Source organism: Zalophus californianus, chromosome 7 (assembly GCF_009762305.2).
Source record: "Zalophus californianus isolate mZalCal1 chromosome 7, mZalCal1.pri.v2, whole genome shotgun sequence".
Classification (NCBI taxonomy): Eukaryota; Metazoa; Chordata; class Mammalia; order Carnivora; family Otariidae; genus Zalophus; species Zalophus californianus.
In genome coordinates, this window is record NC_045601.1 from 26143514 (window position 1) to 26215602 (window position 72089).

General features: G+C 41.9%; 1 protein-coding gene across 14 annotated transcripts; it reads right to left on the bottom strand.

The window, feature by feature from the left end:
* Positions 1–1440: 1440 nt before the first annotated feature.
* Positions 1441–46142, bottom strand: HECA (hdc homolog, cell cycle regulator). 14 transcript variants are annotated; one of them, XR_003521357.2, is made up of 6 exons: positions 45587–46142; positions 12401–13453; positions 8097–8251; positions 4850–5030; positions 2197–2238; positions 1441–1683 (listed from the first exon to the last, which is right to left on the bottom strand). XR_003521357.2 is itself a non-coding variant. In XM_027601609.2 (5 exons), exons 1-4 carry the CDS (start codon positions 45855–45857, stop codon positions 4866–4868), a joined length of 1644 nt encoding a protein of 547 aa, XP_027457410.1. In that variant the 5' UTR covers positions 45858–46142; the 3' UTR covers positions 1441–2238; positions 4850–4865. The 14 variants fall into 14 exon arrangements, 6 of the variants coding, with proteins under 6 accessions (XP_027457410.1, XP_027457409.1, XP_027457408.1 ...); XR_003521355.2 differs by adding an exon at positions 4651–4759 and having other exon boundaries at positions 1441–2238; XR_003521354.2 differs by adding an exon at positions 4651–4759 and having other exon boundaries at positions 1441–2323.
* Between the last annotated feature and the right edge of the window lie 25947 nt (positions 46143–72089).

Below are 72089 nucleotides of genomic sequence, written 5' to 3' on the forward strand. Positions count from 1 at the left end.
CAATTTAACACACATATACTACTGTGAATACAACTGAAAACATAGCCCTTGCTCTAAATTCTGGCATCTCTAAATTCTAGACTTTTATGGCTATGAGTTTTTACTTTTAGATTTATGAGAAATATAACTAGATAGTTCTAAACTTGATTTTAAGATATGATCTAAATTTTCAATCATGTGTATCAGAACCACTTGGCACAGTATCCCTCACCAGGAAATGATGTAACGGCAGCCGATTCCATTTGCTGACCACCAACAAATGTAAACAGTGTCATTCTGCTGAACTCCATCAAACAAAGTACTTTGTTCATTTTTATTTTGCCATCCCTGAGGCATAGCAATACTAGATGGAGCTTGTACGAAGTCATTACCACAGTGCTAAAGGCCACCATTAGAGGAAAAAATATTCCCTAAAAAAATTATTTAAAATAGTAACGATCTTCAAAGGTATTTCATATTCATTAAATAAGGTTTATCCCAACTATGGCCAGCTAACAAAACACGAAAAGAACACAAGCTCGAGGCAAGCTTTTTTTCTTCCAAAACTTACCTCTTCACTCAAGAAACAGCCTGCATAACCTAACTGCCGCTAAATTTAAGTGAAAAGAATATAAGCCAGATTTAAAGAAATGGAAACCACTATAAACAAACAAGATTCTTCTCCCATTAAACTTAATTCCTATCAATTACTGCTTCACTTCTTCTTTCTGCTCTGCCATGGTAATAACTGTACTTTTCTTATAATTGCAAAGGAATTTTGTTGAATAAATTACACTAGCAGAAACCACACTATCCCGAGTCCTTAGGCCTTTAAATAAAAGTTATGCCTGAGATATCTGTAGTTAATAAGCAGGAAGATAGGCCTTTGAATCCACTGGCCGACTGGAGACATGTCGCTCAGCCCCATTTCCACCTCTTATCCCGTGTTCCAATGTTTTTGTGGATTCAATCCACTAGCTGAGAGTGACAGTTGAAATGAAAGGGACAATGAGATTTAAAAGGTAAAACATACCTGACCCCAGTGCAGAAAGTCACAAGAGGTTTAATCACAACTCAGTTTTCATTATCTTACAATGAAGAAGCATGTGATCAAGGCTTCTTGTTATAAAAATTGTTATAGGCCTGGGAACCCAAGAAAAATCTGTGGAGTAGGACTGTATGCCCATTCAACAGAATTCCCTCTAACCAGAACAATTAATTTTGGACTATCCACATGGAAGCAACTCTGTTATATAGAAGGCTTATTTTATTGCAAAGTGAGGCTGCATGCGACCCACCACCATCGAACAGCATAAAAAGTCCACGGTGCTCGTGATTGTGAACGCACCGTGGTCAAACCCCAGAAAGGCTTCCCTACTATCTTTTCTGATCAAACAGGCCCAAGCTCCAAAACCCTGAAGCCCCAAACAAAAAATAAAGTGACACACTGAAGAGAGGATACAATGTTAGCTTCTGAGATTTTATTATTTTTAATACATACATTTCACAAACAGAAACCTTCAAACACCACACACAATTCCATAACCAAATGTTTTCGTTTTATCAACATTCTTTTAACTATTTACACCATCTTCCCTCAACAAAAGTGCAATCCAAGACATCTTGACAAGAAATCTTTAGGACAAGAATATATTTTTGAGCTGGCTTTAACAATGCCCGTCCGTTATGTTTTCTTTCAATCACCTGGAAAAATAACAAAGTCAACAGGACATAGAGATGAGCCGGGTTAGGTGGCAGCCTATTAAAGGAACCAAAACACTGAACAGGAGCGCTTTCTCCTCAAGTCCTCCCCAAACGTCCAAAATTGCTCAAGAGCTGCAACCAGGAGACCAAAGAGGAGAAGCCATGTGGAGGTCCTAACCCAGGGACAGGAGAACCGACTGTACAGGAGGCATTGGTCTTACAGGACAAAACAGAAAACTTCAGCAAATTAGTTTTCATGGTCTACTAAGTTATGCATCAGCCTGTTAGTTTTAGTATTTAAACACCTAATAATATTCTTTCCTGATGAGTTCATTCCCCCCCCAAAAGATATGAAAATACTTTTTACTCTGAAAATAAACTTCTTTTGCAAAACCTGGAAATTAAAGATCAGGGAGAGCTCTGTCTTACTCAGAATGGAATAATTCACCCCACTGCCCAATTTCATGGCCAATGTCTATCTTTTAATCAAGCAGTTGATAAACTCGGTATTACCACTTGCTTCAGATGCAGCCAGAAGTGGAGAACTGAGCCAGCCTGAAGAGGAAACGATAAAGCCATCAGAAATGGTTTCTCACTGAACTGAAGCAGGTAAAATTTTATTTGTTCCAGGTACAGAACTCTTAAAAACAAACGATAAAAAAAAAAGTTAGAACAGATGAAAAATCACTTTGAAATTGTTAGTCACTTATGAGTGGTTCATTTTATTGAACACTATTTATCAGAAAAACAGAAAATGGATCTCTTGGGTGACTAATATCCTTTAATAACCAAACCACAACAAAACAGTCATCTTTTTTGACATACTCCAATTTCTACCAAGGTATTCAGAGCAAAGTACTTTTGAGAAAGTCTGGTGAAAATACTAAGGTCAGCAGATTTCCAAAATAAGATTTATTACCCACACTGTGGCATACTCATTATATTTTATTCTCAAATAAGCCAGATTTTCTACTTTAGATGAGACTGTGATGCCTTACAGGTAAACGATACTCTCACAGATACCTATGCCTCTCCTTTTTCAGAACTGCAGCATCCACAGAATCCTAACTTTGTGGTCCAAATAAAGGCCAAAAGCAAATTTTACCCAATTACAGGGAAAACTACTCCTACTTATTTTTCAGAGAGTAGAAACCAATAGAAGGAGAAAATACTGAATGCATCAGAGACCATATTCACAGCACTTTTAGACCAAGGGGCTTGTGAATGTGATCTATACGTAAACTTTAAGATCCAGAACAATAATAAGCAGGTTTCTCTATGAAATTTTAGGTGCATTAAAAAATAGCATTACAAATATTTTACTACCTGCTTGAAATTCAGAACTAAAATTCAAATGTTACTCTCAAGACTCAAGAAACTTACTGATTTTTACACTTGGGTACATGAGAGAATCAGTGGGGAACCAGTTAATTCACAATTACAGTTTTGTGTATTAAAAACAAATTTGCAAGGGCCATGTCCTATAGACCTTTTTCAGTTGCATCAAATACTGTCAGACCAATATCGATTTGTTGCTTCGATTTGAGCACTTCTCCCCACTGTGAAATATTTTTCAGACCATCAAACACCAAACTAGATGCAGTGAACCGAATTATAATCATCCAAACTGAAAGATGAGAATATTAGTTGATATACTGGTTTTCAATGCTCTGTTGTTTCAAAGTATCAAATATTTCATACAGTAGAACTGAAACTTGCTTGCAGTAATAGCTAAACACTTCGGAGAGGAAAAACAGCTGTTTTTCTGAGGGAAAAAAATGGTATAAACCAAATGAGTAATACAAACTGTTCATATAACCCCAAATTTGGCTACTCATAAAAGATTATATTTTCAGTATTCTTTTAGCATATATGTACATAATACTTGAAATTACCAAATCCATTTTGAGAAATCATACTCTAATTCCAATTCTATGATGGTATGGGGAAAGCCCAATGCTCTGACTAATCAAGTTATATAAATTATCATCTTTTTTCACTAATGGTGAAGTATCATGGAGAGCTTCAGAATGATGTATTTTCAAACATACTGTTATACATTACAATCCACGGTTTTGAGAAATGAAACACACTTTAAAAAGAAGTATTAAATTATTGTTCTCTTCCTCATATCCTCACAAAGCAATTTTTTTCCTTTCCTTCTTAGGGTCAAACCTAGGATCTGGGAAACTCAACATTAAATGGGTCAAATGTGGCCATAACAATTTTGTGGAAGATAAAGCATGGTGATGATGGTTCTGAATTTCACCAGTTCGGATCTATGGCTGTGAGATTTACCTGTGAGAAGGATCTGACATCAAATGGCACTTGGACAGTGCAACCTACATAAATCAGTACCACCCAAATCATGTCATTCATGGATTCTCCTTAAGAGCTCATCTGACCAACTTCAAAGACACAATTCCAACGATAGGGTTCTGCCTGATCTTGCCCCCCTTGAGTCCATGCGCATCACTTCCAAATTCATTTAGTATATTCTCTCTGTTACAGGTCAGTTTACCTAAAAATATTTTTAGGTAAAAATTTTAGGTAAAAAAATAAAAAAACACCACAAGTTTTCATAGGTCTTATAATTTGGATCTAATTTTCAATAGGAAAACTGCCTGCTAAATCACAGGGGTGACAGAAACAGCATTCGTGTCCACTTTCAAATAATCTGCAGGTCAATGTGTACTGCACAACACTGAACCAAGACGGACTAATATACTCTCAGCCCTCCAGGCACAGATTGACATTCACGTGCCCCATGTTGCTCCCAAAGCCTGAGCAGATCTAAAAGTGGGTTTTCAGACACGTAACATTTTAATAAGAGGTTCCTTCCAACTCCCACCATGCTTTTAGTTGATAACCATATCATCCCTTTACTAAATTCACCCTATCCTCCCCACCACCTTAAAAGCTGCATGAGAGACTCTTAGTGATAGTGAACCACTACCCCAGACTCACAGGATTGTCCATTTGAGCTCTGGTCAGGACCACAGACTAACACTCAGGAGTCAAGCGAGGGCAAGGGGCCAAAACCATTTTAGTGGCACACATACACAAAGGAACTCCCCTTTAAATTAGAAAAGAAAGTCATGTCACAGAATGTTTCCCTATAAAAGATAATGTAATAAAGAAATAAAGTCAATAAAATAGCTATTACTAAAGCAAAGCTTTCATCAATAAGCTTCAAGAACTTTGAAGGAGGAAAATGGCTTCACGAAATGGTAGTCCAGGTTCCCACAGTGCGGACACTGCTGGACATTGCTGTACTCGGAGAAGTACTGCATCCCGATCCGCACGTCTATCACAGGCTTCCCACAGTGCTTACAGTTCAGGCGGGCCTGTGGGGGAAACACAGAGGCGTCAGCCACCATGCCCTCCCTTCCACCTCACCACACTGTCAAAGTCACCCAAATCAAAATGCAACACTGTTATGTCTGAGAAACTGATCAAGAGCTTAGCCAAGCGTCCCTCTTATTACCAAAAGCAGGGTAGGCAGAGCAGAGGATACACATTCACATATTCATTATCTGTCCAACAGTGTGACTCCTCATTTCTCTGTGGATCTGCTGCACCATTAGCACTTTGACCTACTGGTAGGAAGAAAATTCAAACTCGCACTGCCTGAACTTCTCCTGAACTTCTCCATGGAAGCTCCCCTAACAATAGGACACTCCTTCCCCCTGGATTGTTAGGAGCAGGTGCAGCTGACTCCCCTCATTCAAAGCCTCATGAAACTTCATGGACCGTGCTGAGTTTATTTTAAAAAATTCATATACATTTCTCATTCTGCTTCTTACTACACTTGTTTCCTTTGATGTAAAAATAAAGTTTCCCGAAAACACTCCAGCAAAATTAACAATCCAGGAAGAAGTGCTCTGTGTTACCACCGCACACTAGTTCTTCATTCATGCCTGGGTCTCTAACGGCACAAGACTGGAATCTTTTAGCAAAAGGTCCAAGACCTTAGAGGAATAACCAGAAATGATAAGTACAACAGTTTCTCAATTTAGATTCATTCTAAAAATGTAACAAAAAGTATAATCTCATTTTGTCCTCAATACACTCATGGGAGGTATGTGTAGTATGTGAATTTTAGATGAACAGGCACATAGTGATAGCAACATGCCCAAACCACATAGGAAGCAGAAAGGCTGAGGACTGGACCAAAGTAGCTTATTCCAGAGCCCACATTCTTAGCTATCACACGGACGACCTTTTTGTAGCTAAGATAAATTCCCTTTTCACTAACCGCTCTGAACAACAAAAGTGAAATTCTGGGCAAACCTCTCTCTTTAATCATTCTCTGTACTCTGTTATTCCTTTCAAATAATTAACCATTAAACTTCTTTTTGGCTCAAAGTCTTAGTAGAAGACCCTTAGTAGCGTCTAACACTTGCACCTTCCCAGTGAATACACAGTTGCCCTTGAACAACATGGGTTGAACTACGTGGGTCCACTTAGAAGCAGCTTTTTTTAAATAAATACAGTACAGGACTAAATTCTTTTCCTTATTATTTTCTTTATAATGGTTTCTTTCCTTTCCTTTATTGTAAGAATACAGTATACAATACATATACAAAATATGTGTTAATCAACTATTCATGTTATCGGTAAGGCTTCCAGTCAATAGTAGGCTATTAGTAGTTAAGTGTTTGGGGAGTTAAAAGTTACAGGGGGTTTTCAACTGCACAGGGGGTCAGTGCCCCTAACCCCCATGTTGTTTAAGAGTGAACTGCAGTTAAATGACATTTTTTAAAAGCCAAAGAGTCATCAAACATGTTTTCCATTTTAGTTGGAGGCCAGAAAATAAAGGTCTGGGCTTCCATTGTTTTAAAAGAAATATATCATGAGTACCAACAGGTTGGCCATGGCAGGATGCCATTCGGCTTTCCTCCCTAAAGATAAGGAACTAATCCCACTGCCTTTCAGTGGTATAGGAGAAAGAACAGCAGACAGGGAGTCAAGGGTTTTAGCACATGTGGCACGTTTGTAATGACCTCCACTGTGCGTGGAAAACGAGGAAGCTGACCTAGCTCCCCGGGTCCTTCCTAGCACCAACGAATGGCCCCAAATTCTTTTACTTCCTCATTTCTTTAAGAGAACCCTCTCTTGTGTGTGTCAAGAGAGAGGAGCCACTTCCTTCTGTTTCTCTCGGCATTGTGGCACAGTTGAGTACTACAAAATGCTGCAGTGCGTCGCTCAAAGACTATGAGATCTCTGGTGACAAACGTAACAAAATACAAAATAAATAAATAAATAAAAGACTATGACATCTCATTTCCAAAGCTAATGGAATTTTAAAATGGAAATGTGGTCAATATATTAGAATAGCGTACAAGTAGTCAGCCCCGTCTGGAATCACATGACCGGTCATGGGTGGCCATTTAGGTCTCCCATGCCCATACTTCTCTTTTGAGGACACTAGTACAAAGTCTGGCTGAAATCCCTGCTCTGCCAACCTTTTCATTCAACTGGCACAGCTTCTCACAGGATATTCTTTTTTAAAAAATCAAACCATAGTGCTAAAGATACAAAGCTATAAAGTAACTAATAAAGTGCTTATCAGTTACTTATATTAAAAGCCAGGCTTGGCAACTGAAGAGCAAAGTAAAATTCTCTCCTACCCGTGAATATGAAGGAATTGTAAAACAAGGCTTTCTTTTCCCCAAGCACTTGGAAATGAACCAAGATACTTCCAAGGATTTTGTTTTGTCTCTTGTGTTTCCACGGACTTATCTAACGTGTTTTCCCAGACTACTCCTTCCTTTTTTTCTGGTGACAGCTCAATTTCGGAAAATGCTTCCTCTGAGCAGTACTTTAAAGATTAAAAATCTTTTCTAAGGCAGCACAGGAAGGCAGCTCCTGCGTAACTGCGCTACCCCACAGAAAGGAAGAAAATCCTGTCTATTCCAGAAAGTAAAACTTTCTTCTTCCTTTTCAATAATGACTTTTTCTTATTAGAACCTAAATATATGTTAATCACACAAAACATAAGAAAATGCAAGCAAAAGGAACCACTTCACATCCCAGCATGCAGACACAGCCTCTGGCTTATAGGTTAGCAGGTCCCTTTCCAAAGTCACTTTTTACAAACAGAAGCACACTGTTAACACCATTTTATAAACTACCTTTTTTACTTAATACACTAAAAATATTTCCCATTGATTATACATTATTCCACAATACCCCCCTTTTAATGGCTGCAGAGTATTCGGCCAATACCTTCGTCACGCTGTGGTAAATCAGCCATCATTCCTGGGCGCGGGGGTGGGGGCGGGGGGAGGTAAGACCACTCGCTATCTTCCTCGCCCTCTCCCGAACTAACAACAGTGCTACCCTATCTCCTCAGCATTCGCCAGGGGACAGCAGCCCGAGATCATGCACTGCTCGCCGTCAATACCAACCTGACAGCACGGAGAGGCAGCCAGGATGTCGTAGGTGTACATGGTGCCCAGCTGGTGCCAGCTGCCGTCCCACCGGGACTTACACTTGATGCAGATGATCTTGTGAACCCCTTCCAGGCAGTCCACGCACACGGCGTACAGGTGCATGAGTCTCCCTGTGCACAGAAGACACAATGCTGAGAACGGTCGTCCTCGGGGCTAAAAAACTGGCTGATCTATCGATTATAAGCAAACATGTTACCATTCAGATAAAAGAAGAAGCAAAACGGGTCATATTCATCCCATATCCCCAAGCTGTCCTTTTAGAATAATGATGAATTACGAACTACTGTCAATGGGACATACACTTAAAAGCTGTATCTTATTAAATATTGCTTCAATTCACTTTCCTAAAAAAGTACTGCCAGGTTTACAACATGGACCTCCAAATTCAAATGACCAAGCCACAAATGCTACCAACCACCAGTGGTCACGCAGGACTCTCTGCTCAGAAGTCTGTGTGTGGCGCAGGGCCTGAACCAACAATGCTGGTCTGCAGCCTCGGGTTCGCATCCATCAACAACTGCCATCATAAGAAAGTCAAGTCTGTCTTGGTACTCGTGGCCCAGAATTATACCACAGCCACAATGACCGTGTTAAACTGTCCCTGTCTCCAAAACTGCTCAGCCACCACCATTATTTAATTTAGGAACCAGGATCATATATATCTTACTTGTAAGTGGTTATTTAAAAGGAGTTCAATGTCTTATTATTTACTGGGCTCTTAAGAGACACAACCCCATTCCTCCATCATTCTTAACATCTAATGCTTACAAAGGAAAAGAGGTCACCCTTGTTTACGTGGAAGGGTTAGGATTCAAATCATTAGGAAAGACTGGGCATGTCCAGGATCCACCCACACGGTGTACAACAGCAACACCACTGCTCTCTACGTAGGCGTCAGGGAGCTCCACCTGGCTGCAAACTACGCTCAGGAGAACACATACTCCTTCAGAATGTGCTGGCTCCTTGCCAGCAGCCCAATCATGGCTCTTCACCTTTCACTGGTTAGGACAGGCTGCTCCTTACCCTCTGGAAAGAGGTAAACAGTACTTACAGGGCAACATTTCATTACATTTGCTTACAAGGCTCTCTCGTCCTCCTCAAGGGTAGGAACCATGTTCTCTCTCTCTCTCTCTCTCTCACACACACACACTCTCTCTCTCTCTCTCTCAGGCCTATCTAATTTTCACCTTTCTCCATCCACTGTCTGATAGGTACCCTTCAGACGTGGTCCTGGGCTCTCTCACATACTCTTCCTTTTCTTTCTCTTCTCTCCCTATTCAGGAGTTCCTCCAATCTTAAGATCTGAACCACCCCCTGTTATAAAATAAGCTCCCCAGTTCTCATCCCAGATGCCTATTTCTAATAGTGCTTGCTAGATAGACATCTCCACCCAACCCAAAGTCCCAACACCCCTTCAAACCCAACACACACACCAATGCCCTCATCTTCTTTCCCCTAAGACAGGTCTCCTTCCCAATGCTCTTCACTCCTGTCCATGGCAGCATCCTTTATCTGCTCTAGAGCCAAAGTGAGCCAACCAGGATGCAGCTTCATCCTCTATAGGCAATGAAAACCACAATGTGATGGAAGTGATGATACTCAGTTCTAAGCTTACGCCTCTTGAGAGAAAGCACAGCCCCCACCCTCACCCCCTGAATGCAGGAAAAAGCCCAGGCTAGCCTACTGGAAGATAAAAGACCACACCGAACAGGGATGAGCCATTCATTCTAGCGGAGGCCCCCTGCCAGGCAGCCAGGCAGCCAACTGTCAGACACATGTCAGAGGCCATCCTAACCAACCAACCCACAGAACCGTGAGAATTATAAATCACCACTAAGTTTTGGAGCAGTCTGCCTTTAACAAAGGCTAAAAGATGTAAGGGATTAGGTGAAATTCTAGAAAAGGAATGAGACTGCTCCCTTCAACCTCACTTCCTCTTCCCTGTTGAGAAAACAATGAAAACAAGAACCTGCATCCATGAAACATGAGCAAGATGCTATTAAAAAGTGCTCTTGGAAATTATAAATATACACAAAATCTTAAAACTCAGAAAAATCCTGGGATACAAAGCCAAAGAAATCTTCCAGAAGGCAGAACAAAGACAGAGATAAACAATAGGATATATAAGGACTCCTTCCATCTCAAAAAAAAGGATCAATTTAAGAGATCCAATATCTGACTAACAGTTCCACAGTTGTTTTTAAAAATGAAAGAGAAAATGGTCAGAGAAACAAATCAGAAGAAAATTTCCCCAAACTGAAGACCATGAGTTCACACAGCCAAAAACCCAAGAAAGCACACTGCACAATGAATGGGGGTGGAGGGGAAGACCCGGGTCACAGTGAAACTTCAGAACGCTGGGGATGAAGAGAAAATCTTAAAACATTTAGGGGATGGGAGGGGAGAACAAAGGGACAGCAATAAAATGTTGACTTCTCAACAGTGACTCAGGAGACCAGAGACAGTGAAGAAATAAATGCCTTCAAAACCCTAAGGGGAAAGTATTTATAACTTGGAAGACTCTACCCGGCCCAACAGCAATCAAGTGTGAAGACAGAATCAAGATCTTTCAGACTTTCAAAGTCTGAAAATACCTATTCCCAGGCTTCCTTTCTCAGAAAGCTCCTGGGGATGTTCCTTAACAAACTGAGGAAATAAACCAAGAAAAAAAGAAAACATGAGATCTAGGAAACAGAAGATAAAGAACAGAAAAGTAAGTAGAGAATTCCTAGAAGGGCAGCCATGTAGTATGGCAGATATGAGTGCAGCCGGACAGACAGGGGCAGGAAGATGAAAGGCTCCGTGAAGGGAATTTAATTTCTACAAAAAGAAGTTCATTAAACGGATAACAGGTATGTGCAAATGCTTCTGAAAGCTTTGTGGGAGCTGCTGGAGAGTGGGAACAATCAGCCAATGTTTCCAAAAAGATTAAGCAAAGGAAATTGTGAAACATTAACTATAATAACAAAAGATGTCCTAGAATATACTGTACTCTATGATAGGAAATACACCTGTACTTCTTGCTCTACACTAGATATTTACATAATCATAGCAATAAAAACATTAAGGATTTTCACCAAGAATTGTGACATATTATCCTGAGAGAAAGGGGAAGATTTAAGAAAGCACAGTCATCCACCTTAAACATAAGTCAATAGACAATATCTAAAATTGGACATGAAGATAGCAGTTTTAAAATCATGATGGTGGAATGCCTGGGTGGCTCAATCGGTTAAGCATCTGCCTTCAGCTCAGGTCATGATCTCAGGGTCCTAGGATTGAGCCCCGTGTGGGGCTCCTTGCTCAGTGGGGAGCCTGCTTCTCCCTCTCCCTCTGCCTGCCGCTCCCCCTTGTTCTCTCTCTCTGACAAATAAATAAAATCTTTAAAATAAATAAAACAAAACAAAATAAAATAAATAAGTCAGTTATAATTGAAAAATGCTGTCTCTGGGAACTGAGACAGCAGGGGGTGTAGGAAGAAGACAGGTGGGGATATATCATCTCTACCACAGGCTTTTTTAGCACACTTTTAAAGTTACAAACATGTTACACCTCATGTATCTCACCTTTATATAAATTCAGTAATTTTACATGAACTGACAGATTGCTCATTTATCCTGACCAACCCCCATCATTCAAGTTCTGGCTGAAATACCCCTACATCCTTGAATGTCATCCCCAGCACTAAGCTCCCCCTGCCTTCAACACCAGGGTGATGCCTCAGCTTCCAATAATCCACTTTCCTTTTGCTGTTATTAAGAAAGCCTTATCTTCCATAAACTTCAAGATTAATTCAGCTAATCTAAAAACACGTTGGCCCTCTCTGCCCCCACCCTTTCCCTTACTCCCTTATGTTTACAAGGATCAAAGAGAATACACAGCGTGCTGGGCACATTAACACAGGTTTCAAAGGCAACTGTTTTACACCAAGTGACATAATTATGCAATTCCTACTCTAAATTCCCTCCCAATTATGGAAAACTATACCCAAGGAATCCTCCCTTCAAATTACAGAACAAAAACATAAAAAGACCCACCCGGACAACTGTATTTGATACAGTGACATCAGAGTAAAGAAAAAAAAACCCACCACCACCTCCACCACCTCGGTGGACAAAGCTGAGATATTCCAACACTGCCTGGCACCTAACTAGAACAAAAAGCACCATCCATTAAAATTAAGCCAGAAGGGAGCAATCCCATCTCGCTTCTCAGCTTTTAACAAACAGAAAGCAGGCAAGGTGAATGAACACCTGTACCTTGAAGATGACATGGAACATCATATTCGATCTCGTCGTGTCTCGACGGGCTTAAGAACAGAGTTCCGTCCACCAGAGGGAACTGTTCGAACACCGGGAGCGCCCGGTGACACAGGGCACAGTTTACAACATTCCTGTGGCTGGCACTGAGGGCCGCAAGAATGAACTTGCGCAGATCCTCGCCCTGGCCCATCTGGGCATCGTCCTCCATCCGCACGTGGAAAGTGTTCAACTTATGCCTGGGGATGTGAGTGAGCAGCTCGGACAGGTCGAGGCGCCGCAGGAACTGCACGGGCGCATCGAAGTGGCCCCCCCTGTGCCCCGATAACCCAGCCGGACTGTACTCAAAGTGGGTATTCCGGAACACGTGGCCTCCGGCCATGGCCTTTTTGTGAGGCTCCAAATGGATGGCATTCTTCAGGAATTCCCCGAGGTATCTGGAGGAGCGGGGGCCGCTGAAGTGGGCGGGGGAGAGGATGGAATAGCCAGTGGGCGGGGACTGGCCCGGGGAGGCGCAGGGGGAGCGGGCCCCGTAGGCCGCCGCCGCCGCCGCCGCGCCCACTGCCTTCTCCTGGGAGTTCTGCCGGTCCATGGAGTGCCGCCGGGGGGGATCATGGCTCAGGCCTTTCTGCGGCTTGCTGGGTGGCCGGCCCTTTTTGGCCTCCTCCCCCGCTTCACCAGGGGGCCTGCCGGTGTTCTTCTCCGAGCCAGACTTCTTCTTTTTTTCGTCCTGCATCCGCTTCACCTGGTACCAGTCCGTGTCCTTCTTTAAGTGGCCCTGTCCACAGCGGCAGGAGCAGAAGCGGAAGGCCAGGTCGTAGCCCTTCTTCGTCCACATGTTTTGGCGGCACTGCTTCTCGTTCCAGCTGCGGGCACGGCCGATGCAGTTAAACTGGACCAGGATGCTGCTCTCCCACTCGTAGAAGCACTGCAGGTGCATCCAGGTGCTGCAGGGGCAGTGCTCATTGTTGCACACCACCTTCTGGTAGTCGTCCTTGTCTAGGTCCACCGGCCTCCCGAAACTGCAGAGCAGGGGCGTGGCACAAGGGGCCTCTGGGGAGGAACACAAAGAGAGGGGTTCAGCATGCGGGAGCTGGGACTCCTGCCGGCGCCCCATCAGGGATCAAAGCCACCCCCCCCCCCCCCCCCCGTGAACCCATTCATGCCAACAGGACAATTTTCTCGTGTCAAGACTTCCACCGCTGGAATAACACCAGACAGGATTAAAAAACATTTACTACTTTCTTCTGGTACTCTGTGGTGCCAAGGGAATTTATTTTCAGATATTTGTTATCTGCTGAAAAACACACCAGTAAGCTTCAGAAAGTCCAAATCCTTCACAGTGCAATTAGCAGTATGTCAGTACTTACAACAGTAGAGTGTAGTATGAGGTTTTCCTAAGATGTGGGGGTAATGACAGGCAGTTCCAAGGTTCTTTAAAAAGGAATCACTCCAGTGAACTAGGAAATATTACGATGAAACCACTTAACCCACCAGCTCCAAAAGGACCCTCAAAGCCCTTTATCACAAGTGTTAGGTTATCCTGAATACCACAGAGAAGGTAGAAAACAGAATTACCTCATCCTCAATTCTCTTCTAGAATGGTCTGATACCTAATGGCAGGAATATCTGGTCAAACTAATTGTTGGTCTACACAGAATTACACTGCCAGGCTATGAAGGAAAAAACCAGAGTTCTCCTAAAGCTATCAAGACAGAAACTAGAACACCAAGATATTTCTACCCTATTTAACCACATGCCCCACAGGACATCTAAAAGGCCAATCAGTTTCCCCCAAAGAAGGGAAAAATTGGTGACACAAAGTAGAACCCATCTCTTAAGAAGTAAACAGGATTTATAGAGATTCCACGGGATTCCGGTTACTCCAACATCCGTAACATTTTCAAAAGGCCCTTTTGGAGAGCAGTAATACTCCTAGTTGGGAACCACTGGACTTGATCCAGAAAGTTCCACATGCTAGCCCAATTCAGACTTTACCTTCTGTTGTAGCTGAGAACCCTCAGCCGGAGTTCTGTTTTAGAAAGCTCACCCTGGCGGCAGTGTGGGACATGAGGGCTGCGGGATTCAGGAGGGCGGGTGGGGGCAGTAACCCAGCTGAGAAATGAGTGCCTAAGCAACAGCAGCAGCAGAGTAAAAGGCACTCACTGTTGGAGGTAAGCAAACACTGATGGACAGCAAACATGGGAGGGGCAGGTCTGGACAAATGGACAAAGATGACTTTGGGCTGGCCTTATTTTGGACCTGCTGAATCGACAATGCCTATGTACCAATGAGGTGGAGAAAGACAAGACTGGAGTAAAAAAGACCTGGAGCCTGAATACAGATGTGTAGCCGCACAGCCAGAGGTGGAAGGAAGTTAAATCCCTGGACTGAGGAGCTAGCCCAAGAGGCATGTGAGAGGAGGAAAAGAATCCTGAGAAGCAACATTAAAAGGCTGGAGAAGAGTCCTCTACAGAAGACGGTTAAGAAATGAACTGATAATTCACTGCAAGACAAGTCAGGAGAGAATTCTATCAAGGCAGTTGGAAAGTTTTAAGAAGAGAGGACTGACTCAGAACAACTGTGACACCTAAAAATGTCTCCAGACACTGCCAGCTATCCCGAGGGGAGAGGGAGCAAAACTGCCCCTGGTCGGAAACTACTGGGCAAGTCAGAGACTGAAAAGTCCTCACCAGAATGATCAGTGAGCCAGTCAGTGACACCTTAGTAGGAACAGTTCCGGTGGGATGACACAGGACAGATCGGAGGTGATGGTGAAGAGAGGATGAGGAAGTCAAGAAGTAGAAGCAGTTCAGATGATCTTCCAGAAAACTCTTCCCAGAAGTACAAGGAAGGGAAGGAAAAACAATGGGAAGAGGCAAGGGCTGAGACCTACACGTTCACCTATTCGGGGAATGAATGCCAAAAATTTAGGCCAGCCTGAAGAGGAGGAGGCAACAAGCTCCTCTTCAGGACTCCAGGACTCAAGGACCTTCACAACCTCACCACTGCCCACTGAGTCACAAATACAACATTGCACCAGCACAGGTGATAGGACCTATAAAGCCCAGGACACTCGGATGTTACAATCATCCCTTGCAGTGTGGGACTCCAGGGTATCAATCACAAGGCCCTAACCAACTTGTCTGCTTCCGCTCCTCTGATCACTGCAGCTCCCCCATCTACTGCCTCGCAGTCCACAGCCCTTAATCTTCATTTGTCCAAATCCCACTCGCCTCACAGCATGGACTCTCCACCAGCCTGCCTGAGCTAGAATCCTGGCAGTACCACTGTTGAGCTGTGTGCCCTTGGACAAGTTACTTTTTATCTCCAATTCCCATACAGAATGCAGATAACAACTGAACGTACTTTATATGGCTGTTATAAGAAAATTCTGATACATAGGTGGTGCTTAGAGCAGGGCCTGGCATCTCATAAACCTTCTCCCCTTCTTCCCATCCTTCGAGGCCCACCTCTAGACAGATTTCACCAGAACCACCCCTTCCCCAACACGGTCTGGTCTGAACCTTACTTGAGTCCCCACTGTGATCTCATCAGGTTGAGGACTCCAAAGAGGATGCCTTAGTCATCTTTGTGTTCCTGGCACCACCAGGCCTAGGCCTGACACACATCCCATGCTGAATAAAGTTGCCTTAAAACAGGGCCACAAAACCCCATGTGACCAGCAGAGCAGAAGGAAGAAAGCGAGCTGAAATCCTAGACAGAAAGAGCTACATGTACTGAAGTGCACCAAAAAGAAGTAGAAAAATGGTCTGTAAACTGAGTAAATTAACTGCAGTCACCTGGGCTGTGACCTTTAGTGTCCTTTAAAATGTTAATTAGTCAATTAAACAAAGTTCAGTTGCTTTTATCTTCAATCCTTCAGAGAAACAGCCTTGGAGGGAAGGTCTTTGAAATGTAGTGACAGTAACCGAAGTGCTAATAACCCAAGACTCGTGAAATCAAACTGAAGAATGGCCTAACTCTACCTGTGCATTTACGACATCCAAAATTTAAAGTTTTAAACGCTGAGACTGGCTTGATATTTCTTTTTAAAGTATTTTCACATTCAAGAAGGTAGATTAAGAGGGGGAAAGTCCTATTTATATCTTTCTCAAAAAGCTGCAAATGGATCATTTAACCAATACTGAGAACTTCCTATGTACCAGGACTTCAGAGCGGGAAGAATCAGCAAATGGTGCTAAGAGCTCCCGCAGAAATCTCCGCGGGAATCACAGAGGAGGCAGTGTGGCTCCAGGTCCCTCTCCCTAACATCGCCCAGCCTCCCCACAGCCATCCTCACCTGCCTTCTGCCCTCCACGGCTCGGCAATGAAGAGCTCCCACGCCAACCTGCCAGCCTGCTTGTTTACATCTCAGCCACTCTGATGTGGTCTTTGTGGCTAGGCCTCAAAAACAAAGACAAGGGCTTGAGACCAAATATTATGTGCAACCGACACTTCACCCTGTTACACACCTCCAGCACAACGGCGAGGCTCCAAGGAACAGGGGGAGTAGCAAGGGAAGCCTTGGGTACCACACGACGGCTTCTGACAGGCTTTTACAGCTCATGCAGCCTTCCGATGAGGCTACGATGGGCTGGCCTCTGTACTCAGACAGGATAGCCTTCAAGGCTTGGTTAGAACTTGTCCTCTCCCCCCACCCACTGTCCACACTGGAAAGGCAGCTGGGAATAGTGCGAGTGGGGTTTGGGAGACTAGCTGTTTGACATGGAGCAGCTTCCTGCTTCCTCAACTGTAATGTGAGGACAAAAATGCTTGACCTCATTCACAGCAAATATATGTGGAAGCGCTCTATAAAGTTCCCCAACAACTCTCCCATGCTACCTACCTCTTCTATAACTTGATACTTGTGTATCTGGCTCCCTAAATCTAGCTCCCTAAAAAAAAAAAAAACTAAATACAAACTGCTGCAAGAGATTTCCTATTTTTTCTAATGTTTTGGACCCACAAAAGGGGTTCAGAAAGTGACGAATGAGGCCATGCCTCTTTTTCCAATTTCCTGTCTTACAGTTAACTAAAACATACAGGAAAAGATTGTAGAACTCTAAGAAACTGCATGAGTGCCCTTCAGATCATACCTATAACAAATGAGCAGTCTAATTTTTTTAAAAGATGTTATTTATTTATTTGAGGCAGGGGCACAAGCAGGCGGGAGGAGGCAGAGGCAGAGCGAGAAGCAGACTTCCCCTGAGCAGGGAGCCCAACACCAGGCTCAATCCCAGGACCCCGAGATCATGACCCGAGCCAAAGGGATTTGCTTACCTGAGCCACCCAGGCGCCCCACAAATGAGCAGTCTTATAGAAATGCATTTGACTGCTTCCTGAACGTGGTCTCTAAATTTATAAAATTCCTAGCTCTTAAGAATTGCAGTCCCACAAAGGTAAAGGTATAAACAGAATACAGACTGATCCGATAAAACAAAACTGTTCGTGAGATGCAGGGAGAAGGAATGGCACAGTCAGTGAGGGCCTGTGTCCCATACATCCCTTAGGACATGCATCAGAGCTGTGATAGTTGACTAACAAGCAATATGAGAAAATGTTCCTTTGTGCGTTTGTACACACGTATATAAACCCTCCAGTGCGTTTTTACAGCTTCATCGTCAGATACTCAGGACTCAGCTTCTGTTTCTCCCTGCCCAAGTGAAAATAATTAGGGATCACCTCATTCCGGGCAAAATCTCACGTGGTTTCAAGTCTGGACAATAAGATAGCTAGGCTGACATCACTTGGGCAAAGTCTGTCACTCTTCCCAGGCTTCGCATCCCGTATCCTGCCTCCCACACCTATTAAAAGGGAAGGATCTGACAGCAGATCTGACATTTACACCAGCTACCCAATAAACCCAAATCCTCTGACACACCCATTCACACTAACAGGAGCCCCATAAACCAGACAGACGTTGCCACTGTCAGCTTTTTAACTGTAAAATGTAATGTTTTCATCCCTCTTAAAATAGTTGCAAGCATCACAAGCAGGTGGGGAGTTCAGCGGGATGGATGGGGAAGGAGGGTCTTCTGAAGTCATACAAGGCTTTCTAGGTGAAATCTAGGGTAGACACTTGGTCACATTCAGCCTTGTAGACCCACTACTGTGAAAATCATATCAAGTGCCTAATGAATGTCTTATTGATGGAAAGTACAGTGACTGAAGCGCTGAAGGATGGGCAGGGAGGAAGGGTGAGCCCTTGGGTAGCACTGTTCTCATTAGGTCTTCTAGACTCAGCCCAGGACTCCCACCAATTTCAGAGCACAGCCTGGCCCTCCATCCCCACAAACTTACCACAATCTATTCTTATCCTCCTTTGGTAGGCAGTTACCAAATGCAAACTGTAGGGTTTCTGAACCACTGATTTGTTACATATATCTTTTCCATATAGTAAGTCTTTTTACATGGGAACACATCCCCTTGTTTTCAGAGCAAATTCTCCTCAGGATATGAAGTTTCTGACTAGAGGATCCTCAACTCCAGCGTCCTTAAAGGCCACAAAGATTGGTCAATGAGGATACAGCCTGGGGAGCCAGCCAGCTTGGATTTGACTCTCAGCTCTGCAACTTAATAGTTTTAGGATCTTTGGCAAGTCACTTAACCTCCCTGTGCTTCTGTCTTCTCAACGTGTGGAATGGCAGAAAACACAGTACCTATCTCAAAGGGTTGCCGTGAGGATTAATTATTAAGGCAGTTCACACAGAGCCTGGCACAGAATAACCACCATTTAAACAGAAGCAATTATTATTAAAAGCCCTATCACTTTATATTACTTGATGTAAAAACCAAAGAACTCTGAAATCATTTAGTGCAAATCCACAAGCAGGAAGTGACCATCTGCCTTCTCCCGTACATAATAAGTGCAAGAAATGTATTTCTTCCCATAACAAAACAGGGTGGCATGCAAAATAATTCACGAAATATTTACTGACAAGTTTTAAAGAAATAGATGCACAATTTTCTTCTTCTAACCCCTTAAAGATGTTCTACTGCACATCAGACAAATAAGTACCTTGCTATACATATTTTTCAACCTAAGCAATCTTTTCCAAGCCTAGGTAACAGGGTTTCATAAAGCATGGCTGCATTTGATTCATGGGCTGTGTCCCTGAAGAACTCACATAACTCAGAACTGACTATCCCACAGTCTGGGGGAAGGGTGTGGGGAATGCATCCTCAGAACACATAAATCTATAATCACTGTGTTGTATTTTTCTTTACTGTTGCTTTTTAATATCAGCATTATCTCTAATATTTCTCAGTTGCAGCTCATAAATTGACAGCATGGCATATCAAAGTGTGTTTTATCACATTTCTGTTCAAAAGTTACCAATTTTCAGGATGTTCTTCAACACCAGTATTAGCACACCTGGATATTTTGGAAGATAAAGACTTAAATTATAATAATTTATAATAATTTTAAAATAACACATGTCACCAAAATCCTTGAAGAAGTTCTATAAACAACAAAGAGTTCACATAATATTGCCACAGGTTAGTAGGTATCTCTGTAAGAAAAGGTGATGCCACTGGGTATCAAAGCATTTTTATAATTCAGTTGATCTGCTAGCTTTGAAAATATGACACAGCTTGATGCACAATTTGGGGGAATGTATCCGCTGAAATTCTGCACATCACGTGAAGCTTTTATTAATAGTATTTGTGTCATTAGTTGAAATTTGCATAATTTAATTTACATATAATGGGATCACACTGTACTAGGAAATAAAGCAGGCTGTTTGGAGATTTTTTTGATCCTGAGGGTGCCGGATCACAGAGAACCACACAGCACCCTAGCATTACATGTATTGCCCGCACTCGCCCTGAAGGAAAGGTAGGTTCAGGAGCTCTCGGGACCAAATCACAGTATCGTAAGTTAAGTATGTGTGCGTGTACATGAGTGTGTGTGTCTGTATGTAACTGCAGAGAAACTGCTCAATTGTTAAACCATCCCATTTCTTTTATTATTGAGGTATAACTGACATGCAATGTTTTTATTAGTTTCAAGTGCACAATGTAGTGATTCACCAGTTCTAAACATTACGTGATGCTCACCAGGGTAGGTGCAGTCACCCCTTGTCACCAGTTACTTCAGTATTACTGACTATGCTGTACTTCTCATCTCCACGACTTATTTTAGAACTGGAAGTTCGTACCTCTTAATCCCCTTTACCTATTATGCCCATCCCTTCACCCACCTCCCATTTAACCAGTTTGTTCTCCATATTTAAGAGTCTATTTGTTCGTTCGTTCATTTTTTAAATTCCACACATAAGTGAAATCGTATGGTATTTGTCTTTCTGACTCACTGTCCTTCGCATAATGCACTATAGGTCCGTTCATGTTGTTGCAAATGGGAAGATCTCACTTTTTTTTAGGACTAATATTCCATTGTATTTATCTACCACATCTTCTTTATCCATTCCTCTATGAACGGACACTTGGGCTGCTTCCTTATCTTGGCTATTGTAAATAATGCTTCAATGAACATAGGGGTGCATATCATCTTTTTGAACTAGTATTTTTGTTTTCTTTGGTAAATACCCAGTAATGGAATTAACAGATCATATGGTAGTTGTTTTTAATTTTTTGAGGGACCTCCATACTGTTTTTCACAGTAGCTGCACCAGTTTGCATTCCCACCAGCAGTGCAGGAGAGTTCCCTTTTCTCCATGTCCTTGCCAACACTTGTTTCTTGTCTTTCTGACTCTAGCCATTCTGACAGGTGTGCAGTGATCTTCTCATTGTGGTTTTGGTTTGCATTTCCCTGATGACTAGTGATGTTGAGCATCTTTTCATGTGTCTGTTGGCCACCTGTAATGTCTTCTTTGGAAAAACGTCTGTTCAGGTCCTCTGTGCATTTTTTAATCAGATTGTTTGGGTTTTTTGTTGACTTGTGTAAGTTCTTTGTGTATATATATATATGTATATAGGATATCAATACTTTATCAGATATATCATTTGCAAATATCTTCTCCCATTCAGAAGATTGCCTTTTTCAACAATCCCATTTTTAAAGACTCCAGAAAAGACCTGTCATCCTTCACTACTATATTCAAATTTTAAAGTATTTTCCTTGCTCTTCGGAAATACCATAGAACTTGATTATCTTTGTCAATGTCCTCTCCTTTGCCAGCACAAATATTCAAAATGTGGCCATATAATCAAAACCCTACTTTTTTTTAAAAGATTTTATTTATTTATTCATGAGAGACAGAGAGAGAGAGAGAGAGAGAGAGAGAGAGAGAGGCAGAGGGAGAAGCAGACTCCCAAGGAGCAGGGAGCGTGATGCGGGACCCGATCCCAGGACTCTGGGATCATGACCTGAACTGAAGGCAGACGCTTAACCATCTGAGCCACCCAGGCGCCCAAAACCCTACATTTTTTTATATGTGATACCCATTTTCCACCTAAGTTCTAACACAGCATCCCCAAAATGATGGCCTACCTCTTCTCTCTTGGTAGGTCCAAAATGGTACCTGGAGCCCAAAGAGTGGAATCAGCCTTCTCCCCTTACCTCTAGATTCTGATGTGGTTCAAGGCAGGCCACCCCATAATGTGCCACTTTGGCATGCAAATTATTTTGAGCTTAAGATAATCAAGGCACAAGAGACTCAAGAAGAGCTTTTTAGCTCCCTTACTTACCTAAAAAAATGTAGACAAGGAGTCTGTACCAGGAGGAGAGCTATTTCCAAAGGTAACTTTTTTTTTTTTACATAAGACCTCTCTGCAGGGTAAACACTTATTTACCAAACATTTGCTCTTCTCATCTTCCCGTCAAGTGTCTTCCTCCCCTGTAAAGTCCCAGACTCCTACACCTAACCTCTCTTTAGCTCAGGGTGGCATATAAACTTCAACTGCCTGTCAGAGAGCCGCTCCTGTCTTTGTGTGGCTCCCATACATAAGTAATTAAATTTGTTTTTCTCCTGTTAATCTGTTTTATGTCAAATTAGTTAGGCCAGCCAAATAACCTGGAAGGGAAGAAGGGAAAAGTTCTCCTCCCCTACAATTTCCAGTTGAAAAGACAAATGGCTTTACCTCCTCCCTAGTCTGTCGGCTGCATGATTAACTGGCAACATGGGTCATCTGCAGACCAGTTACCTGTCAGAGAATACAACCCGTAACTCATTGCTGTTTGATATTTTCCAAAAGCTCAACTGAGAGAAACGATTTTTAAGACAGATTTCACAGGTGATGTCCACACACTCTAGATCAGAGTTCCCGTGGGGCGTTCTGGCCTGCAGTGTGACTTCCTAAACCAGTACAGGCTTTTTTGTAATAGAAGATAAACCCAAATGCCTGTTAGGTGCATCTCGTACTCTCCAGCTCATCCAGGCCTCCACTCCAGCCCCATTCACACTTACTCATGCCAGGACTCTGGAGGCGTTTGGGTATATGACTCCTGTGCTAGATAAAAGCTATCCCTCAGCTAAGCTAGGTGTCACAGAGCTGGTTACCTAGACCACATTATTTCATTCTCTGGACAGACTGCTTTTAATGATGCAAGCAAGCCTAATAAATTTTTTTTATTTATAAAAGGATACTGTCATGGACACTGCTTAGTATTTTACAATGCGTTATAAATGGCTAAGTGACTGTTTCTGTTTTTTAATCTGATGGACACTGTAAAGTACAGCACTGCTTCTGTTTGCTTCTTCCTTCTATGAGTTAGAAGTATGAAAACCAAATTTGTGACCTACCTCTTGTGATGACTGAGGACATCCATTATTTTTCCTAATAATACTGCTCCTAGTACGAATATTCTCATTTATTATTTATCTTATAGTATTACATGTATTTTTGAAAAACACTGTATTCTGCAGTGAAGGAGAGTATAAATGATGACAAAGAAAAAAACCCATCTGCCATCTCTCTAACTTTCCAATCAGTTTTGCCTAGTAGATACTAAAATCTGCATTTGACGGGTGCCAAGGCGCCCCCTCCCCTCCTCACTTTTCAAAGTCAACCGGAGAAGGGTGGGAAGGGAGAGGAGAGGCCAGGGTAACGCACCGCCCCCAGGGGTCCCACAAACACAGCACCTTTCAGAAGGGCCACCCTCTCTGCCATGCCCTGGGCTACACTCCTCAGAGAGGCACCCTGTGGACAAGCCAAGTGCTCTCCGTCCTTGAGCCACTCACTCACCCACTGCACACCTCTCCTCTCCTTCCCCTTGGCTCAGCTCCCTCAGCCCCAGACTCTGCTAGTCATATCCAGGTCTCCACCTATTCTTCTCTCACCCGGTTTCTCTCTCAGCATTTCACCTCTCTCAGACACAGCCTGGGCTGCTCCTGTCACTCCACCCCGCCAGCCGACCCAGCCCTCGGTCCTCCGGGTCCATGCAGGTGCCTCTCCCCCCACATCCCCCCACCTGATCCCAGCCTCACTGGTGAAACTAAGACAATAGTGAAATGGGCTCAGCTTGCTCCCAACTACCCTGCCTGGCCTTCTGTCAAGGATCCTCTCCTTGGCTCTAACCCACAAAGGCCAGACTTCTCAGGGTGCTGCCGTCCTCATGTGGGCCCGGGCTTGTCCCCACTTAGCAGTTCACAACGGCGTTATACCTTTGTGTCCTCTGCACCTATTCTCCTCCCTCACCTATCAAATCTGGAATTCTATGAAAAGGAGAGTCTCATATTTACTTCAGAGACTAGATCTATGAGGCGAGGCAGACAAAGAGCAATGAACTGAGAAATGACAAGTGATAAAGAAGTGGCCACATAATTTGAACCTACACCTGGATCACATCACCACTGACAACGACAGGAGTCCAACAAAGTCATCCTAGAATGACTACTTAAGAAATGTCAACATCGGGGCGCCTGGGTGGCTCAGTCGTTAAGCATCAGCCTTTGGCTCAGGTCATGATCCCAGGGTCCTGGGATCGAGCCCCACATCAGACTCCTTCCTCAGCAGAGAGCCTGCTTCTCCCTCTCCCTTGGCCTGCTGCTCTGCCTGCTTCTGCACTCTCTCTCAAATAAATTAAATCTTTAAAAAAAAAAAATGTCAATGTAGGGATGCCTGGCTCAGTTGATTAAGCATCTGACTCTTGATTTCAGCTCAGGTCATGATCTCAGGGTCGTGAGATCAAGCCCTGTGTCAGGCTCTGCCCTCAGCACAGGGTCTGCATGAAGATTCTCTCTCCCTCTCCTTCTGCCCTCCCCCTTAAAAAAAAATGTGAATGTAGGGGCGCCTGGATGGCTCAGTCAGCTGAGCATCCCACTCTTGATTTCAGCTCAGGCTGTGGTCTTGGGGTGGCGGGATTGAGGCTGCACCCTCGGGGGGAGTCTGCTTCTCTCCTTCTCCCTTTCCCCTGCCCCCCCCATACTCACACACGTACTCTCTCTATATATAAAATAAATAAATAAATATTTTTTAAAAAAAAGGAATGTCGATGTAATAATAGGGAGAGTTAACAGATTACTGAAGCTATCTAGTCTTCATCAGGGGCATTAGCAATTATAATGGCAACTTTTTTTAATAGGAAAAGATTATATTCATCAGTAAACTAATCATAGAAAAATGTACTCATATATAAGAATTATAAATTTATAACATGTCAAATGAAATAAGGCAGACTCACATATGTGCATGAGTTATCTATGAATAACTATAGATACAACCTTCTCCGTGTAAATTTACACACATACATGCATCCATGTGCACGTGCACACATCTATCTACATGCTACTATTTCCACAGTGAAAAACAAACAAACAAAAAAAATGCTTGCATTTAACTTTTACTTGCTTTAGTGCAGAAAACCCAAAATACTCTTTCATAGGAAAACTGCTTATTATGTTCTTTTACATTTACAAACAGAAAACTGTGAAACAAAAACTAGAAAGACCAGGGCCTTCAACCTCTTATAAACCCGAACTAGTCCTCGAAAGGGAATGACTGTTTTGCTAACCAAGTTCCTTAACAATTAAGTTTTAACTTCATGATCCACTGTGAACCCCAGTCATTTTTGGCCTCATCTACAATTGCCAGTAAACAAGAGTTTACTTTATGGGTTCCCCTTTCAGTTGTCACTCTTTTAATGTTGGCCAGCTCAGCATTAACCACGGCAGCAATCTGTCATCACCATTCGGAATTCTGACCACATTCGAGAAGATCCTCATCAGCCCCTGCCTCCCCGGCCGGCATCAATGCAAAGTCAGTAAGCATCTCCTCCCTGCAGTGACACAGGAGTTTGAAGCTTGCCAGTCTAGCAGGTTTACTTCATCTTTTTTCAGATGCTGGAGTAAAAGAGAATGATGAAAAATATACACAAATGAGTATTTGGAAAAAGGAAATATTGATTAACACTGTGCACAGATGTAAAGACATCAGTATTTCCAGTTTCCTTTTTTCTGCTCTTGGAATGAATCAGGGAACATCAATACAGTACCTGACAACCCTGAATATCTTCCATCATTACAACTGATCATGAAAATGGTAAAAGTCTGTCATCTGCAAATATTATGAATTTGAGGCCAGATTTTTTAAATCAGCATGTGCTGATAAGTAGTCTTAATTCACGAGGTCTGACACATCAAAATCCTCTGAATCATTAAATAAAGAAGTCAAATACAATATAATGTGAGTACTTGACTGTAGGTCACTAGAGATCTGGACATCTGCAAAAAAAGGTATAATAATTATATTCTTAAAATGTTTTAAAAACTCAAAACTATAAAGATAAATTTCATATAGCAAACTTCTCAAAATGATCTGGTCTCTGAATAAGTCAGTTTTCTTAGCAGGTGACTATACATAACTGCCTAAAGAAAGAGCCTTCAAATTTTCCAGGATACTAAATCAACACACATTTGGGCAAATGTATGGCTTTTTAAAATGTCATTTAACAAGGACCCTGTTCTAGGAGACGTATTCACAATGCCAGGGTTTGTCTTAGGGTTAAACACTTGTAACAGAACAAAGAAAATACATAGTGGCTCTCAAAATCAGCTAATTACAACTACTCGCTAATCAATACACGTCAATTCAAATGTTTTTGAACACCTGTTATGTGGCCAATGCAGAGTTTAGCACTGGAGATGCCAAGTGGTGAATAAGATCATAAGTCATTTTTTACTATTTGAGTATCATATTTTTTTGAACACCGAACACTTTAAAAAATACAAGGTGGCAACTCTGAAAACCAGATTCCCTCTCTCTCCTCCTTACTATTGCTGTTTGTTTGTTTAGTGATTTTCTTGGACTAATTCTGTAAAGTCTGTTGGGTTTTTTTTGTCATGTGCAGCCTTTGAAGTCTCTGCTCAGTTAGTTTAGTGATAACTGAGCTAATAACTGAGTCTCCCACCCTTCACCATGGGGCTGTGTGTGTGTGCCGGGACACGCCTTCAATGCTTCAACAGTTCACAACTGTTTCAGCCTTTACCTACTGCTTGTGCAGAGCCTCAAGGCCAGAGGTGAGAACGAGGGCCACTTCTTCAAGTATTTCCTGGGCCTGCGTGCAGCCCTGCCCATGGGCAGAGTCTTCTGGAGCACTGGGAATATATCAGAGCTTTTCATGAGCCCCCTATGGACATCTCATTCCCAGGATTTTCTTTTTAAGTTGTTTGGCCAACCTCTTGTTTGCCCCAACTGCTATCACTGACCCAGCCAGTTGTGATGCTGAACAATTGCTGCTGATTGTTTTCAATAGATATCCTAAGAATAAGACTTAACCACCTGGCAATTTTTGAGCCAGGTCAAATAAAGACAAGCCCTATGAATGAGCCTTTACTGGGGAGCTTCCATACAAGTAAATAGTGACAATTCTCTGGAGCTCGGGCTTTTGGGGAAGCTCCAAACCTGTTCTTCCCCCTCCAATGATTACTAGGCTACTCGTTTAAAGCTACCATGGAGCCAGGGAGAGGGAGTGGGATAGAGCAAGTTAAAACACAACAACATTCTAAGTGAAATAAGTCAATCAGAGAAAGACATGTATCATATGACCTCACTGATATGAGAAATTCTTAATCTCAGGAAACAAACTGAGGGTTGCTGGAGTGGTGGGGGGTGGGAGGGATGGGGTGGCTGGGTGATAGACACTGGGGAGGGTATGTGCTATGGTGAGCGCTGTGAATTGTGTAAGACTGATGAATCACAGACCTGTACCTCTGAAACAAATAATACGTTATATGTTTAAAAAAAAAAAATAGTAGGAAGGGAAAAATGAAAGGGGGGAAAACGGAGGGAGAGACGAACCATGAGAGACTGTGGACTCTGGGAATCAAACTGAGGGTTCTAGAGTGGAGGGGGTGGGGGGATGGGTCAGCCTGGTGATGGGTATTAAAGAGGGCATGCTCTGCATGGAGCACTGGGTGTTATACGCAAACAAGGAATCATGGATCACTACATCAGAAACTAATGATGCAATGTATGGTGATTAACATAACAAAATAAAATTTTAAAAAGAAGTATTAGAGAAAAAAAAAACACAACAACATTCACTGTTGTTACTATGATTCAGTCCTTTTCCCTGAATATACACTCCAAGGATTACTGCAAGCCTATGGTTAATTTCCAGAGTTCTGAAAAAGTTGAGTTTAATCATTTTTGCGTTTGTTCTCATTGTTTTATGGAGAAGCAGATTTCTAAAGGTCCTTACCCTGCCATTCCAGAAGTGCTTCTTAACATAAACTTGTTTATATACATACTTTGTTATAGAAAAATATGATAGAATAATCAGTAAGAGACTTTCAAGCAGGACAATACTTGGTCTTAGAATCAAATTCTGGGTAAGAATTGAATAGAAATCAAGAAAAAATGTAAAATTTTTGACTACTATTTTTCAAATAGCTGATAAATGGTTATCAAGTTACTATGATACTGGAATTCTCTTTAAATACGTTTAAATGATGTTTACAATACAATGGAAATGGTATCCTCTGCATTTATTTAAATCTTTAAAAAACTAGGTGTAACAGCATTAAATGTGCAAGAGGAGCTGTGGTTTCAAATTCTATTAGGGGGTCACACAAAGCAAAAACGTTTGACTACCACTTTGAAATCAGCCTTCTGAAAAAAAAAAAATCACACTATGATTACATCATACACACATTCAGGAAACTCAGAAATGCCCAGATTAAAGCCCAAGTCCTCCGAGTACGTTCAAGGAGTTCCACGATTAGGCCCTGGTCTGGTCTTCCCACCTAATCACCCACCAGGCCCAAGAGCGAAGCCTCTGCTTCAGCCACGGTCTCTCGCTGTGGCCGCAGCACACAAAGCAGATTAGAGGGGAACCAGGTGGACACAGACTGAGGAAGGCTAACTGCATCCCCCGTTGCCCCCACACCACACCTCAAATTCACTATGTGTTTGCGTATCATTTCTTGATTAACTGCTAAGTATTTTTTTTTAAGTGAAAACCAGGAAGTTTCCTTAACGTTCTCAAATATTTTGAGACCTTTTCCCTACTCCATAAAAAAAGACACTAAGTCTTATACATAAAGGGAATAATACAAAAATATTTTGTCAACTTGTTTTAATTAGGAGCTACAAATAAGCTCACTTAAGCACATCTGTCTTAACCTCCGATTTAGTTTATCCTCCCTTATGTTATTCTAGTAGCTGAGACTGCTCCAAAGTGGGTAGCAAATCTAGTACACGGTGATTACATTCAATTAAACATGTTTTTATGCTTTGAATAGGGTTTAAACACATGCTTTTACTCAGACAAGCCACTTTATACAAATAAACATGGAAGTTTTACATTTAAAAAAAAAAAAGAGCTCGTCAACTACATTTAACAACTTGGGTTTTTAACATTCTCTCAATATATTGTTTATTCTCTTAGACCTATACTCTTTCCCTACTTTCAATTAAAACCCACAGCCTACCTAGCCTCAAGCTCACACTAAACTGAAAGCTATAGGCTTCTACTGTACCGATTTTTTATTTCTATTCTGGCTTTCACGTTCTGTTATCGGTAAAAAATCTGTATCAATAATGACTATAAAGTAGAAAATGCATTTTTCCTTTTCTAACAGAGGCCACGTCAAGATCCCAAAGGACAGAGACCCAAATATGCCTGGTTTAGGCTGAATATCAAAATGAAGATAATGGTTCCATAGTTTTCCAAAATGTTTCTTAAAAATACCAAAGTTTCACAGAATAGAAATAAGGCAATCTCTTCATATTCTACAAACATTTCCTGAGCACATGGGATCCTTCAGTGATCTGCCCATGGTCATCCAGCTGTACGTGGCCTTCCCTCTTCCACTCTTACCCATACCGCACACAGATCAATACACGTGCAGAAAGCCAACTTATAAGAGACAGTGACCAATAGGCTTTGTGTAACCAGATCATAATAAGTAGTTCTATAATTTGGAACAGTGCCTTATTCAAAATTATAGCAATACTTACTGGGATCTGATGACCCAAAAGCTTATTCAAAATGTTCAATACTCATATTAACACTCAGACTTACCTTAAAACTAGGTACAAGGAAACCCAAATTAAAGAAGTGCTTAAACCCAATTATGATATGAAGTTTTCCTGACCCCATCTTTGCACTCCTTAAAAACAAAGATAGAGGGGCGCCTGGGTGGCTCAGTCATTAAGCGTCTGCCTTCGGATCAGGTCGGACCTCAGGGTCCTGGGATCGAGCCCCACATCGGGCTCCCTGCTCAGCGGGAAGCCTGCTTCTCCCTCTCCCACTCCCCCTGCTTGTGTTCCCTCTCTCACTGTGTCTCTCTCTGTCAAATAAATAAATAAAATATTTAAAAAAAAAAGAGGGGGGGGGCGCCAGGGTGGCTCAGTCGGTTGAGCATCCAACTCCTGATTTCAGCTCAGGTCATGATCTCAGGGTCTGGGATCAAGCCCTGGGTCAGGCTCTGCCCTTGGCGGGGAATCTACTTCCGGAGTCTCTCTCCCTCTCCCTTTGCCCCTCCCCCTCACTGACACGTGCTCTAAGATAAATGAATCTTAAAAAAAAAAAGACAATGTGATAAATCTACTCTAGCTAACAGAGTTGCTAAACTAAAAAAAAAAAAAGTTATGCGCAAAGGCTTACATTGTCATTAATGAGAATAAAGCAATTTTCCTTGGAAAGAATGTAAAGAAACACACCATTCTATCTGAACTAGGCAGCAGAAGTAGCACACGGACATTAAAGAAAAAGCAGCTCAGCCTGTCTTGCCTGAACCCTGTTTGGGTCAACAGACTGGGTCAACATACCAGCTGAGCTTATTTAAGACTAGTCGATCTAAATCACAAAATCACAGCACACCGTAACAAAACTCATTTCCCGACCCTATCCATACCCCAAACTAAACTAAATCCTTATAATCCTTTGTTTTCCATGTGCCTTTTCTGCCCTGTTGAGTTCCGTGAAAAATAAACTTTCTGCTCCCTTGCCTGCCCTTCAAAATAAACCTGGGAAAATGTTGTACAGTGATCCCTCCCAGCCTGGCAGTCACTCTGCTGGGATCCCAAGGAGAAAAGACAAAACCTTTGCCTGGGGGCCACACTGGTCTATTTCTGAAACGCTGCATCAGCAACCAACAAGCAAGTTACAGAATCTGTTGCAACAAGGAAAGACTTGTCAAAGGAGAGAACATGTCTAAGTCTTATACATACCTCAGTAAAAATAAAAACTAGACTCAAGAATCAGTCATGTCTCTATTCTGGTCCAGCAGTTTACCACATATTCACACTCAACACAACCTGCTGTAATATGACTTGTTTTCAAGACAGTATTTCATAAGATTTTCTACTGCTAAGGAAACTCAAAAGTTATAGACCCCCACTGAGATATTAAGCCAGTGATGTCATTCTAACTCGACATTCACTCCTTTTCCAGTTACTTCTGTAGAACAAAGATGTAACTTTATAGTATGGTCACTCTCAAAGACTCAAAACTATTCATTTCTAAACTAGAGGGAAAAAAATATATACCATTTATAAAGTTACCAAAAATCTATGGAAATTTCTTTTTGCTATAGGAGAATCTGTCACAGTAGATATAATTCTGTGGAAATATATAAATATATATAAATGTATACAATTATATACTAAATGAATTCTAAATAGTATTTCCAATCTGTCAAGAGAAAAACACTTCCAATTAATTCTTTAAAAATTCTTCCAAGTCATCTTCAGACCACATATCTCATGGAAGATTAAAAAGTTATGAGGAAAACTGATTTAGTCCAAAGTCAAAAGTGTCAAATGTGAATATCTCAAGGATGAAGTTTACAAAGTATTTTTAAATCAACCATATCTCAAGAAAAACAATCATTCAACATATTGATACATCTGCATGCATACATTGATACTTACACATACCAAGCATCATATGCCTATATAAGTTATTGTGATAAAATCCACAATATAGTTTGATATATCCAAAATTTTTCAATGTAATTTAAAAGGCAAAATCTAGGGGCGCCTGGGTGGCTCAGTCACTTAAGCATCTGCCTTCAGCTCAGGCCATGATCTCAGGGTCCTGGGATCGAGTCCCATGTCAGGCCCCTTGCTCAACGGGGAGCCTGCTTCTCCCTCTGCCTGCCACTCTCCGTGCTTGTGCTCTCTCTCTCTGAAAAATAAATGAAATCTTTTAAATAAAGTAAAATAAAAAATGCAAAATCTAAAAGGGAGGTAAGGAAACAAACGAAAGTCGCATGTAAGCATTTCAAATGCTTTTACAGCAACACTTAATTCCCACTTCTTAGGACCCTAGAGGCAAGTAAAGAGCAAAAAGCAGAAAGGCCTGAGTGAATCAAGATTCAAACTGAGGCATGATTACAGATCCAGGCGCATACACACATACATCAGGCAGCACAACAGCCAAAAGCAAGGCTCTGTTAATAAAATGGTTAAAATCATAGTGGAATTTGCTGTTATGATGAAACCTGGGGACAAGATGATTCACAGATCCCAAAAGAAGAATCCCCAAGTCAGCTCTCCACACTCTGTTGAACAGAACCCTGCCCATGGCTTCACCGCAGTCCTTCTCCTGGTGGGGTCGGTCAGAAAGCCGCAGCAGAAACTCCTAGGAGCTCCTCCCTCGAGGGGCTGGCCTTGCCCTGAGAACACCCGCAAGCACTGCAGATTGTCCTGGAAAACCTACACAGCAGAGCTCCTATACCTGGACGTGGAAAGAAACTCCCCCAATAAGGATTCTGGAAGAATAACATTTGCTGCGAATTCAAGGGGGGAAAGAAAGCCAAGGCCTGGCCTGGGTTCTTCAACATATCAGTGTGTGCGTTCAACTCGGTGGGAAGCAGCCACACTACCACAAAGGTAGCTAAGAACCAAAAATTCACCCAGAAAACACCAAAACCCCCAAATCATGACCCAACGATTAGCTTTTTCAAACATTTGCTGGCAAAGAGTTGGTCACAAACAATATATCACCTTTATTTTCTACAGATAAGAACACTTGGGCTAAGGGGCACCCGGGTGGCTCTGACTCTTGATTTCAGCTTAGGTCATGATCTCGGGGTCTTGAGATCTCTCTCTCTCTCTCTCTCTCTCTCTCTCTCAAATAAATAAATAAATAAATAAAATCTTTAAAAACAAAACAAAACATTTGGGCTGAGAAAAGTTCATTGGTCTTGCAAAATGCCAGATCTCAAGTTATGACCTATGTCTGTCAAATCTCACACTCTCTGGAACACGCAGGGAGTTTGGAAACCTCTTCCAAATCACAGCCATTTGAGAAGCACAAGGGTCGACTAGATCATGGGGGTGCAAATAAATTTTGGTTTGACTGAATGCTATATCTTCATTTTATTAACATACAAATTTAATTTCAATCCAAGTGCCACAAAGATAAAATTGAGAACTTTCTTGTGACTTGGCATTTTAGTGTGTTATTGCAAGGAAGTTATGGGCAGTTTAGCCTTAAGAGGACTGAGTCTGCAGCTTTGTTTTTGTGGGGTTTTTTTAAGATTTTATTTATTTGAGAGAGAGAGCATGAGAGGGGGGAGGGTCAGAGAGAGAAGCAGACTCCCCGCTGAGCAGGAAGCCCGATGCAGGACTCAATCCTGGGACTCGAGGATCATGACCTGAGCCGAAGGCAGTTGCCCAACCAACTGAGCCACCCAGGCGCCCTGTAGCTCTCTTCTTGAGAAGAGGTGATAAGTAGCTAATGTAGCTAGAATAAAAAGTGCAAGGTATTTTAGAAATGTGCAAGACATGACAGGTGTTGAGCACTGCAGCCCTGCTGTCAACTGGACAACAGCGGTCAGGGAAGTGGAGGGTCAGGGAAGGTGGCAGGAACTGCAACCAAGTCTGTGAAAACAGAGGCTCAAAAATTAAATACAAAAAGGCAACAGAACCTCACTACCGTAAGAGCACTGCTGTGCACTGATATCCAAGTGAACGCAGTCATTAACCTTATGCCATGCCCACACTGCTTTGCCTGCGAGGACCATCGAACAGGCTCCTTTCCTCAAGCTCCCTACCTTTCTCTTGAGTTCTCTATGTGGATGTTCTGTGATCATACAAAACCGTAACATTTCTAACCAGCAAGCTCATCTGAAATAAGACAAAAGATAAACAAAAGACCAGGGAAAATGTACATCAAAAAAGCATCCTGAATATACAAAAACTCTGTGCAAATCAGTAAGAACACAAACATCCCACTAGTGAAATGAACAAAAAGCACAAAGAGGAAAACACTAAGAATGAGCAGTATACATATAAAGGCACTCACTTACTGACAATCCACCAAATGCAAATAAAAATGACAATAAGATGTAATTGTTCATCTATCTGATGGGTGGAGATGAAAATGATCATCAAAACCCAGGCTGAGGACTGTGAAGAAAGGCACACCCTATGCAGAGCCAGTGGTCGTGCAAACAGGTAAACCCTCTCTAGAGGGCACTTTGGCACTTCGTCTGGAAGCCTTAAAAACCACATGCCTTGGGCACCTGAGTGGCTCAGGTGGTTAATGGACTGCCTTCAGCTCAGGTCACGATCCTAGGGTGCGGGGGATCAAGTCCCACATCAGGCTCCCTGCTCAGCGGAGAGTCTGCTTCTCCCTCTCCCTCTGCCTGCTGCTCTGCCTATTTGTGCTCTCTCTCAAATAAATAAATAAAATCTTAAAAAAAAACAAAACAAAACATATGCCTCGTGACCAGTGATCCCACATCTAGGGCTTTAGCCTACGGTCCATTAAAAACAGGAAGTGTCAGTTCAAATGTTGACAACCTCCACAATTCCAAGACCAGGAAATCCTTCCATCATAATGAGAAGGAATCAAATCAACATGAATGGAAAATGTATGAGCGAAGTGCTTCCTTGGTCAAGTGTTTGTTTCACAAATTTAATTTCAGTTCAAGTACCCAAATGATAAGCGTAAGGCCTTTTAAAAGTAATTTAAGGGTGCCTGGGTGGCTCAGTTGTTAAGCGTCTGCCTTTGGCTCAGGTCATGATCCCTGGGATTGAGTCCCCGCATCGGGCTCCCTGCTCCGCGGGAAGCCTGCTTCTCCCTCCCCCACTCTCCCTGCTTGGGTTCCCTCTCTCGCTGTCTCTCTGTTAAAAAATAAATATTTTTTTTAAAAAAGTAATTTAAACAGCGCTATTGCTTCCTTGATGTTTTTAAACTGCATTTAAGTCCTCTACTTAAAAACATGTTCCTTATTTATACACACGCACGGGTGTCAGTCAAGATGGGCCCAATATGACACAGGATCAAACTGTGGCATCAGGGTCAGGCACATCTCTGTAACCCAAACATGCCTTTTCTGCAAAAAAGGACTTATCTGGAGCTTAGTGTCCTCATTCTCAAGTGCAGACTGCCGACTGCCGGGTGTCGTATCTGGCTCCTGGAAAGCACTCAATAATGGGCAGTTGTGGTATCATCATTGTTCCAATTGCTGGAAGCAGCTGCTTCTCCTTTCTGTGGATTCTATGGGTTCTGCAGCTCTAACACACCTTGCACCCAGAAATCTTACCCAATTTGCTCCGGAAGCAAGACATCATCTGCACATCTAAAACTAAATGCCTAATATAGCGGCACCATATCCTCACAGGGCTAACAGCACTGCAGCATGTAAGCACTGTCCACTGAGAACCGATCTGAAGAGCTCGAAACCACCTGGAGTCGTTCTTGGAGCTGCCCCCTATGTTAGATGTACACATTTTCACCTCTACCAGAGAAGGACACTTCCTATTTCTCGATGCCAGGCTCTCTCCTGGCTTCTGGCAGCACTGTGTGTGTTCAGTAACAACCGTCACCAACCATCCTCAGCTCAGCTTCTCAGATTACAAACTGTACATGCTGCCAATCAAAAATAGCCAAACTTGATTCTATACATTCCCCAGTTTCCACTTCTGCCCAGACACTGAGCTTCGTCAGGCACTGATACATAACAAGTAATGTGCCACTTTAATAAGAAGTTGTATAATAAGAGAGTTCTACTAAATATTATACTGAAACAACCACATTCAGGAGTGCTCATTTAGAAATCTTAAAGAGTTTTCTGATTCAGTTTCAACATCAGTGTCAAAAGACTCTCCTGAGATGCTTTTATAACTTGAAAGGACATGGATCGGAAGTATCATCAAACTTATGCTTATCCCTAGGGAAAAAGCTACATTTTAAATCTGGCAAATAGCTTCCTTACTTATATGAGCAATTCAATACCCTGTTAACTTTTGCCTAAACTTATCCTTTTTCTCAGTTTTTTAAAGGCATATGCTTTAAGACCATCTATTTCTAATAAATTTCCAACAAAATAAAAATTAAAAATCCTGAACTATGACACTGTCTTTTGCAATCTGACTACCTGTAATTGCTATTACGGGGGTAATGTGATCTGAACTGCAAAATATTTTGAAGAGATCAAGAATGTGCCACTGTAGCCTAAAAATTATTTTCAGCTGAAGGCATTTGAGTTCCTGAAATCTCTTGTCTGCCTAAAAGCAGAGCCTCTCAAAAGAACTGACCTAAGTCTCCTTGTAGGAGCAATCAGGGAAGACTGACTCCTATCACCAGAGAGAAGTCTCCATACCACACCTAAGCAGACATTGCCGCAAAACTATCCTCTCTCTCATCTATTCTCTAGGAGCCCATTTATCTTTCCAGAAAGTTATTTCTTTTCCTATAGGCACCCATCTTCCTCTCCCCCTCTCTTATTAAGAAGTCATCAGTTTTCCCGTGTCTTTCTCCCCTCCCTTTCTCCTATATATAAAACCCCCCACTTTGAGTCAAATTCTTTTCCTGTGATTAAATCTGTCTTTTCCCTTATTAATTTATCTTTTGTTGGCTTAATCTGCAGACCCCAATTATTACACCTAAGAGGATGGAGGAAAATCTTTTCCTCCTGACAACTTAAATGTACAGATTACATTATATATATGAGTGTATATGAAAATCGTGCTAACTTTATTAATTGCAGTCAAAGCAATTTTATGATTAACACTTAACACTTCCTCTTTGTCTTCCTCTTTTCTTTAAACTTCCTCTGAATCTTTGTTTCTAACTCTTGTTTTCACATATTATCCTCATAAGTATAATTTAGCAGAAAGAATCTGTTTCCCTTTTCTACTTCTAATAAATCAGGACATATAATAAGTAAGCGTTAGAAACAGTACTCTCTGCCATTTTATAAAAATACTCTAGTATAGGGCGCCTGGGTGGCTCGGTTAAGCATCCGCCTTCGGCTCAGGTCATGATCCCAGGGTCCTGGGATCGAGCCCCACATCAGGCTCCCTGCTCAGCGGGGAGCCTGCTTCTCCCTCTCCCTCTGCCCGCCGCTCTGCCTGCTTGTGCTCTCTGTCAAATAAATAAATAAGATCTTAAAAAAAAAAAAAAACACTCTAGTACAATCGAACTGAAACATCCTGTTGATTAAATAAAGCAAGTTGCTATTTCACCAACCACTGAGAACTGGAAGCTTTCTAAAATATACAGAATTAGGACACACACACATATACACAAAGTTACTTTGTACAAAACAATGAGAGCCAACCACAACCAGAATTTGTTTTAAAACTGATCCAATGATGATAAAAATAGAATGACAAACCAAGAAAATTAATCCAACCTGGCAACAGAGATATATATACACTTTCTATGGAGATATGAAAAATAAACCATAGGAACAGCTCTCCCTCCAGAGAAAACCCTTTCTGCTCAGATGGCCCCAACCACTCCCTTGGCAGTTGGTTCTCTTAAGTTAACCTCAATCAGCTAACCTTCCATGGCTCAGAAAGCACAGGGATGCTGGTGCCCACAATGAAAACAGATTCTCCACTAACAGCCGTGGGTACTGTGCCCACTGCTTTACTGAAAAACCATACTCAAGGGTCCATGGCAGGTTGGGCCAATAATCCTTGACTAGTTATATCAAAAGAAAAGTTGCTAAAATACCATTCTATTGAAATTACAACTTTACCAGCTTGTCAACAACTTATAATGACAAACCAAGCTAAATGAACTACACCCTTTTGCAGGTGCAGTTGACCATGTATGTGCCTGCTTGCAAACCTCAAGGATGGTCCTCTACTGGCTACAAAACCGTCTGGCCCCACTCCCTTTCCAGCCTCCTGTCCTACCACTGCACCTGAGACCAGTCATAAACTCCTGGCAGCAACCAGAACTTAAGTCTCATTCTCACCTCCCTCTGTTTGAAACATCCTCCCTTTGCTTCAGAGCTAACTGCTTCTCTTCCTGCAAGACTCAGCTCAAATATCCCCTCCTCCAGGAAACAAATCATTTCCTCCACTGGGCATCCATAGCACATTATCATGGCTCCTGGTGTTCACATGTCTCTGTTCCAACTTCACCACGAGCCTATAGGAACGTAGATTCTGATGCGTTCAAGTACAATTCAACATTAAACTTCCAATTATAGAATAGACAATAGGCACATAATAAATGTTTAGTAAATGGATGTGTACACAGATGAACAAAAAAATGAATAAACAAATAAAACATTCGAACTAATGAACTTTCTGGTTGTGGCTGGAGAGAGGGGATATTCATATTAGTATGTTAGTAATATTAAGCCCTGGCTGATCCCCAAAGAATACCCTGAGCTCCCCACCTCCTGTCAGCTACTCTTCAACTCCACATGTTTATTTCACTTCTCCATATCATAACACAATCCCATCTTTTTTTTTTTTTTAAGGATTTATTTATTTGGTGGGGAGGGGGAGGCAGAGAGAGAGAGGGAGAGAGAAGCTCCAGCAGACTCCTTGCTGAGCACAGGCTCCAACATGGGGCTCAATCTCACGACCCTTAAGATCATGACCTGAGCCAAAACCAACAGTCAGGAGACTTAACTGGCTGAGCCACCCAGGGGTCTCACAATCCCCACCTTTAATCCAAATTTTTATCACCTCAGAAGCTCCAGCTCTTTATTTCTAAGCTCCCCTTGTGTAGTGTGCATGTAATAACCTAACTTGTACTGGTTCCCTGTAGACCATAAACCCCTTGGGCCCAATTCTGTTCTCCTTGTAATCCCAGCGCCTAGCACGGTGCCTGACAAATAGCAGGCACTCAATACAGGAGATGAATAAATAAATGAAGAAAGCAGGATATAACAATTTTCACATTTTGCTTTTTACTTTTTTTTTTCTGCTAAATCATCTGATTTTTCCAGGTAAACTATAATCAAAGAGAGATGATGAGGGAAGAACAGATCACCTGTAATCAAATCAGTGCTCGAATAATAACCTGTATGAAATCAGTCTTTTCTTATATTAATATTCACAGACCCTTCACCACCATCTTACTGTCTTTTGGTGTCTGTTCTCAATGCAGAATAGTTTAAAAAGTCTTGTAACTGAATAAAGTTGAACAAATCACAAAACTTATAAACCTACTACTGAGAGTGCCCATATCCGCCAGGCCCTGAGCCAAGATCTTTAATACAGTTCTTCTTCATCTTCAAAAACACTCTAAAGGGTTGTGTTTAGAAAATGGAGTCCGAGAAAGGTTACATAACTTGCCCCAAAGTCACTTTGCTAGTAAACTGGGGCACCTAGGTTTGTACCCACACCTATTCAGACTGCATGCTTATTGACTAAAACTTTAAAATTTTTAGGCCTTATTTCTTAGGATCACAATAATGGTGCAGCCAGAATTTCAAAAGCCTGTGTTTTCATCTTCACTATTACCAACTGCCAAAATACCACTCACCATTAGATATCTTGTTGAATCCTTCTTAGCCACCAAATCACTAAGGAGCACAGAAGTCCCCAAAAGAAATAAATGCAGCTTTGGCAAGTCCCCTTAAGTGTGGTAGCATCCCCTCCAGGCTCTTGATCCTACTGGGGCTCTCTTACTGCTGAGACAGTTGGGGATACCAGCAATTCTCCAGCATGCCTAAAAACAACAAGAACTAGAGACTAGTGAGGCTACGGGGAAAGGACACTCTGACCACAGCGGGGTCACATTGCTACAACTTTTCTATGAGACAATCTGTCAGCATGTATTAAGTAATTATAAAAAAAAAAAAAAATGCCTATCCTTTGACACAACAAGTCCACAGGTAAAAAAAAGGAAAAAAAAAAAGAATTTACTCAAAGTAATTGGGTAATGCCTACAGATGTATAAATAAGAACCTAAAGGTCAGACAAGAGTAGAATGATCAAATTACCCAAGATAAAAACATATGATGGCATGTTATGCAGTCATTAAAATGGTGATGCACCTGTGTATTTACCACTCTGCTAAAATGTCTACAAAATACTGCATATGTATAACAGATTATAAAATTCATTATCCTTTCTGAAAACTGTATACATACTTTTGAAAATCTGTAAGAGAAAAAATTAAAAGTGTACAAGAATATATATCAAAATGTTAACAATGGTGATCTAAGTGGTCGGATTATGAGCTTGACTAGAAAGTCAAAGAGAACTTTACCTATCTTCTTTATTTTTTTAAATTCTTTTTCCACAATGGCCATTTTATTACTGCTAAAATAATGAAATAACAAAACATTTAATTAAATCAATCAATTTAATTAAATTTAATTAAATCAATCCCTTAAAAATGCCAAAGACATCGTGAGCAACAATCAGAACAGATTTTTTTTTCCCCCTAAAGTTTTCCTTTTGATGCCTTCAAGTTTTTTAAATTGTTCATAGCTAAGCCTGGAGTAAATTCATAGGAGGATTAAGCTGCAAGAGACTTGCCAATTTTATCTCCTGTTTTCAATTCTCTACGGAATGATATATATTCTTGGACTTACAGGAAAGCTGACATTGAAGGTTTAGTTTCTAGAATTTAAACTCAGGTCCTCTAACAAGAAAGAACGAGTAAGGACTGTACACAAAACTCCATTAGCAGAACACAGAATAGTTCTTAAAAGTGCACAAGATGAATCTTTGATGGATGAGGCAATATTTTCTACCAATCCCCATTACAAAAGTGGATTTTAAAAGACAAGGTCCAAAAGTAGCAGATATTTTTAAAGACCTGACAAAATTAACTTCTAATAAGGCAAGAAAATGTCTTCCAAGATGACAATCACACTCAACATACCTCAGACCTGCAATAAGTATTCCTTGATTTGAAAATAAACAGCAGGCAAACACTCTTCATTTTTCTTCTGATGACTATAGATAGAGGGCCTCTCCAGAGGCTCACCAGCTAAGAGATGCCACTCCCCAGGTCATACCCTCTTTCTGGGGGCAGCCCATGTCCAAATGACCAGTCAACAGGGGACAACGAGTTAAAAGGTCCTGCTTCCATGCCTCAAGGTGAGATAACTCTCTGCAGGACCATCCCAGCTCCAGAGGGCCCAGCTGTTAACTGCACAGCAGTTCAGCTCCTCCCCACTCTGTTCAATCCTGCTTCCCTCACTGCCCAGCTAGGGCATTTCCAGTAAAATTCCTACATGTAAAATCTGTTTCAAAGACTATTTCCAGAATCTGCCAAATAACACTTAATAAACTCATATTATAAGTCAAACACTGTATATGTATATATAATATATAAGTAGTATATCTGTAATATATGATAGATCTTACTGTATATCTATGGGTAGGTGTTATAATCCCATTTTAAATATGCAGAAAACTGAGTCTCAGAGAAGTCAAATGACTTGCCCAAGATCATATGGCAAGTAATTTGAGGAGCCAGGATGGGAATCTACGCCTACCAAATGCACAACCAAATCACTATGTAAACTAGCTCCATTTACTATAAAGTGTTGCTGAACGGATTAAAAGGGAGATTCAGCTACCCAGGGGTTCTGGTGGCAGTCAGGAATGAGTGGAGTGGTGAACCACGGTCATTCATAAAACGGGAATTAATAAAAGGACTTGGGATTCAGGCCTACTGAAAACTAGGTACTATGATCAAGGGTTCATATATTTTCAGGCCTTTGGCGAAAAAGCAGTGGCCTAATGGAAACAGAATTCCAGAATGAAACTGCATAGTTATAATCTACCGCATGATTACTAGATCCTAAAAATAATGATTGGCAAATCTTGTCTACCTACAATCAAAATGCTACAGTATGTTCACAGATGTTTACTATGTAGGAATAGGATAGCACTTCACCTTTTACGCCAATTCCTTAAAAAGCTTCATAAACCAGTATCTAAAAATGTACTAATAAACTTATTAGGAGTACAAAGTCCTTACAATTAATATTCATCTTACTCAACTGCAACCAGTTCAATTCCTTCCCCTACAATCATACCATAGCTTCCCCAGCTTTCCCTAACTAGCAGTCTTCTTTTATAGAATAAGCAGCTATTTATACCTACTGACAAACAGTGAACAGCTAAGAACTCATAGTACCCTTCCTTGATGGCCATAATGCCCAAGAACTACAAGACATAAAACAATTCTATGGGGGCGCCTGGGTGGCTCAGTCGGTTAAGCGACTGCCTTCGGCTCAGGTCATGATCCTGGAGTCCTGGGATCGAGTCCCCCATCGGGCTCCCTGCTCGGTGGGGAGTCTGCCTCTCCCTCTGACCTTCTTCCCTCGTGCTCTCTGTCTCTCATTCTCTCTCTCAAATAAGTAAATAAAATCTTTAAAAATAAAAAATAAAAAAAATAAATAAAACAATTCTATAAACGCCAAACAAGTACAAACTGCAACTACTATTAACTTCATGAAATTGGCATGCCTGCAGATGTAGATCACAACTGAGTTGCACAGTGAGAACCCTTTAAAATTTTAAGAGAATTCTGATTTATTACATCCTTAGAATTATTTTATTTGTAATATTCATAACATCAAAATCTAATGTCACAGTTAAGTAAAAAAAAAATTGAAATATACTTAGAAATACTATACTAGGGATGGCTCAGTCAGTTAGGCAGTTAAGCATCTGCCCAGGTCATGATCTTGGGGTCCTGGGATCAAATCCTGTGTTGTCAGGCTCCCTGCTCAGCGGGGAGTCTGCTTCTCCCTCTCCCTCTGACCCCCCCACCCTGCTCATGCTCTCTCTCAAGTAAATAATCTTTAAAAAACTGGGGTGCCTGGGTGGCTCAGTCCGTTAAGCGTCTGTCTTCGGCTCAGGTCATGATCCCAGAGTCCTGGGATCAAGCCCCGCATCGGGCTCCCTGCTCTGTGGGGAACCTGCTTCTCCCTCTGCCTGCTGCTCTCCTTGCTTGTGCTCTGTCAAATAAATAAATAAAATCTTAAAAAAAAAAAAAAAAGATAGGACTCCCTGCTCAGCTGGGGGGGGGGGGGTTCTGCTTCTCCCTCTATTGTTCTCCCTGCTCATTCTCTCTTACTCTCTAATACATAAATCTTTTAAAAAAAAAAAAAAGAAATACTATACTAGTCCAACTAATGTCATTCTAAAAGTCAAAAATAATTGGGCCTTATCAGTTGATTCTTGAGAGTTTGCATATCTGTTGCCCCTTCCTTTAAAATTCACCCATGTCATCTCTCCCACCCCAACATTATAAAGCACAGCTTTAAATGGCAAAAAAAAAAAAAAGGCATTTATAATTTCCTTACTTATCAATTTTGCACACTGTAGGCCTTAGCATCCATGTTCGGTTACCAATTGCAGTGCGAAGTTCTTCAAATTAAGGTGGAGCATTCACTGAGACTTCATACCATGTCAGAACCAAATGCAGCATCATAAAATACAGTTCACTGATCAAAGTTTGTACCTTCTCTAACCCTGACTATGGCAATGGTTGGCCCATTTCTTCACCCTTTTCCCCATTCATTTCATAAAACAAGCTCCAAATCAGAAATGCACAGCTTCACACAGACATATACAGAACTGTTAAATATACCTGAGCTTGCCATTTCAGAGGAAAGTAATAACAGGGACACCATAACCAGCTTGAAGTTTACAAAGGAGGAGGTATCACCAGCCTAAGAAAAAAATTTCTTCATGCCACCTTAAAGTGGTCTAATTTTTTAAACTTTTTTTATTTATATTCAATTAATTAGCAGAGAGTGCATTATTAGTTTCAGAGATCAGTGAAAGTAAATCTAATCTTGAAGAAAAAGGAAACAGACAACTTGAAGCTGCCATACACACACACACACACACACACACACACACACACACACACACACACACACACACACACACACACACACACACACACACACACACACACACACACACACACACACAAAGGGTAAGGCAGACCAGCACCAGAACTGGAATGCAAGCTCCATGAGGACCAGGATGTCCTCTCTTGATTACCACTGTACCCTTTAATACTTAGCACAGGAGTGGTAACACTGTAAGTGCTTAATATTTTTTGAAGGAGTGAATGACAGCTATCATTCATTGATCACTTTTCTTGAGGAACTTTACTAAGCATGTTAGAAATGTGACAAGACTTTAAAACAAGAATTGGGAACTGGGCAAGAAAGTGACACTCCAAGCCTCACAATAACCTTACGACTGAGCCAATGTAACATATATATATATTTTTTTTTCCAATTTTAAAGGCAAGGAAACCAGATGAGAAAGACCAACCTTCCTAAGAAGGCAGAGCTCTAAAGAGCTGAGCCACCAAGTCTGTCTTCCTTCCCCTCTGCCACATCAATACCAAAATGAAGTTTAGCGCTTGGAAAACAAAAGAACATGGAGAAGATAGCCTGGCCAAAAACTATATTATCACACATTCAAAACCAGGATGTCTGTTCCTGGAAAAAAGAAAAACCTTATTTCAATATTGCAGAGACAGCCAACGGGGCCTATGGTTCTGTTCTTAACAGGCACACTTCAATCTTCTATGTTCAGAGCACTGTAGGGTTCTTTAAGTGCAGGTGCCCGTTTAAAAAGTGACTGAGCTGCATAAAGAATGGCTTCAAAAGCTGAAAAGCTACAAGTTAAAAGCCAGATATAAAGATCCTTATCTCCCTTCATTAAATTATACCTCTATTACCTTCCCTGAAAAACTGCCTGACCAGAGGAATTCAAAGAACTGTCCAAGTAAGAAAAAAGTGTTTGCCTAGCACCCTGTAACGAAAACCATGTTTCATGTAGTGACAACGGCAATCCTGTCACATCTTCACTATTCCCTAAGTACCCCGACAAAGGTGCATTCAGGCACTACCTAAGATTAGTAGGCTTCCTTTTAAAACTGTGAAACAGAATCGTATAGAGGATGATTTTTTTTTTTTAACTCCGGTCTGAGAACGGAAGTCAAGTTCAGATTCTCTTCCTTCCTCAAAAGCGAGCAAGAGAATTAAAGAGCGCGCGCGCGCACAAGCACGCACACACACGCCCTATAGTAAAAATGTCTCGGGGCCTCTTCACCTGTGGCAATTGCTGCGGCAAGCCTGGATTTGCTGGGATTTAAGGCTCTTCCTCACTCGGGAGGAAAGACGAGGGGGTGAGGGGGACACAGGGAAGAATGAACTGGTGTCTAAGTTTCCAATCGGATCATTCTTTTCAACTTGGGCAGCTCTTTCCTCCCCCCGCCCCTTACCCCCTTCCCCCACGGCCCGGGGCACACACTCGGCCCCGCCAGCACGGGCAGGCCCCGAGGGGGGCACGGCCGCCGCCGAGCACCCCCGCGCCCCTCGGAGTCGGAGGCGCAGCCGACCCCGAGCGCGCGGCCGGGGAGCGGCGCAGACCCCGGGAAGGGGCCGTGGATCCGTCGCCGCCGCCAGGCGTGGGGACCGGGAAGGGGCAGCCTCCGCGGGGCGGAGAGGCGGGGTGAGCACTTCCTGACTCTCGCATTGTCCACGCACCGCCCGCGCCGCCCCGGGCCCCGCCACCGCGCCGTCCCCGTCGGGGAGGAAGTTGGCGCACGCCCCGCCAGCCCCGTCTTACCGTTCTTGGCGTCGCCCGCGGCTGCAGCCCCCGCGGCGGCCGCGGCGTTGGCGGTGCCAGTCCCCGCGCCTCCGGTGGCCGCCGCACCCCCGGTGCCCGGCGCTCCCGCCGCCGGCGCTCCGCAGCCGGCCGCCGCCGCCAGGCCCCCCCCGGCTGCCGCGCCCGCCGCGCCCGCCGCTGCCAGGGCCCCGGCTCCATTTTCCTGCTCGTCCCCGCTGCTGTTGGCGCGCTTGTTTTTGCGGCCACCTTTACTGTTTTTGGGGTTGGGCATCTCGCGAGCGTCCAGGTGCCCGGCGTCAGCGAAGGCGGCTCCCCGCCGCACGGCCGCTCCCGGCCCGCGCGGAGCCGGCTCCGGGAGGAAGAGAATGGAGGGCGCGGGCCGGCGGCTCCTCCGGCGCCCGTCTAGCCGCGCGGCCCGCGCCGCGCCATCCCGGCCGCCGCGCCCTCTCCGGCTTCCTGGAGCCGGCGCGCGGCCACCCGAGGCTCGCAGCCGCGCGAGCGCCGCGGGCTCGGGACGCGAGCGAGACGCTCCCGAGCCGGAGGGTAAAGGCGGGTCTCCGGCTTGTTTTGATTCGGCTTCGCTGACACGCTCTGGCCCCGCCCCCGCCCGTGACGACACTGGGGATTCGGCCTGACCACGCCCACCAAGTGACCTCACGGCTGACTGTCCCGCCCGCGTGACGTCACGCCCCCGCTGAGCCGGCCACTTTCGGGTGACGTCATCCTGGCGCCCTCACGGCTGGCCCGCGGAGCTACTGGGCATCTGCGAAGCGAGCTTCGTGAAGTGGCCCTCTAAGCCAATCCGGTGGCGTCGCAAGTAGTTATTCGGTGGCCTCCTGACCTTCATGAGATTGAGGCTTAGAACAATATGGTCCGGAAAAATAGGCGGGTGACTAGAACAAGAAGTGAAAACAAAGGATTTCGGATTAATAATCCACCAAAACACCTCACCCCTCAAAATCAGTTTTAGGTTCAGTAATTGCAGAAATAAGATTGAGTTCCCAGACAATGGGAATGAATGAGAAGCCGGCACAGTGTGGTGGTGAAAGTAGTTCGTACAAACAGGACCCACCATCCGGGCATAAAACTCAGTGTTGCCTGTGATCACGAAACAAGTGGGGGGAAAACGCAACCCCCATAGATAGGGCTGAGCTGCCCTGAAAGAGCGATGGCTGTGTCGTGAGCAGGCTCGGATTAGAATGTGACACCTGTGAAGAGAAGCAATGATGTGAGGGCAGGAGACAGACCCCTGGGGAGAGTTTTACATGGGCTCCCATTTCTGCAACTTTATTCTATCTTTTCACAGACCAGCTCCTTCCCAACCTCAGGTCCCAGATCAAACACACTCCCTTCAGGATGTAACAGAAACACCTTCCCGGAGGAGCTATCAGAAGTATCTCTCATTAAGTTGTCAATGTACATGTTTACTTATTTCCTATCTATCTCCTCGCTCACATGAAAGCTCCATAGGTAGTAGTTTCTATCAGTGTTGGGCACCTCAGGGAACAACAGCTAGCTTGTATTTGTTGAGTGTATAAATTAGGTTCTTTTTCCCATGAACTATGGAGGAAAACTATTTTAGCTGACAATTAACAGTTTTCCCCTCCTATAGTGTAATCTTCTTTAATTAACCCAGCTCTTCAGTAAAGGCTCTAAAGCTTAAAGAGAACCCTCCCCATGCTCCTCACCTAATGGACTGGGAGCAGAGTCCATAGCAGAGGTTGGAGCTACTGGGAGGAGCCTGGATGCTCAGGAGCAATTGCTGGTTGGACTTTCCAGCAGGAAAATGATGAACTGTTTAATTTCCCGAGTATATATTGATGGTTACATTAGATAGATACATACTTTGTGCCTATATTTTCACATATATTTCTACCCCACCCTGACTTCCTCTGAGCACTAGAAGAGCAGGGATTGAGTCTATCTTTCTACTTAACTCTGCAGAGTCTAGCAGAAAGCCTGACCCACAGAAAGCAGTCAGTAAAAATCTGTTGAATGGGGAATGTCAAATGCACTCTTCTTCTGGCTACATCTTTCGGAATCTTAAAGTCTCAACTAAATCATCAATTCTCTAGGAAGCCTCCTCTGATAGCCCAAGGCTAGATTTGCCCCCTGGGCTCCCTGTACCTTCCCCAACAAAACAGCTTGCACACAAAGGTATTGAAAATGCCTGTGTATTTGTCTGTCTGGGCCCCCACCGGACTAGCAGCCCTGTAACAGTAGAAACTGTGTCTTTCTTAGTCATCACTTGTATCCTTGGTGCCTAGCACAGTGCATGGCACTCAGTAAGTATTTATTAATGCATGACAAGTACATGAATAAATGAATGGACAAATGCTTTGAAGGTATATGCAGCAGGATTTGGTCACCACCTGGACCTGTGAAGTCAAAAAATTCTAAAAACTGGAGGAAAATGCTGTCGGTGGTTAATTAAATGAAGACTTCAGGGAGAGGATGGAGGAGCTGGGGACAAAGATAATGAGTTAATGTGGCCAGTTCAGACTTAGCTTAATTTCATTACTGGGATCCTTCACTAGAGGCGGCTGAGAGATCTCACAGTATTTTGGTGACCTTGGCTTTGGCCTTTCTTTCTTTCCTTCTTCCTTTCTTTCTTTCTTTCTTTCTTTCTTTCTTTCTTTCTTTCTTTCTTTCTTTCTTTCTTTTTTTCTTTCTTTTTTGAGTGGGGAGAATGAAGAAGTTTTATGTTAGAATACAAGAAAATTGAGATAACTATTTTCTTGAATAAGCACATTGCTGTCATGTCATATTGGATCAGAATAAGTGTGCATGTACCCTGCAGACAGATATTCACACCAGCTGCCTCCTACCTCTACATAACTGAGACTTCAGAATTGGAAGCTTTCCCACAAAAATATCATAACTGGCTCAAAGCACACAGTCATCCAGCCAGTTGTTGTTCTTGTTCATTGTGTAAGCCACCTCCTTCTCATTCAAACTAAAACAAAATCAAAAGGAGGAAGGAGAAGCTGGGCCACTTCTTCCATGCTTAACCTTGCTCATCTATTTTTAGCCTTAGTCAAATTTGATGCAGAGGCAACGGTTCCAATTTTATTGCTGAAAAGAAAAGTACTAAAATGAAGATATTAGGAACAAAATTTTTAGATGAGGTTAAGGACTCCATTTCCTACTTCCATACAACATGTGGAATTTCCTTGGAATCCCGGCCCTTTTATCTTTCCCTTTTCACACCATTTCTGAAGGAGAGAGAAAGGGAGAAAGCCTGTCTAAAGAGCAAAAGATGGATAGTGACACAAAGCCCTCCCCTCAGATGCTTCCAGAAGGAAATATGAAGAGCTCTAGGAAACCATGGGAGCCCCTATGCTCTATACATCCACACTTGGCTTCCCTTTCTTTAATTTCTCTGATTAACCCATGCACATTGAAATAAATTTCAAAAAAAGTATACCTATACCCAGGGTTTCCTTCCCCCAAAGTTCATCACCCACTCCATACCCAGGTCTTCACAAAACTGAGTAAAACACATCAACAATCCAGGTCATCAAAGGTAAACAATTTATACCCTTGAGAAAAGGGACAAGCCAATCTTCAGGCCTGGATCAGAATAAGTGGTCATTGTTTCAGTGTTCTTTTTCTGTTTGCATTTTTGCTTGACATGTGTACCTGTCTTCTAAACTCTTGGGGTCAACTAAGTCCTTTGGGCTAGAATTAGCCTGATCTGCTAAAGTCACATCAAGTAAATATACCTTGAACAATGCCTATTATCTCTATGTACCAGTTTCTTCTTCTAGAAATAGCCTCTCCTATGCCCAGAGGTTCACTTTGAGGAATGGTTATAATTCTGATTACAAAGAATTTTGACAAAAGGGAATACTAATGCAAATAATGGTATGAATTATTAAATGCCATAAATCTGCTCTCCTATTAAACTATTCCCAATTATCAATATTAATATTTTTCTCAAATATGTATCCTCATAATCTGTTTTCAGGCCTTCAGTTTGACTTTTATATTATTTCCATAATCTACAAAAGCAGTCATATAACAGAATTCTGTTCTTCAATGATCCTTGAACTTGCTGCTTGCTCTAACTTCTGTGCCTTCTTCGCTCATACAATTGTCCCAACTCAGCACCAACACTGTCGTGGACCCAATATTCTAAATAGGACACTTCTTTCAAGAGATATGTCAATTATCTTTTCCTGGACAGACATCTCTGGACTCATACAATTCAATACTCTTTTACTTTACACCTCTGTGTGCTCACCACCTGGCTATACCAATGTTTTCCAAAATGGGGGTCATATTCTCTTAGCAGATTGTGAGATCAGTTCAGAGGGTTTCCACCAGCATTTTTTGACAACTGGAACAGAAAAAGAAAATATCAGAATGTATTCTGTATAGAAATTCAGTATTGTTTTGTAAAACATATTTTTGTAAAATTTAGCTTACATGCACACACGCAAATATGTATATACATACAGAGTCATGTTGTATAGTCCATTTCTCATTGTGGTTGCAAGCCAAAAATATTTGGAAGCCACCTGCCATACCATACCATGAACTATTTGATTTATATGAGCTGTCTTTCCACGGTTTTCTCACCTCAGGGAGACCATTTTCTCTTTCCAAGTATATATTAAATTCTGCAAAGACAGACATTGTACCTTTTATCTTTTATATTTCTTCCAGTGAAGCTACCATCAAGAGTGTTTTGCTTGCATGTTCCATTAATACTCATGTATTGAGTTTTGGTGTAAAAACTCACCAAACTCAAACACCTGAAATTCTATTAGGGAAGAGGAGGGATGTGCAACAAAACAATTCAGTTGAGCCTCTGCCTTCAGCTGGGGTCATGATCCCAGGATCCTGGGATTGAGCCCCACACTGGGCTCCCTGCTCAGCTGGGAGTCTGCTTCTCCTCTGCCCTTCCCCACTGCTTGTACACTCTCTCTCTCTCTCAAAAATAAATAAATGAAATCTTAAAACACACACAAAGGAAACAAATAAAAATCAACTATTAACCCGAAAACAAAGAAAACAAAAAAGATGGGTAAGTTGTATTTTGTTTTGTTTTGGTACCTTTTATTTAGGAGGGGGAGTGGTCCCCTCAGATCCCCAGAAGATAGAGAGATTAATGGGGGCTAAATTGTCAAAGAAGCCATGGGGAAGCCATGAAGATCAGTCTTTTAAAAGGGCATGAAAGCAGCAGCACCTGGCTCGTTCAGTTGGAAGAGTATGTGACTCCTGATCTCAGGGATCGTGAGTTCGAGCCCCACGCTGGGTATAGAGCTTACTAAAAAATAAATAAATAAACTTAAAAAATAAATTAATAATAAAAGGACATGAAAGCAAGAATGAGTATAGCGCCTACAGAGGGTAGAGAGGAAGCCATAGAGACTCTGGTGTTTGTTGAGTACAATTGGAAAGCAGATCACGATGGGCACAGTGCAGCAATGGACACACAGCTGGTTACAGTCCAGACCTAGATAACTGGTACAGAAGCTAGAACTCACCCTCCCTCCCTCCCCCCCTTGCTTTCTTTTTCCTGATAGTACTTACTCTAGTACATATTTTTAATTTTTATTACTATATGGTATATTTTATTTTTATGTTTATTTACTTTGTTACTTTCCGTCTTTCCTCACTAGAATGGAAGTTTCAAGAGAGTGAGGATTTCTCCATGGAATCCTCAGTGCAGGGGCCCCTGGCTGGCTCAGTTGATGGAGCGTGAGACTCTTGATCTCGTGGTGGTGAGTTCGAGCCCCATGCTGGGTGTGGTGATTACTTAAAAATAAAATCTTAAACAACAACAACAAAAGAATCCTTAGTGCCTAAATCAGCACCTAGCACATAATGTTTAATTCATAGCTGTGGAATTAAAGAACACATAGAAGAACATCTAAAAGAAATAACCAAACCAGACCTCAAAAAAAGGGGGGGGGGGCTTCTAAACCCACATTACTATGCTCTTGGCAGAAATAACATCCTTCCCCAGTAGGTAAAATATTTAAACCAAAATGGGTGGCTCTGTTTGAGGCAAGCTTTTACAGTGAGGAGCCCTGTCATAGCAATAGCTTCTTCAGCAATAGCAGTGGCCAGGCAAGTATCAATTTCTACACATTGTATTTCTAATATCTCCTCTGGAAGTAGCACTGAAAATTCAGATTTGTATCACCTAGATTTCATCTTCAGGATCCTCCATGTTTTTTCCCAATTAAATCAATATTTTCCTCTGCTGCCATTCTAAAGCACAATTTAACCACAGTGCGTTAGTCTTTCTTTTGACTATCTACAGGGTTTAACTTGGATAATTCAACACTGGCCCTCTCTAAATGCCACTTTTAATTCTGCACCAATTATCTATTGCTGCCTAACAAATTAGCCCACAATCTAGCAGCTCAGAACAACACACGTGTATTATCTCACAATTTCTGTGTCAGGGATCTAGGCATGGCTTAGCTGGGTCCTCAGGCTCAGGATCTCTCGTAAGACTGCAGTCATGTCGAAACTCAGCTCTGGGAGAATCCATTTCCAGACTCAGTCTTGAGGTTGTTGGCAAGAGTCAATTCCTCAGGGTAGCTGGCCTGAGGCCTCCCCCAATTCCTTATCATATGAGCCTCTCCATAGGGCAGCTGGCTTCATCCAAGTGAGCCAGAGAAGGGTGAGCAAGACAGAAGCCAGTCTTTTTTGTAACCTAATCTCAGAAGCAAGAAGCAAGAAGCCAGTCACCAGGTTCAGCTCACGCTCAAAGGGAGGGGATATCACAAGGGAAGAAATACCAGGAGATGGTGATCAGTGAAAACCATCTTAGAAGCTGCCTACTACAACTAGGTTAATATATTGCTTGCAATCCAAATTTGAATTCCTAAGGGCTTCAAATTTAGTTTATAAGACAAGGGTGGATTGTAGTAATCATTTCACAGTATATACATATACTTTGGTCTTTGTACATTGTAAATATATACAATTTTTATTTGCTAATAAGACAAGAAGAGAGAAAAGGTATGAACTTATTGGGGTTCTTCCTTCTAAATTACTGTTTCAACTAATTAATCTTTGGTGATCTTGGATGAGTCAACTTCATGAATCTAAAATAACTTCTGCAAAATAATCTTTATTTAAACCATTTCAGTCCTCTGTATTCAAAACACTATTGATGCATGGAACGAACCCAACAGTATAGTACATTATTGGACCAAGGGCTGGCTTCACAGACACCTATTTTTTGTGCTAAGGCTACACTCTGCCTGTTTGTTGAGTCAATTTTGATTGAGCTTGAGTAGAATTCTTTCAAGATTCCTCCTCCTCCTTTATTTCCACTTAGAAGAAGTTCTACCAAGAATGCCCTGAAGAACACTAGTTATATAAGTCATGCCCCTGTTCCTGTGGCTAAATAAATCTAGGAAACACTGGATACTTTATTAGTCATAACATACATGACTATAGTAAAGACCCAAAAAATCCAGCAATAAAGAAACCTGCCTACTCTCAATTTAGAATTTCCCAAGCTTATACAACCTATAGACCCTTTTACATGCAATACCCGTTAACATCCTGTGAAACTAGAGTTCTGCTAAATACTTTTTTTGGGAAATAGTGTCTTAGAGCAAAAAATACCTATTTCTATCTTTAGCATTCAGGTGAGTTGATGCACTGGCGAAAATTCAAGTGAAAAGATAGGCACTGGATCCTTCTTATAAACAACCAGTTCTTTAGAAAATGTCTTGAGAAATATCTTTAAAACTCCTCAATCTCCAATGCTTATAAGGATATAAATGCATTGAGTACTAATGTAAAACAGTTGAACATTCACAATACTGCTTCCATTTTCAGAAACATCAATAATGTTATCATTGTTCCATCGAAGAACAAAAATTTATATCAACAACCTAGTAAGGACTACCTTCTCTTTTTAATGGAAAGACATCATTACCAATATTCTAACCAGAGAAGCAACTTCCAAACTTTGTTCAGAATCTTTGATGTAACAAATACTGTAGAATCTAGAAATATATTGCTTTGTACTCTCTATATATGATGCAGTTCTTTTCTTTACCATCATGTGAATAATCAGTTGGTCTAGTAATAAGGGCTGTTATGTCTGTTTCTGGAGTTAATTTTGATTGATGTTCAATGGAACTCTCTCTCAAAATTTCCCTTCCTTCTGCAGAATATTCATACTGAATCCTTGAATACAAATATGGTACTGCACAGATTAAAGATGGCCACAATTTGGTTACTCCTTTCTCCAACATGTGGAGTCTATTTTCCCTCCCCTTGAATATGATCTGGCCTTGGGACTTGCTTTGATCAACTAGAAATACAGCAAAAGTCATGTTGATATGGTTCCCATCCCTTTAGCTTTTGCTCTATTCTCTTAAAGCTAGCCATCATGCTGTGGAATGATGACAGACCAAACAGGAGAGGTGACAAAGACTCTCTCCTTGACCCAAACTTTCATCAGGCCCCTCTGGGTCCTCTTTTTGAAGAGGTCCTAACCCTGGGCTCTGTCCTGGGTCTGCTCACTCCACGGTTAGCAAAAATCCTGCTGAGTCAGTCTATTGAAAATACCCCCCTCTTGATACCTGATCACCCTCAATACCTTATCACCCCAGCCTGCCTTCAGCAAGAATCCTATCTAGTCAGTTTAGCCAGGGTCTCCTTAACCCTGATGTTTCTTTTTAGTGATTTTTCCAACCACTGACCCCCAACCCTGCCCCTTGGCTTTAAATTCCTACTTTTCCTTGTTGTTGTATTCAAAGTTGAGCCTAATCTCCCTCCCTTACTACAAACTCCATTGTAGTGGTCCCCCTGGATAAAGTCTGCATTACCATCTTTAACAAGTATTGTGAATAAATATCCTTTTAACAAAGGATCCCAGACATTTGGAAGATAAGAAGTGTCAACCTGAGGAGGCAATAATTAAGCCAGAGCATTTATTTGGGATCAAAGAATTGCAATTCAAGGTACACAGATTTGGGTAGCAAACCAAATAGGGTCCCACTTGAGACCAAAAGTCAGGAGCTTTTAAAGCAAAAAGGGAATGCTTGTATACATCATTTACAAAGAATTTTTGATTGGTGTTGGCAGTAGAAAGCTAATCTTGACTGCATATAATTGGTTGCTAAGGCTATCACTAAGCAAAATCTCCCACTGTAGCAAGTTGCAGGTGTTCTGACTGAGTCCTTGGAATATTTGCGGTTTGGCCCAGTTCAAAAGTTCATGCTTCCACCAGTGAGGACACGCATAAGGCCCACCCCCTTAATAGCCTCCTAACTCCATTTTAAAACCCCTTGACATAAGCAACCCCATTCAATTGTACCATTCCTGGGAGCCATCTTTGATGTTTCAGCCTCAGCCAAGCTCCTAGTTCAATAGTTCTCAGCCTGGGCTATTCTGCCCCTAGGGACATTTTTGGTTGTCACTATTAGCATCTAATAGGTAGAGGCCAAGGATGCTGCTAAAATCCTACAGTGCACAGGACAGCCTCCCCAACAAATAATTCTCTAGCCCCAAATGTAGTGAGAAGGTTGAGAAATCCTATTCTGACTGAATGCAGCCGTATGAGTCACCATAGCTTCACCATGTGGAGCAGATTGCCCAGATGAGCCCAGCCAATCCACAGAATTGTGAGAAATAATACATTGCTGCTGTTCTAAGCAACTATTGGGGCAGTTTCAACGGTGTGCTATTAAAGCACTGAGGGGGGGCGGAAGGAGGGAGCCTGTGGTCTGAATACTCCTACCATGGCCAATTTTAGGTTACCAAGATGAGCCACTGCCCTCAAGGCTGGGAAGAGGTGTGCATAGTCAGCTCTGTGAGCCAGTGGGACTTGTTCACACTGCAATAGAAAACTGAGGCCACATCCTGTGTACAGTGGTTTTTTTCTGCCTGAATTCTAGGCTTGGGCATTTCCTGTGTTCGGTGGTCGGCCGCGTCAGGGCTCTCTACTTATATATTATGGTCACATTTCTATTGGAAGCTTCTCCTTTAAATGCCGACACATTGATTCTGCAGTCTTTCCAGCTTGTGCCGTTTCTTGCACCATTAAAATGATCAAACTGGGTTTAGCCAAGAGGCTGTGGCAGAGGATCATAGCGTGGACTCTACTCCAAAGTAATCCCACAATACTCTCAAAATTGTGGTGACTGAGGTCAATAGTCTGATGTGGAATAAAACGTTGCCCTCACTAAACGGTGGGTTTTCTTGGTGAAATGAAACATCTGAACAACAGGTGAAGGAGCCGGGCAAAGGGGAACCAGACAGAGCAAGAGGACCACCTGTGCCATGTGCCAGGTTTGGACCCACGCTTTCTTTTATTCAGAAAAAAATCCTTTCCTTCCCGATAGAGGGAATTTCTCGCATATAAGCCCCAGACATTCTTTGTTAATTCCTAGAGCAGCCATTTCTTAGATTTTTAGGGTGGACACTGGACTTAGGTTCTATTGAAAGTTATTTTAGTTCTGTGGTTAGGAGACTCTCCAGGCAGCCAAACTTCCTGGGTTTCAGTCTTGGTTTACCAGGCGTATGACCTTGCGCAACATATTTGTGAAATCGGGATAATAATGGTATCTATTTCAGAGTTAAGATAGACAATGGGTAGTGCCTAGCACATAGTAAGCTCCTCAATAAAGTATAGCTATTATTATATTAGTGGGAACATTTTAAAGTTTGTATTCACAGTTGCTGTTTACTTTCCTCCTTCTAACTATAAATGCTATTTAACGTTCCACGTTTTAACTGTAAACAAGATCTTTTTCTAAAAGCAGTGCTGGTTCTAGGTCAAGGATAAGCTGCTTTCAGCACACAACTTTTGTCTCATCCAAGAACAGACCACACCCTATTTCCTGTTGCATGCAAATATGGGTACCTTAAAGGGGCAGTCAAGACCAGGGACACAGGCAGGATGCTAAGATTGCCACAGAGCGCACTCTGGTGTACACAGCTGGAAGCCAGGATGAGACACCATGCTTTAACCAAAAATTTGATGTTGATTTGTGTGGACAGAAGTTATTGCAAATTACTAATTTAAAAATGAGGGGCGTCTGGGTGCCTCAGTTGGTTAAGCGTCTGCTTTTGGCTGAGTCCTGATCTCAGGGTCCTGGGATGGAGCCCCACCCCAGGTTTTCTGCTCAATGGGGAGTCGTCTTCTCCCTCTGCACCACCCCACAGCTCTCCCTCAAATAAATAAATAAAATCTTTTTTTAAAAAAATGATATGGTGAAAACAGTACTTTTGGAAGAATAGTCTAACAGTAACATGCAGGATTGGTGTGATAGAAAAAAGTAGTGACAGGGAAGCCAGCTGAAAAATCTATGGTATCATTGCTGGGATAAGATCTTGGAAGTTTGGGATTAGATGGTTTAACAGGGGAACTTAGAGGAAAGGATGTACATGGCAGACATTTTGAAGGAAGCATCCATAGGACTTAAAGACAAAAATCTTTGATTTTAAAGAAAGGCAACCTCACCATCACCTTCTTGTGTTTGGATGGATACCATGAATTTCAACTCACAAATAAGTTGTGAGCATCTGGGGCGCCTGGGTGGCTCAGTCGTTAAGCGTCTGCCTTCGGCTCAGGTCATGATCCCAGGGTCCTGGGATCGAGCCCCACTTCTCCTCTCCCGCTCCCCCTGCTTATGTTCCTCTCTCGCTGTGTCTCTCTCTGTCAAATAAATAAATAAAATCTTTAAAAGGAGAGAGAAAGCTTCCTTCGCTATATACTTGTTTAAAAAAAAAAAAGTTGTGAGCCTCTTCTATTCTAAGGCATCCCATAAGGGTGTAAAAGAACCCAATATTTATTATGTTGATTTGTTTGCTTTTAAAAGACAAAATTAATTTACTATTCATCAAGACTTGAAAGTTCTAGGTAACACTGGGCATTTTACCATTAAAGACGTTATCCAGTGATCTAGATGTCTTTTATACCAACTCCGATTAGGTCGACAATTCTGACTTCATTGGTTTCCTAAGACATTTTTAGGTTCCTGTCTGAGACAAAAGAAGAGCCAGACATTTCCTGCCAAGCATTCTAGATGACTCTGTTTCCCCACCTAGTATCCAGAGAAGTAGACTTAACACAACATGTATTTATCTAGTACCAATTTTGTACGATGCTCTGCACTAGATGGACAGCAAACACCTGTCATTTCCCTTAGTTTATAGGCCACAAAAGTTTCCTGACCACAACATCAACAGGTTGAAAGGAAGGAACTTTTTATTTAGTCCATCTTTTCATCGTTGACTCACATAAGGAACATCTTCCACCTTTTCATCTGTCGGTGACATTTTGATTCATGGTTCCTTCCCTTTATTTTACCATGAAAAAGAAAACTGTAATTGCTCAAATGACCAAATGATTCTTTTCTATTTTATAATGGCAACTTCGTTTGGTTCATTTTCAAGAATATTCACTGAGCATACAATGAAGTTCTGTGCCAGATCCAAATGCAAAGTGATGGAAAAGCAATCCCAGTCCACTCAAGGATCTCACAGCCTGGCCAGAGAAAGATGCAGATGTGTCTTTATTTTCATGCTTTTCTTCAAAAGGACTCACAGAGAACAAAGAGATGTACAACACAAAAAATAAAGTATATTAGAAGCAAGTGAGAAAGATGAGGCAAAAAGGAATTCAACGATGGGATCATACAACAGAGGTAGGCTAATGCACAAAATAAATACAAAATAAATACAATGAAGCTGGGCTAATGCACAAAATAAATACAATGTATTTGCTAAGGATCCACCAGGAAATTGGCTCTAAGCTTTTTAGCATTCTCTTTAAAAGGAGAAACACGATCAGTTACACAATCTACAGGTCCCACCAGATAAGAGCAGACCAGTTGCTCAGGAAAAACATAACTAGTCCTGATTGACATAAGGCCCAAACAAACCCTCAAGGGTCCTGCAAATACAGTGCTATGTAACATACTGAAGAACATCCTCAATAATATCCTTATACCAAATGGAGTGGAGCTATTTCTTATAGCACATCAAAGTATGGACTGACGGCTTATCATCAAAGTCTTTAAAAGCAATTCAGTAAAAGCAATTTTGTAGGAGTTCACTTAAGCAGAAAATTTCATTATAGCATGATAGGTGTAGTAATAGAAATATGCATAAAATGCTATGGGAGACCAGAGGGGGTACAGTTGCACTTTCATTATTCAAGGTTGGAGCAGACATCAACATCAAGGAGAGATTCTGGCAGCTTCTATTCAATTTCCAAAAGAAATACACAGGTTTTTTGCAAACACCTAACTTTCATAGAAGTCCAATATTTATTATGGATGAAATATTATTTTAAAAGGGCTTTCTCATCACAGCAAAATTCACATTAAAAAATCAAAACACATCTTCGGGGCACCTGGCTTGCTCAGTTGGTGGAGCATGTGACTCTTGATATCAGGGTTGTGAGTTCAAGCCCCACATTGCGTGTAGAGATTACTTAAAAATAAAATCTTTAAAAAAAAAAGCAAAACACACCTTTAATTGAAAGATTCTCATTTTCTTTGTAGTTTACATATCTTGGCTCACCCTCATTATTAAATACAATTAATAGTAAATTAAGAAAATGGAGTTTACCTACCTGAAGGAGGGATGCTCAAAGAATCAATGAGGGTTTTGAGTTATACCAAGTTTAAAGTAGGCCCCCCCCGAAATCCAAGCCCACAGAACAAAATGAATTCTTCTGCATTAGTTCTGGTTCCATGTTAAACTGCATTTTTAAAAAATAATACCGTCAAGAGTTATATTTCCACTGAATAACAGAAAGAGAAAGAGCAAACAGAAAAAGAAGTTCTCAACATAAAAAAAATAAAATTTTTGACATCAAAGAAAAAGTCTTGGATTTCTAATTTCATTCAATAAAAGGAGATGACAAGATGTGTCTTGAAGGGAAGGAAAGGCAGGAAGAATGTAAAATGTTTCTATGGTTGGTTTTATGAAGATAGTGTTTTTCTTCAGTGTTCAGCCAAGTATGAAAGGGAAGTAGCATTTTCTGCCATCTCTATATTATGACTAGCTTCCTCATCGATAGATACAGAATGGCCTCCGTGGACCAAGAAGGTGAGTGGCAGAAAGAGTTTCCTCCATAACACTAAGATTGGGGCTAACACCAAATAACGAAGGATACTGTTAAACCTCCACAAATAAAAATGCACAAAACGAGAAGGATTGGCACCCATGCGAAATCAGGGGCGATCCTACTTGACAACCACCAGTCAGAGAGCATTCAGAAACATTTGCATCCACTTCTCTCTCTCCGAGCACGTGTGATTGGTTGCTGAGATTACAAAAGGATATTTAAAATCTTCACCCAGCAGAGCTTTAGATACTAAGCTTGACAACATTTTTGTGTGTGACAGAAATAAAAACCGGGTGTTTAAAATCCATCTGCCATCCTGTAAAGGGGATGGATCTTTCAGTTTAAGGATCTTGTTCGCTGAGCACGAATGAAGTCATCTTCAGAATTACAGACAACCGCAGATGGTATGAAGCGATGGGTGAGGAGGGGTTGAGGTGAGGTACATTTCTGTGCATCAAAGAGTGGAGAGTAAGTGCGGAGGGAACCAAGAAAGGGAGAAGACTAGAGGTTTCATGAAAGGGAGGGAGGAGAAAAGACAGGAAGGAGGAGACTCATGAACTAGGGCGAGGCAAGGAGCGCGGAGTGATATTTGAAGATATTTGGGAGGAGGAGACCCTCGTCATGTAATGAACTGTTTTGCCTTGTAACCACCTTCCACCCGCTCAGTCTCCACATACATACATACACACACATACGTACATACGTACATACATACATACATACATACATACATAAAACCGCATGGAAAAGACCAGCCTCTCAACGCTGGCTTATGGGGGTGGATTTTCTTTGGTGGAATCAATAGTACCGTTTGATCCTGCTTCCCCGCCAGAGAGGAGCAAGAACCAAGGCTCCTGTGAGAAGACAGATACATTCATCTGCTGTGTTTTCGCAACTCTGTGAGGAAACAGTACAAGTAACTAAAAGGCTGAAGGCATTTTTATCTCCACCTCATTTTGCTTACTTTATCCATTGAGTTTCCAGAGCCTATGGATTCTGCCTCCATAGTCTCTCAAAAGTAGACCACCCTCCATTCTATTTCCACAGCCATTTTCTCAGCATGACCTTCCCTGCTTGTTGGCAGAACCCAATCTCTCTCACCCCTCAATGCCCCTCACACTTTTCTGTACTTTACTTACCCAGCTGAGCCCACTCTAACTTAATTTACTTGGATTGGGTATCTTAGTTGAACCTTCTAAGAACTTAAATCACGTGGTATTTGTACATAATATTTAGCCCCATATTTTTCTCCTACTCAAATACCTCTTCTATTTTATTTTTCTCTACAGTCAATGTTCTTTATCCTTAAGATAATGGAAAAGTGGACTAAGTAGTTTGGAGATGATTCAAAATAATTTTACTTTACTGTGTACTTCATTTACCCTTCCTAAGTACCTGAAGTATTTCATGGAGGCTAGTATATTATGTATTCTTAAATAATTATTTTTCTCATTTCTGTGGCTTGGAAAAATCTGACAAGACCCTGTGCAGCTGCATGGGTCCTAGTGTCTGACTGGAATCCCCAGCCAGGTGCAAGGACAATGGCTGTTTATGAATATCCCCCACACCAGCTCATTGCAACATGTGCCATGCCCAGGCACTGCTGAGGAGGGCTCTATTTTATCTGCAGCCTCCCCTTTTTTTGGTAAGGAATAAACGTGGAGACCAGCTTTGAAAGAGCTCATAAAGAGTTAAGGAGATAAATTATGTTTTATGCAATATACTTCTCACGCAAAGCACCAGTGATAGACCCTTTGTGTCTCTCCTAAGGTCTGAGGTAGAGCACAGGACTTCAGGCTGCAAAGATTATTGGTGAACCCATCCATGTGATTTCACTAGAGTCTATGATGAAAATCAATCTGCCATGAAAGTACCCTGTAATTGGGTATAATGGACGTAATGAATAGGTAAGACTTGAAACAGAAGAAAACACTGGCAAAGTAAGACAGAAGAGGGACCAGGGAACACATGGGAAAGAAATCTGAGACAATAAAGCTGGGTGACATTTCAGTTTTTAAAAGTACTAACACAGTTGTCTAAGAAATCTGTTAAAAAGAAAACCACAGGCCCAAAATGGCGTCACTTAGGCCCAGTCACCAAACCAGGTTTTAATACCTCACCTAATTGCAGTTTTACCCTCCCTCCCCCCCCCCAATGTAGTCTTAACTGGTCAGTCAGAAATTTTCTGATTAGCACCAGTGAGATAACCTGTCACATGGGCCCTCTCCATCCCCCAAAAGAAGGTGAGGTAAGCACCTAATAAGACCCCTTGTCCTCTCCCTTAAGGTAGCCTTGCCTGGAATAGTTGTTTGTTTTCTCATTTCACTTTTGCCAGCGACTTCTTCTTCTTTTTTTTTTTTAAAGATTGTGTTTATTTATTTGACAGAGAGAGACAGTGAGAGAGGGAACACAAGCAGGGGGAGTGGGAGAGGGAGAAGCAGGCTTCCTGCGGAGCAGGGAGCCCGATGCGGGGCTCGATCCCAGGACTCTGGGATCATGATCTGAGCTGAAGGCAGACGCTTAACGACTGAGCCACCCAGGCGCCACCCAGTGACTTCTTGCTCCACCCACCTTCCTGTAAAAAATCTTCCATTTTGTACAACTCCTCGGAGCTTCCCTCTGCTTGCTATATAGGATGCTGCCCGAATCATCCATAACTTAATAAAGCCAATTAGATCTTCAAATTCACTCAGTTTGAATTTTTGTTCTTTAACAAACCCCCAGTAGAGCTTGAGAGGGCTCAGCTTACAAATAGGCCATACTCTTCATTATCTCACTTTTAAAAATTCGTGTCTTTATTCATAAATACTTAGATCACTTTCATTATCATCTAACATCAGAAAGGCGGTGGAAACCACTCCCAAAACCAATATTGCACTGTATGTTATCTAACTAGAATTTAAACAAAAATTTGGGGAAAAAAGAAGTGGCAGAAACCGAAGTTTTCTGTCAGATTTACTTCAAAGTCATATAGTCTTACACTAGTAAGAGACCTTGCAATCCGCCTCCCCTAGAGCCCCGGAATTCCTTCCACAACTTTGCGAGCAGATGACCATTTAGGCTTAGCTTCAATTCTTCCCATAACAATGAGCTAAGCCCTCGGGAAAGCAGCCTACTGCATTACTGGACATTTTTAGTTCCCAGAGAGTTCTTGGGTGAAGACTTCACCTCTATAATTTCTATCCATGGGTCATGGTTTTGCTATCTGGAGGCTGCTATGTTATAATTCGTAGAGAAGCCCTCAGGTAGACAAAGTGACAATCTAAGATAGTTTAGGTCCAAAGAGTAGGGAATTTAAAAAGGTCAAATAAGATACTGTTAATAAGGGGCGTCTGGGTGGCTCAGTAGTTAAGCGTCTGCCTTTGGCTCAGGTCATGGTCCCAGGGTCCTGGGATTGAGCCCCACATCGAGCCCCGCATCGAGCCCCGCATGGAGCCCGGCATCAAGCTCCCTGCTCCGCGGGAAGCCTGCTTCTCCCTCTCCCACTCCCCCTGCTTGTGTGCCCTCTCTCGCTGTCTCTCTCCCTCTCTCTGTCAAATAAATAAATAAAATCTTTAAAAAAAAAAGATACTGTTAAAAAATAAAATTCAGCTGTATGAATTTCAAGATCTAATCGGCTTTATTAAGCAATTCTTGAATTGGGAAGGATCCCATCTGGAGAATAGAGGGGAGCCCAGAGGAGTTGTACAAAATGTAAAGTTTTTATAGGAAGGAGGGGCAAGAAGAAGTTGTTAGCAAAAGAAAAGAAAGGATTACAGGCAAGATCACCTTCCCTTAGAGGAAGGGGTAGGGGGTCTTGTCACGCAGATAACCTCATTTTCCCTTGCATGGAGAGGGCTCCTGTAATAGGTTACCTCATTGGTGCTGACCAGAAAAAAAAAATTCCAGATTGATTGAATTAAAATTTCCACTCCTTGGAGAGGTTGAAATTTGAAATTAGGTCTTGGTTTTCTGTCCTGGGGGCAAGTGACTCCACCTTGGATCTGTCGTTTTCTTTTTAAAAATAATACATAGTTTTATATCCAACAACAGTTTTTGGATCGAGGTAAAAAGCATGACTCATTATTCTAATTTGCATGCAAGGTATAATCAACGAGTTAGTGTATATAGTTAAGATTTAAGGGTATGTCACCACTAAGTACAATGTGATACTTTTTCTAACTAGACTCAACTGTCAGCGTTCAATTTCTCATGTTGTTCTGATTTCGGTAGTCTCCCCAGCCTAAGATCAAGCAGGTTAAAGGCTTTAAGAGTAGGAGACATAGGGAAATAATTTTCCCAAGAATCTTTTCCCTGAAAATATTAGGGAATGGCATTTCTAGCTGTTTTAGTTTTAGCCCAATAAACTTGATGTTGAAATTGTCACTTATAATCAGAGGCCTTGGGAGACATCTGCATTGCTCCAGGCTTGTGCAGAACTTCAGCCTTTGCAAACAACACTCTGACAAGCTACCACTTCCTCTTGGTTCTGAGGTTAAAAGCAAGTGCTTGCCCTAGATACTCTAGCTAAGATCTTATCTTCTCTTGTTTTTCTTTCTCTGATAGGCTGCCCTGGGACTTCTCCTGGACAGAATAGAAAAGTGTTTTTTGATATTTGCTTTCCTTGAAGCTCAAACTGAAAGAAGCCCATCAGAAACCTGCAGTCACACAGCCAATGAATTATAGTCTCCCTGGGGCCTGGGAGTCCCCACAGCTACTGTGTTTCCAACTCTCCTTCCTTATGTGTGATGGATAAATCACCATGTCCTCTACCTGCTTTGGGTTTTGGTAACCATATATTCATAAAAGAGATTTGTTCACTTCAAGTAATTAATTCTTCTTTTTTTCCTTCTCTGAACAAATTTTAAAATGGATATATTTTAAACATAGATTCATTCTCTCATAGGTTACTAATATACTAAATGACCTTAGGGAACAACAAAGGAACTTACATTTCTTTCACGTGCTTCAAAGAATAGAGCAGAATTGAGGACAGCAATGAACTCTAGGAAGCACTCCAGATACATTTTTTTAATCCAACTGGCAAAATTAAGCGAGATTATGCTGGGAATCTGAGATATTTAAAGAACTGACAGAAGAAAGAAATACCTATTCAAATGCAAAATAACTAATTCTTTTCGCTTTCTCTTCTAAAGTCAGTGAAAGAAGGTTCTGGCAATTTTTTACAGCTATTAAAAGAAATCAAACTATATATCACCCACTTTCATAAATATTTATCCAATTTAATCCTCAAAACAAGCCCGGGGGCATTATCCTCCACATTTTTACAAATAAAAGCGTGGCTTAAATAGCAAGAACTGAGACTTGCCCAACATCCTAAGGGCCAAACTTGAAAGAGTCTCCTGCCTTTAGAGCCCAGGCATGCTCACTGTCGCACAGCCACCCCAGGGATCTGTGGACTCGCTTTGGTCCTCTCTTCCACAAAAAATTTGCTTTTCTTCATAGTTATCACCAAACATCTTCATCCTACTAAGTCTTGAAATTTTTCAAATTATCTTCCATGTATGGGCAAGTAAGCTGGATCCTTTGCAGGAGATTCCTGAAAATGAATTCGAAGAGATGACCTCTAAGGTATGTTTTAACTTTAAAACTCTTAATTCTATGAAATTTACACTTTCAAAGGCAGAGAAAAACAGAGGCTGAAATATAGACATATCAGGATTCCTAAGAGTCCTGCTTTGTGTAAGACAGAGTCTTGTTAAAGAGAAAACTACAGGCTCGAAATGACAGGACTTGGCCCCAAACTGGGCCTTAATTCCTAACTGCAGTTTCAACCAGCCCCAGAAATTTAGTCTTAACTGGTCAGTCAGGAATTTTCTGATCAGTGCCAAGGAAATAATCTGCCTTCAGGGGCCCTCTCCAACCCCCAAAGCAAGATGAGGTAATCTGCATGACAAGACCCCCTGCTCTTCTCCCCTCCATGCGCCCCCGCCCCCGCAAGGGAAAGCGGACCTTATGGGACAATCTTTTTCTTTTGCTAATAATTTCCTTGCCCCACCCTCCTTCCTATAAAAAAACCTTCCGTTTTTGGACAACTGGGAGCACCTCTCTGCTTCCTCCATAGCGTGGTGCCCAATTCATGAATTGCTTAATAAAGCCAATTAAAGCTTCAAATGTACCCTGTTGAGTTGTTTTTTAAAAAATAGTCTCTTCCTTGGGCAAATATTAAAATGACCTGGAAATAAGGGGGAGGGGAGAAAAATAATAAGATGACCTAGAAATTTAAAAAGACAAAAATAAAAAAATCGTTGAGAGTCTCACCCTCAGAGATGATGATTTAGTTAGCCTGGCAAAGAGCTCCTAAATTAAATGTTTCTCTTAAACTTCCTAAAAAGAACTTTAAAATTCCCCCAGTTAATTCTAATGTGCAGCCAGGACTGAGAGCCACTGATTTGGGGTGCATTGGGGGTGTCTGGGAAGAGTTTGGAGAATAGAAGTTGGCAGAAGACGGTCTCTTCTTGAGAATCTACATTTTAGATTCTTTAAAAAAAGAAAATCTTAAATCTTAAAAAAAAAGAGAGAGGGAGATAGAATCTACATTTCTGCTTGTGTTACAGGAATTGTGTGAATAAACACGGCAACAGGCATCCGTTGGTATTAGTCTGGAAAGGCTTTTAAAGGAGATGAAGCCAAAGCAGAGTTTCAAAAGAGAACAGAGTATAATTTTATTGTGAGAATAGAGGAGCCAAGATTAGGTCAGGGACTTTGAAGAGTAAGAGTGAATTATGTCCAGAGCTGGAACAGAGCTTTTAACTGAGAACAATCAAGGAATACCAAGAAACCCATGATCAAAACTTTGTTTCCTCAAGGCACTCAATAAATACTAATTAAATTTCACTGTAATTGAATTGAAATAATCTTAATGGAAAATCGTTAAATGGCTTGAATTAAGTTTTGTACTTATCACTGTATCCATTTAATCCTGGATCAGCTCTCAAAGGTTTAGAAATATTAAACCCAAAGATCACTGTTCTCTCTTCCCAATGCATATTATCTTTCCAGGAGCACAGTGAATGGAATTTCATACTCTTAGCAACTTCCACTCCTTATTTTCAGCAGCCCAAATGTTACCCTGACCCCATTCAATGAAAAATAACTTTGAATCTTATAAAATTTCCCAGCTATCCACCAACACAGTGGATAGCTCTTAAGTGTCCTATGATGATGGTCCCATGACCATAGGGAAAAAGATATTTTAATAAAACATTTTCACTGAACTTTAGAATCTAATAGTACTTTAAGAGTCATACTAGTTTCTTTTTAACAATTGTAAAATATTTCTCATTCTCTTTTAAATACTCCTTTTTTAAGATTTTATTTATTTCAGAGAAACAGAGAGAGAAAGAGCATGAGCAGAGAGAGGGGCAGAGGGAGAGGGAGAAGCAGACTCCCCGCTGAGCAGGGAGACCAATGCGTGGCTCGATCCCAGGACCCTGAGATCCTGACCTGAGCTGAAGACAGATGCTTAACCAACTGAGCCACCCAGGTGCCCCTGAATATTTTCTTTTCAAGAGAGAAATGGAGTCAAATATGGATAGTTTGTGAGATACATAAAGAAACTGCTGGTTAATTAATTGAGAATGAAATTTTAAGGAGACATGCTTGAAAATCAAACATAACCTTCCTGAAATATCCTTCCTTGGGGATTGTCCAATCAACACTTAAAGATCAGCAGCTGTAGCTCCAGCAGCAGATACACTTTTGTCACCAGCCAGACCCCAAGACCTGAATTTCACTGCTCACCTGTTTATACCTACCAGTCTTTGTCCCACATTTTTCCTTAGGCTCTTCTTTCCAGCTTATCTCTTAACTGAGGCAAATACTGAGGAGCATATAGCATCCTATGATGGAAACCAAAATACCTCTCAAGCAATAACGACTACCTGGATGAAAAGCCCTGGGGTCTAGACCACCAAGACCAGTTGGAGCTCAACCCCTGACTCACACCTGCACAGACAGACCATGGACTGACCCAGGCAGTGACTGATAGTTACCTTTACCTCATTATAATACTAAAATGTCCACCCAACGAGAAGCACAAGCCTCATTTACATAGCATACAATGTATGTCTAGGCGTGTTTCCTTAAGGCACATGCCCATTTCTACATAAGGATGATAGGCTCCCCTATCTAAATATTCAATGAAAAAAACGAAAGTAATCCATTCACCCTTGTTTGGGGAGTCATGGCTTTGGAAGTAATGCTCTATGAGCTCCTTATTTGCTGCAAATAATGTTCCCTTTGTGCAACCACTCCACCTGGTGTAGTTTCTACCTGTGACTAACCAAGGAGTGAACTCACATTAGTTTGGTTACACTTTCACCAGCAGCCTTCATCAACAGGTAGCAAGACCTGCCAGAATTAAACAGACCATCCTTATCATCTTTAGGTAGAATAAGATAGTATAGAATATTCTGGACTCATTAATAGAATCTGTGGGAATAATATAATACCTGACCTTGAAAAACAGTGAAACAGCCACAGTGTGCCCTTGATGCCACCCTACCTGAATCATAAAATTCATTCATTCGCCCATTCATTTATTCAACAAACACCGAGTCTATATTCCATGCCAGATGCTGAAAAGGACAAGCTCTTTTCTGCTCTCACAAAGTTTAATGGGGGGAAACCCAATAAACAGGTAAATCAATGAAAAATTATGATTAAAAATTGAAAAATAAATGTTGTGAAGGTATAAACAGCAGGTCACTTGAAGGACTAATAAGAGTGAAACAGCCCTGCACACAGTAAGGGGAAGGAATTCAAGCAGAGAGAAGGCTCTGGATAAGGCTGGAGAGTAAGGAGGTCATGGCCCGGTTATACAGGACTTCTTTTCTCTTCAGCCTGAATCTCCTCTGCTACCCCGTGCCAGTTCATGTTCACCCAGGATGTCTTGCACAGGACCCAAACCAAACCCTTGCCTTACTGTCTGTCTCCTGTGGGAAAGCTCCCCTGTTCCTGGGTGTGTCTGTGTGTGTGTGTTTCTGTCTTGAGTGTGTGTTTGGGGGGCTTGTGTTGCTAGTGTAATTCAGGCTTTTTAATTAAGTTCATTATTTTTTTTTCTTCTCTTTAGCTAGAAACTTAATTTTTCAAGAAAACTGCACGGGAGATAACTCTTGAGTATTGCTTGTCTGGGAAGCCCAAACTTACTGACAGTGTGGAAGCTGCCCTCGTGAGACCTATGAATCCTCTGGTTTGCTGATTTTGGGGGTAAGCGGGGGTCAGGTGGGGAACAGGAGTTCCATAGCAAGGGCTTAAAAGGCTGTGATGCATGCTAGCAAGTTAGGGAGCCTTTCAGGGGCGCCTGTGTAAAAAGTCGGCTGTGACGGCTCTGATGCGGGCAGGCCAGGTCCGAGGACCCACACGGGGGTCGGCAGGACCAGCCAACAGGGTCCTTGGCTTCGCCCGGAATGGAAATCAAATGCAAACCAACAGGATGTAAGAGCAGGGTTTACTCGGGATACAGAGAGAGCACAGACAGGTGGAGCATCGGGGAGACTCAGAAAGGAAAAGAACATGAGTCTCATCTTTGTTCAGGGTCTGGGATTTTTATTGAGGATGGTGGTCTGGTGTACGTGTCCCCTTAGGCATCCAGGAACGAGTTAGGACAAAGAGGGGAGGTGTCATTCCTTGGAGCCGGGGGGCCTTGACATTGAGTTGTCTAGCGCTGTTGGTCTGGAATGCACATGTAGGTGGCTTGTATGGTCATTCTCACCTGTCCCTTCCTTAAATGTTACCTATTCTGAAGAAGTCACTACTTCCTTGTCCCTTACAAGGAGGACATACACTATTTGCATTATGAGGCATGTGTAAAGTGGGGTGAGGTACAGGTCCTAGCAAGAATAGAAGCAGAAAAAGGAGAAAAAGCAGATTTTTATGGAGTCGTCTCTTTCCCTGTCTCAGTACACCTTTTTTTTTTTTTAAGATTTTATTGATTTATTTGAGACAGAGAGAGAGCATGAGTGGGGGGAGAGAGAGGGGGAGAATGAGACTCCTCCCCAAGCAGGGAGCCCAATGCAGGGCTCGATCCCAGGACCCGGGGATCATGACCTGAGCTGAAGGCAGATGTAACCAACTGAGCCACCCAGGTGCCCCTTCAGTACACCTTTTAAGCTTTGAAGTTCTCAACTTTTTAAACTCTATCTACTTTAAAAAAAAAACATAAAAAGCTCATATACTCTGTTATGGGTTGAATTGTGCCCCCCCCCCATATATTGAAGTCCTAATCCTCAGTATATGTGGGTATGTCCTTATTTAGAAATGGAGTCTTTGCAAATGATCGAGTTAAGAAGAGGTCACTAAGGTGGACCCTAATCCAACATGACTGTATCCGTATAAAAAGGGGAAATTTGGACAGACACATGTCACACAGGGACTATGAAGATGACATATGAAGATGAAGGCGGAAGTCAGAGTGATGCATCTACAAGTCCAGAAATGCCAAAGATGGCTGGCAAACCACCAGAAACTAGGTGAGAGGCCTAGAACAGGTTCTCCCTCAAAAGGAACCAAACCTGCTGATACATCAATCTTGGACTTCTAGCCCCTAGAACTAAAATCAATGGATTTTTGTTGTTTTAAGCCACCCAGTATGTGGTACTTGCTTTTGGTAGCCCTAGCACACTAATATACCCTCTTATAAGCCTATTCAAAATTTCAAGATAAATGGAAAAGTAACTTCCTGTGAATCGATAATTATTTTAAAATGAAAACCTAAAAAATGGAAAATCATGACTAAAAGCAATAAAATATTGAATATGCTTTGAAAAATGTTTCGTAGTCCATCCATTCCCAGAGATTCTGATATTAATCATGATAAGTGGTTATTCCACCTTCACACTGCACAGTTGAGAATCACTGTTCTACTGTCTCTGAGTTATATAGGAGAAGGCTTGGGTGCTGCCAGACCTCCTCCCAGACCCAGAGGAGACCTCCATCAAGGTATGATATTGGGGGAAAGTAGTGGAATTCTATACAGTGCCCTCTCTGAAACCTCTACCTGGTGATGTCCATAAAATATTTCATCAGCAGACTGGACAACTATGTCTACCCTTGGGCCTGGGTATCTTGAAGACCACTAATGTAACAGAGGAATGGGAACCAGGAATATCTTTATACCATCTTGGCCCCATCCGAGCTTGTCATAGGGTGCGGGGAATTCATCTTGTCTAGGAACCAAAGTTTAGATACATTATTAGTTTCCTAGGGAAGCTATAACAAAGTACCATAAACTAGGTGGCTTAAAACAATACAAACAATACAAATGTATTTCCTCAAAGTTCTGGAGGCTAGAAGTCTAAAATCAAGGTGTTGGCAGAGTTGCCTCTGGTAGTCTGAAGCTTGTAGATACTCTTTTTACGTGGTGTTCTCCCAGTGTGACTGTATTTATGTCCAAATATTTCCTGTGTAATAAGAACACCAATCATGTAAGATTAGGGCCAACTCTGATAACGTCATCTTAACTTGATCATCTGCAAAGACCCCATTTCCAAATAAGGTCATATTGACAGATATTGGGGGTTAGAACTAAAACATATTTTGGCCAGGGGGACATAATTCAACTCATAATAGGTACCAAATTGACCCTCCATACTGTGAGAGACTAAAATCAGTAAAATTCTCAGGTAAGGACCTGATCCAGCCATTCCAGCCACTCAAACATTGGAAGAAGCTGCCATGAGGATACTGGCTGTAGGCTCCCCCTGCTGGAAGAGTCAATGATGTAGTTAAACTCCTAATCTAGCTGCATTTATACCTGTGTCTCCAGGTAAAATTAGCTAATAATTCTCCTTTATCGTTCAGTCCTTGAAATTAAGGTTACATTATTCTCATAAAGTGAACTGGGGGATTGTCTCTATTTCACTATTCTCTGGAATATTCTATATAAGATGGAGATTCTGTTGCTTGAAGATTCAGTAGAATTTGCTTATAAAACCATTTTGGCCTCATGTGCTTAGTTTTGTTTATAGGTAGATTTTTTTTAACTATTAATTGATATTCTCTCTCTTTCCTTCCCTCTCTCCCTGTGTGTGTGTCTGTCTGTCTGTCTCTCATTTCCTGTCTTCTTTCCAGTGAATTTAATTTTTTACATTTCCTTTTATTCTTCAACTCTTTTGGAGGTCTTACCTTATATTCCTATTACTTTACCTTTACTTCACCTTCTCTTAAATTTTATCATGCTGTGGTAGGTTATGGGCAAGCTTGCTATACCTAACTGCCTTTCAAATTTGAAACCCTGATGACTGACTTCATGTTACCACAGCCTAGACATTATTACACAACTTCTGTACCCAGAACTGTTTGATGACATAAAGGCAGCACGAAACCATAAAAACTAATTATGCTGAAATTTGAGAAACTGAGGTATAAGAGGCTTGGTAAACATTGCTTTACCTTCAACAGGCAGAACCTTATTGCCTACTACAAGCATGTCTG

Coding starts and splice junctions, on each gene's coding strand:
- HECA (XM_027601609.2), bottom strand. CDS start 45,857: ATGCCCAACCCCAAAAACAGTAAAGGTGGCCGCAAAAACAAGCGCGCC. Junction 13,454..45,586: donor CGCGGGCGACGCCAAGAACG/GTAAGACGGGGC, acceptor GTTCCTCCCCAG/AGGCCCCTTGTGCCACGCCC. Junction 5,031..8,096: donor CTGCCTCTCCGTGCTGTCAG/GTTGGTATTGAC, acceptor TTTCCCCCACAG/GCCCGCCTGAACTGTAAGCA.